General features: G+C 35.6%; 1 long non-coding RNA gene across 1 annotated transcript; it reads left to right on the top strand.

Annotated features, from left to right (window-relative positions):
* Positions 1–13,412: 13,412 nt before the first annotated feature.
* Positions 13,413–24,748, top strand: LOC149918225 (uncharacterized). Its single transcript, XR_016466451.1, has 3 exons — positions 13,413–13,463; positions 21,077–21,115; positions 23,816–24,748. It is a non-coding gene; the product is annotated as an uncharacterized LOC149918225 (long non-coding RNA).
* The last annotated feature ends 47,341 nt before the right edge of the window (positions 24,749–72,089 follow it).

Genomic DNA, 72,089 nt, shown 5'->3' with positions numbered 1-72,089 from the left:
CTGCAATTCCATATGAACAGCAGATACTCATTTCACTTCTTGGGAGCTCTCTGCAGTACTTAGTAAAGGAAAATCTTGTGGTTGTTTTTTTTTTTTAATCAGTAAGGGGGTAGGACTCAGGCTCAGAGGATACTGATACGCAAGAAGGTGATACTTAAAAACTTGTTTTATAATTTTCCTTCTGTTTATAATTTCCTGTTGGCTTAAGATGTCTGTCTTCCTTGGAAAGGAAAAAATGATATAATCTTCATCAATAAGCCCGCAGCCTCTGGATTCAGGAGGCTTTATAGTAGCTGTCTTTACTGTGTATTGGCTCTTTTTCACCAAATGCTTCTCTACTGTTTAAAATCTGTTGCATTTTGCATGATACCATGTACTGGATTCAGGATGTGTATTTATGTTTCAATTTCTGAGAGGCAACTTGTGAAAAATTGTCATTTGAACTAAAGGTTCTGTAAACATCCATACAAATTAATTTGTTTAAATATGTACTTATTGGTTGCCCTTGGGAGAAAAAATCACTGAACTGAATATGGAAACTACTTCCAATATAAGCCCCCGATTTTTCCTTGTCTGAGCATATGTTCAATTGCTAAGGATTTGAAACCAATATAGGAAATACGTGGTTGGGAGTGCACATCACAGCTTGGCTGCAGGGGGTGACGCACCTATGGACATCCCTTACAGATCTCACTAGTCACAAGATTTTAAGAAATGTTCAGAGTGACTGATACTCTCTGTCTTCTGATGGAATGGAAGGATGAAAAATTTCTACTCCAAGAGTGTAGCAGAATTTCCACAATAAATATTATGACTGCAGTATTTTGGGGCAATCTTGCTGTATAAAATAATTTGTTTTGTTATTCAGGATATTCACAGGCTTTCTATGAGGTCTCATATAAAACAGCTCACCAAAATAGCTCACCAAAATCAGCAGCCCATAATTCCATGCTCCAGCACTGTGCACAGCACCTATTGCTGCTGTATACCTTAAGCAATGATAAAGTTTATCTCTGCTTCTTTTCCCAATTACATGAGGCCTGAAATAAAGTGTCATCAGAATGCCTGCAGAGAGACTTGACTTAAAAGCAAATAAATGTATTTTGCAAACCAGGCTAATGACTTCAGCAATTGAGAATGAAATGTTTCCTAACTTTCCTGTAACTTGTTTGATAAACAGAAGTAGGTAAAATGTCTCTCAGATTATCCAGGTCATCCAGATGAATATGCTAACTAATAACATCATCATATGCCACATGAATTTATTGCAAAAGTTTTGTGTGATTGCTGTATAATCTTTTCATGTCAGCATCTAGAAATCGATAACAAGAGGTAAATATTCATTGTTTTTACATTTATTTCCTTCCCTATAAATTTCAGATAGATAAGTTTTTTATTTTCTGTGTTGTAGACTTTTTCTGAAGTCTAAATGTAATGAAAAACATTTATCTACTTATTGATTTTGTTCAATGATCTTCCTTATATTTTTATTTTTTTCATTTGATTTATTTTCCTTTTTGATTTGGTGTATGCATTAGGACAAACATTCCAGAACTTAATGTAAAATTTCTGTTCCCTTCTAATATTAGAACTTTTCTCTGTCATTCCTTTGGAAAAAAAAGCAAAAACAAAACAAAATAAACATTTGAACTTAACTTTGAGAGAGATTATTTGTATTTAAAGAGTTGTATCTCAGAAATATCATTCAGTTTTTAAAAGTGTAGTAAGAAATTCTTTAAAACTTTCTTCATCTGTTATAACTGTAATTCCTAGTAGATTTCTTGATTCGGTTTTAATTCATGTTTCCTGCCAATAAACACTTCTATCATACACTCATATAACTATTCTGCTGGTAAAGTTTGTTTGAGAGGTGATGGTCTAAAAATGTGTTTCCTGTGTCAGAAATCAGAGGTGATGGCACCAGAGGCAACATTTAGTGTGTGAACCACAGATATCTCATTCTGTTGAGTACTTGGAGTTGGAGAAAATAATGTCTCAGATGTACATAACTCCTGTTATTTTGAGGGATGTAAACGTTCTTTAAACCTGCAGTGTAAATTGAGTTTGCTTTATTCTCTGTTGAAGGTTAAGAGTTGGAAGATAGTAAATATTTAACAGCGCATGGCATTGGTACACAATATTCTAGGAACTAATGAATGCCTCTCCCTGCCACTCCAGTACAACTATCACTGCGCAGCACATGAATGTCCTGCTGGCTTAAAGCAATTTGAACAAGGCCACCTCTCAAAGAGCTATTTCTGTCAGGTTGTGCCTCTTACTGTTCCAGTTTTGATATTGCAAAGGTCTTGGAAGAACTGAGGATTAAGAAAACAAGACTTAGTTCTGAAATCAGATCTAAATGACTGTTCTGGTCCTGTCTGAGCAATGCAAATTATTGGAATATTCTAAGTCTCATTTTCACAGTTGCGCATTTGTCAGGAAGGCTCAAAGGGAGGTGGCTGCAAAGCATCCCCTGAGCTGCACACATGCCCAGTTGGATGATGCAGTGGAGGCATGAGCCTGTTCATCTGTGCTGATCATCCCCCTGTCATTATTACACAAATTATCACAAGCTTTTGTGCTATGAGTTCTTACACATCTGTTGGAGCTTTGCTAAGCCACGCACCCAAACTGTGACTTTGAGTATGAAAGGCTTTGTAACTCCTCTTAGACACTGCTGTTTATTTGTTCTGTTTATGATAACCAGGTAGAAAATTGCTCCATTCTACTGCTGAAGTAAGAGCTGATCAGTTTCAAATTACTCTGAAAGGCAGCCAACAGAACAGCTAGCACCATGAGGCCACATTTTTTAATGGCCTTCAGTCTGGCTTTCAAGTCTGTGTTCCCAGATCTGCACTCTCAATCAATTGTAGAAAAAGAAATAATTTCAGCACCAATTAGTTGTGAACCTCCAGCTACCAGGTTCAGAGAAAACTGAATAAATTTAATGTTAAGAGGACAGCAGAAAGATGAGACAGCACTTGAACTTTCCCTAGTGCAATAGATTTGTTTGTTCTTTTTTTTCACTCAGATTGTATATACTTTTATTTTTAGACTGCAGTATTGTTATGGGATGTCTTTGACAGCACTCATTGCTGCCTGTTTATGGATGGGGGTCATCAGTGTAGTGTACTGTAATGGAGCCAACTCTGACAGGGGTGAGCATAGTTCCCCCCTTTGTCTGAGTCTGTGATAACATCCTGAATTGAAAACTGTGTGTTAGCATCTTCAGGTAAACTCTCATGTACCAGAGACAAGATTTCAGCTCCAAACACTGTAGAACAGGGGATGATGTAAGGCATGCCACACAAAATTTAGTATCAATTGTCGTGACAATTGCTAGATGACTCCAGGAGTAGGACCAGAGAACATGAACGTTCTGAGAGAGATGACTGGGTCCAGATTGTGACAAATCTAGTTTCTCTGCAAATTTTACAGAATTTCATGATACTCTGAGAACAGCAAGATTAAATTTCTTGTCATTTTCTGTGCATTGCAGGATCTTGAAGTGTGTTGCAGTACATAAGAAATTGAGAGTGGCATGCTTTTCAGTACAGGTTGTCACCTAAAATTATTTCCCCTTGGAGTTCAACACAGTCCTGGTTACAGTCACCATAAAGACATCTTGGTGAATCTCCTTTTGCAAAGACAGCTTTCCTCATGAGCTTTTCCATAGGTCTATTTTGTCATGGGAATCAATGCTATGTTTCTTACCTTCAAGGAAGAAAATTTCTCTCACGCTTTCCTCATGCTTTCTGATAAAATGACTGTATGGATGAAACTATACTATTGTATAGTATACTATACAAGTGAGCAAGCTGGACCTCTAATGTGGCAAAAAGTCTGTTGGAAATACTTTATGTGCACCTTTCCAATTTTCTTACACTGGAAAATCATTGCTTAGAGTGAATAAATGAGACAAGAAAGAAGTATTTTCTCAGCAACAGAAAAAGAGTGGTTAGAGTCTAAAATTCTACTGCTCCACAGAAGCCCACATAAAAGTCATCCAAAAAAAGAATTAATTGCATTGTAAAAGTGCATTAAATTCTCTTTGAAACAGTTTGAATTCAAGGTGTGCTGTCTTGATGGTTACTGTAGGGACGTGTCCCTGAAATCTTGCAGGTAGAAATCAAATGCCTGGCATTGTGTTTCTACCCCTCCTATGGAGAAAGGAGAAAATGTACTTTGCATAGAACGGAAATCTGGCCTCAGGATGGACATCTGCCTTTTTAAAGCACAGTATTTCAGAATGAGTTGATCCTAGTAGAGAAGGTCATCTACACCCCATTCTTCCCATGAGGCTGCAGCCAGACGCTATTCTCAGGAGGCTATTTTCTTAAAATCAACTTAGTTCTTTAATAATTGAACCCACTTTTGTTTGACATAAACAGTTTTAACTTGTAAGAAATGTTTTGTTTTTCTTTTTGTCTTCCTTTGTAACTGACATTTTATTAGCTTTTATGATAGGCCAACAAGCACACACAAGCACTCCCTTTGTTACAGATTTTTTTATTGCAGGAAGTGTAGCACTGATTTATTGTAAAACAAGGCAAAAATATACAAGGAGGGAAGTTTACCATTGACAACAGTCTTTATTCTGATGGCCCATAAGTTTGTAAGCTCCATTTAATGCATCCTTGAAGTACGTAATGAGACGTGTTTCTGTCTCCTGATGTTTCTTCCGTGAGGAAGACCTGTCAGTCTCTTACAGCTATGATCCTGTAAAGCACAAATCAATCTTCTTCATGAAGGTGTGAAGTTTTTTTACAGCACAGTTATTGCCCTCACATTCCCAATGCAAAGCCTTAATTACCACTTCAGGGAACACTAGCAAATAGTCTATAAACACATGGCTCTGCAGCTAGAGCTTGGCAGGAGCTTTTCCAGCAGAGTCTGCCAGCAGCCTCATACTGGTCATCTCCTTCCCCAGCTGCTATCTGACAGATGTGCTGGAGGGAACAGCATCAGGCTGTTTGTGCGATTGAACCTCCCGATCTCCTTGGTAGGCTTTCAGCTACCAGATGTGTGATGGAACTCACAATCTCTTTAAATCAGAAGAGCCTAATAAAGATGAAGTCCCTTCATTCTATGATTAGTTTACTATACATAGGGAAGTAGAAAGCATGCACATTTTGTAGTGACAGAGAAAATGTGAAAGAGAAGTTCAGAGCAGGCTGAAGTAAACACTAGGTAGGTAGAATGTTTGAGATTCTTGGAACTCTCACTGGGAAGAAGAGAAATAGCAGTTACGGATAAAGCTATTTTAGCTTGATTTCACTTGGTCCTGCAGCCATAAAGGATTCTAAAGCCCCATTTCCAAGATGGAGTTACAGCACGGCTTAGGAGCCTTACAGCAAGTAGGGCTGAGCCATGCCAGCACACATTATGGGTTAATGAATTAACGCTAATTATTCAGACAAGTTTTGAACAATGCTGTAATTGCATCTGGGGAAAGGCAGGTTGGATTTGAGTTCCCTGAATCAATTACAGTTGTAACTCTCACAAAACTTAACTCTCGAAGCAGGTTATAAAGCTAAAGGGACAGATTCACATTATGTGCTGAGCATAAAAGTTTCTTTGAAGCACATCCACAGCGCTGTAACCCCAAGTTCAATGGGCATTGCATCAGTCCCTCTGCTGAATCCCATGTGAACTTCACATTGCTTAGTTTATTAGTGACATTCAGAGTACTTGATGTATTTTTCATCATTCAGTAAGTCTCATGATGTGATGTAAATCACAGCCCCTTTCCTTTGAAGAGGGGCTGCTTTTCCCAACTTTGAGAACACCACCAGCTGCAAAATACTTCTGCCAGTGAAAGCTAAACTTGCTTTTATAACAAATGAGTTCTGTTTTCCTGTTTACTTATATACCTAGTAGTAATGAGTATTTAAATGAGGAATTAGCTTGCTTGACTTAAAGCCAAATCTTTTTAAGCTTTTTAAGTTGAAGGGAGAGTATCTAAGACTAAAAGGTGGACTTGATCTGCCAGTGAAAAAAGTCTCAGTTACTCTTATCATAACAAAACAGTTGGCATCTGCTTCAGGGACATTTCTGTAAGTAGGCACATTTATGCTCAGTATTTTGCATTTGAGGGGAGCAGGTGCTGAATTTTCAACTTATTGGGTTCTAATCTTCCCTAAAGGCCTTTTGTTTCCTTTTACCTTCATCATATGAGAAGTCAGACTTTCCCTAGAACAGCCTCAGTTTTCTTTAGGTAAAATTTGGGCTGTACTGGAGTTAATGAGAATTTTGCCATTTTCTTCAGATAGCATTTCACAGCTGGTACTCAATAGCCTGATTATAATGCCCCATATTTTCTTGAAAAGCTTTATGGGGATTTTAAGCTCACTGTAATGATGAGTTTTTGATTGTACAGACTGGTCAATTTGTTAAAAATGTTATTTTTTTTAAAAATAATAAATACTTGTATAATTATTATATACAGTGGGAAAAAACAAAAAATGGGGGGACTGGAGACTACCCAGGTACTTGCCAATAAAAATCCTCATACCTTCACTAAAAGCCTCATTGCAAAATGCTTCATTCTGGGTACTTTCTTTGATCCCACTTTCATAGTGAGCCATGAGGCAAAATAGGCCACAGAAAAAAAGGCAAGCACGGTAAGAGTACATTGATACATATTTGGACTAAAAACTTTAGATGTACTGCATTCATGAATATGTTTGCAGCTTATCTAACTTATGGACTGTATTCAAAATGATATAGCTAGCTTATGTATCAATTACAACAAAAATACAGACTTTCCAAAAACTCTAGATACATGGCCACTCATCTGCTTGTAATGGGAACTGCTAAATCATAGCCTAAACCTCTGATTCAGCACCTGAAGCGAGCAATAAGTCAGCCCTGGGAGCACAGGTGAAGGCAATTCACCTGTGCTACTGGAAGGAGTGGAGCCTGGCTCCACCTCTTCTAGACCCCATTTAAGAGCTGACTACCACAGGGAAAGGGGCTCTTCTGGTGACTGCTTCTTTTGAGTCTTCTCAGCAAGCCTGGGACAAGGGTGAGCTTTCCATCCATTTTTCTTTAGTGTGATAATCCTTTTAGCCTAACTTTCTTGTGTATTTCTTAATTATGATATCTGTGTATTCATTAATTATACACTGCTGTTGGAGCCATTGCACTGTAGTTGATATCAAGTTAAGTTAGTTAAAGACAGATAGCACTTATCTATATGCTGCTGTATAGAGATAGCTAGGCCAGCTGAGACTAGTTAGCATAGGTACTGTAAACAGCCCTGGAAAGACATGCAGAGCTCAGGGTTGGCTAACATAAAAGGTAAGGGGAAAAAAAAAACAATGCACACCAATTTAGAAAGTAGAAAGCAGTGGGGAAAAAAGTTTAATAGCACAACTTAAGTTTTACAGAAAGAATTATGAAGGAAAATAAAAAGCCAAGAAGACAAAAGGTGGGGAAAGAAAGAACTGTATATATAAAAAACATAACTAGAAGGAATAAACCTTAAAGCTGTTTGAAGGGTGCTAAATAACTCTTACTAAAATATTGGACAGGGAAGAGAAAACAGAAAATGAAAAATATGAAAAATCTATATAGAATTAAAAAAAAATAGCAAGAAGAATTCTAGAGTTCTGTGAAATTCATAAGAAAATACCTTAATTGTGTAACTAATTTTCAGTGTCTGTTGCTAGAGGAGCCAAAAATTAAAGGTGGGAAAAAAGGAAAGCATTCCATTGAAATAAAATCTAAATCTGGACATGAACTTGCACAGAACTAACTGAACTTTGCTGATTTCAGTGCTGTTGTCTCCACTTTATAGTGTTGCCTGTGAAACATGTGCTTTTACTGTTACAAGTGCCTGAACTACTTAACGTACATGCACAACAGAACATGAAGTAATCTTAAAATCGGTCCTTGGCAGCTGCTCGAGAAGGCATAATGAAGGACTGTGATACTGAACAGAGGCCCTGCCTGATTTTTTAGGATAAGGGATGAGAGCAGTTCTGTTAGGTAATGGTTTTTAAGACAAGCTAATTTTAAATAGTTGTTTGAACCAGAAGACATTCTGTCCTGGAAAGAGGAATAAGAAATATCATATACATATGCATACACATGTATATAACGTATAAAATATAAATCTAAATACTAATGTTTTCACAGAAATACCAGTTTTCTTCCCTATGTGCTTTTTAAGCCTTTCTAGAAATAGTTAAGGGCACTTCCATGAGTTTTGTGTTGCTATGGAAATATTGGGCAGGGATAAGCAAGAAGAAGGTCAATTCTCTTTATAAAGAAAACACAAGAAGAGGTGAAAGGAAGAAAATATCCTAATTTTACAGTGAAAAAAATTCAACACAATGTAGAAAAAGAGTCCTATTGCTGTGGGAATCTATCAATCCTTTTATGTTGACCTGTCATCTAGGCATTTTTACCTGCAGGGTATTTGCAGAACATCTACAAATCATCACTCTCCCCTCACCCTCTACTTTTTTCCCAATTCTACATGTAGATGCACTCCTTCATCATAGCTGTCAAAACTCTCTTTTGCCAAAAAACTACAGCATTGCCCTGTCACCCCCATTTTTGAAGAAATATTGCAGGGCCCAGTGATAACTACAGAAATAAAAGAACAGGGGCTACCAGCAGTGAGACACTGTTTCCTGGCCCACTGAACATCACAATGTGGATGTGGCCATTCATTCAGAACTTGACACAATAACTGTGTAGCCTGGGAAACTTCTTCCCTATTCTTTGTTATTTCAGAACTGATGGGAGGAAATGGGTAGACCAGATATCTGTATCTATATCTGTAATCAGCCTTGATAGTAAATTCCACTCCCTCTGGTGACTGATGAGAATGACCATTCAGAAACATGTTCACACCCCTAGGGAGGTGTTAGAATGAAAAACAAGTTCAAAGTCAAATACAAGACAGTGCTTATATACTAGTGACATAACTTAAGCCTTCCCATGCTTTTCATTCCTGTCACGCATCCCGGATCTTGCACTCTGTAGCTGATCAGTGCCACAGTCTAGATTCAAAATGATGTTTAGGACCAGTGGAAGCTAGCTCAGAACCATCAGATAAGTGATGCATCAGGAGAGAAAAGACTGGAGGAAATATAGGAGTGGATGGCCAGCTCTGTTACTTGTAGTTGCAGTACTTAATTTCTTGCACTAGTCCCACTGGTTGGATACTACTGGTATGTCTCACTAGACTTGTTCCCCTCATCTCTTAGAAGAAGAATGGAGTAGCCATATAGTGAGAAGGATCATCTCCCTTATGAGGAAACATGGAGGGAGCTGGGTCTCTTCAGTTTAGGGAAGAGGAGACTAAGGAGTAACCTCATTACTGTTTGTAAATATGTAAAAGGTAAGTGTTAGGAAGATGGAGCCAGGCTCTCTTCAGTGACATCCAGTGATAGGACAAGAGGCAATGGGTACAAGCTGGAAGACAGGGAGGTTCCACATAATTATCAGAGAAAACTTCTTCATGGTGAGGGTAACAGAACACTGGAACAGGCTGCCTAGGGAGGTTGTAGGGTCTCCTTCTCTGGAGACGTTCAAAACCTGCCTGTATGCATTTCTGTGTAATCTAATCTAGGTGCTCCTGCTCCAGGAGTGAGGTTGACTAGATAATCCTTCAAGGTCTCTTCCAATCATTGACATTCTGTGATTGGCAAGGAGGAGAGGCCAGATATCATCTGTACAGTCCAGACCAATTTGTTGGTTGTGCCTGGATGGAGGCCAAGAGAATATCTAGAGGATGTTCACCATAACTTGAGGCATACAGAGCTTTTTATATACTTAGCAAGGAATATATTCCAGAAAAAAATGTCTGAGTGTTTGTGAAGATAAGCAAGCTGGAGTTAGTGGGTTTTTAATGTGCAGCATCAGCTAGATTTACTTTCACATTATTTCCTATGGCTTGGTATATGACATATGTCAGTAGTATACTGGTGTTTGTCATATGAACCTGTCTCTCACTACTCCTGTGGGTAGAAATCCACAGTATTGTTATAGTCCTTCTTCTAGTTCTGCCCTCATTGAGCTTAGGAATTCCTGTTGTGTCCTAACTACTCAAACTATCCATAGTCTACCTGTCAGGTATAGCCTAATGTTTCATGTGCAGTTTCTGCTGATCATCCTTAACAGATATATCTCCTAACAGTGCACCCCTAACAGCCTTTCCATGCTAATCTCTTCTGGAAAACATCCTGCATTTGTTAGTCACGTCTTTCACTGTTTACTAATCTGCGAGCCAAGACAGGCCCTTAAGGAATCGGTGCTTTCATCTGGAGTTCAAGCCTCTTTCTGCTTCAGGAATGTCAGATCTAATCTGCTAAAATGGAGTAATTATAATCCAGGTATGGAATTTATAGGCTACAACAGAGAAATGTAATGTCTTGGAAGTAGGTGAAATGTCATGATAGACTTTAGACACAAATCTGAGATGTCAGAGTTGACAGAAACTGTGTGCTGAGCATATGTAAAGGGATACCTGAGAAACGTAAGAAGCTTTTGGCATCTAAACATAGATGTCAATGTAATACAAATGCCAAATGATTGACAGGAATGTTTGAGTATGCAGGGAGGGAGAAAAGAAGGGGCAAATGACACTTAAATATCAGCACAGACTCATATGCTTAACAGGGCAGATGAATCTCAGCTTAAATTATGAAGTTATTTCCCCAAGTTAGCTGAAAAATCTGGAAAGCAGCTAAGAACCTACTCTGTCACCTGATTTCCAATTTCTCATCTTCTATAGATGCAGTCTAAGCCTACTTCAAAGTCATCCTGTAGAATATACAGCCTCTTAAGCTACTATGGCTGATAAGCCTAACAAAACTAGTTTAAGGCTATTTACTTTTAAAACTACTGCTTATATTTTTCCAGTGTTGTCTTTGGAAAAAGAAATTACTTCAACAGCAGAACATGTCTATACAGCAAAGTGTAGGCTGTTCAAATCTCTGACTCAAACGAGAATAACTTTAACTTGGAACTAGTTGTCTTGGCTCGCACTGTCTGTGGTGCTGTAAGAAGGTGGGATGAACCAGCTCAAGTATACAGCTGCAGAGCCTGATTTGGCTTGTCTGGTGAAGGGCAGGCAGCAGGTGTGTGTGACTGACTGCACCTGAATAAATACTCAAGTGGCATTGAAAGAAAGAAGCTGTAAGAGTTAAAAGGATAAGCCTTGTAGTTAAGCTTGACTCCTAATTTGAACATTAATTTAATTTCCTTAGTGACTAAAACAGGTTCTTTGTCCAAAATGCTCCAAATTGATGAAGTTGATTACAGTGGCTTCAGTTTATACCACTTGCTCTAGGGATGCTTTGATGTAAAATCCAATGGTAAAACTTGAGGGCGTTTCTGTCTTAAACTCTGGTATTTATTATTCCTTCTAGTTACTGGAAGAAAGAGAAGAAAATGATATAAAAAAAAAAAGTGTGTTGTGTCTTGAAAATGCTTTTTAAGTTTACTAGAATAGAGAAAATCAATGCTTGATTACATCTTACAGGCAATGTGTACAGCAGATTGTTATTTCAGCTACACTGTGATTTTTCTAGTTTCTGGCAGTCAAAGGATTTAACAAGAAATACTGTCTGGTAATACACTTTCCTGTTGAGGTTGCTTATTGTTCATAGTGGCTGATCCAATGTCAGCAGTTTACTGATATCACTAGGAACTGTAGTATGGATAAAATCTTGGAACAACTAACAATGCGGTTGCTATAGCAGAGGTAAGAAAACGCACAAATCTCAATAATGTTTGTGTGTACTTACACACCCAGGTAGGACAGACAGGAATAACACAGCTTTAAAAGGCATCAAAGTGCAATGTGGCTTATCTCAGGGGAGTGGGATTTGATGCAGGAATAGGCAGTTTAAGTGTGATGTTTGCTTTAATTTTGAGCAAAATTAAGGTCATCCTGGCAGTTACAAATGGGTGGGTTTAGAGCTCTTGTAAAGTATCAATAGCTTTAGAGAGGCCTTGTAGGAAGGTATATGTGAGAACTTAAATGCTTTGTTTGCATAAATGCCTTAGACCCGTGTGTACTGAGGCTAAACTAAGCTGTATTTTCTTTGGGAAGGCTTACCCAAGCTTAGTTCTGCAGAGGAGTCTTGTTGAGCTGTTGCACTTAGTGAGAGAACAAAGACCAGATCTGTATCTCCAGATTAAATCTACCCTGCTTAATATTTAGATTTGATGATGAGAATGTCCTGGTCTTACCTTCCTTTGTTAGGTAATGTACCCTGAATGAGTTGAGGGAAATCTGAATAGAGTAGGAGTCTTCTTACTAACTTCTGCTACCAATATCTGTTAAAGAAGAATGGGGCACAGGAATCTTGGGATGCTCTGCACAAGAAAGCTTGAGGATCATACCTGCTGTTCATATTCAAAGAAAAGAAGGTAGGGGCAGAATGTATCTCAGCTTCTGAGGTTGGAGGATCAAAGACAGAAACTGAAGTGAAATAAAAAATTGTATATCATGGCTGCTTAATGGAAAAAAAAATCATCTTCTGCCCTCTAGACTTTGTTATCATTCATCTGTGACATAAAAGGCTTACAGTTAAAAGAAGCATCTAGTAATAACAGTGGAATGAAAATAAAAGATTTTATTTTCTATAGGAGAAGAGAATTTAAACAAGTTCTTAGAATAGATATCCTGGAAATATGTAGTTCAATTCGTTACTTGCTGAGAGACAAAAAACTCCTTATTGGCATTAGGACTATTAAGAAGGAAAACCTGAAAAGTTAAGCAGAGATGAATTTGAGATGTAGCAATATGATACAGGACTACTGAGAGTATAGTGATATCATGCTAGAATATTCTCAGCAGTATTGTTTTAGGGTAATTGCTACATTCACTCTACCTTATAGTATAAATCAGTGTATCAATAGATGTATTTTTACTAGCTATTTTAGTTTGTGTTTGTGCTGTATACTTCAACTGTGTATTCCTATTGCATATTTTAATCAGATATATAATTCTGCCACAAGAAAAGCAGATGCAGTAAAGCTTGACTGATTGATGCTGCTTGTATATTTTAGACTGGCTGTGGGAATCAGCTTGAATTTGCAATTTGGGAGTCAATGAATATTGATACAGAAACTATTCATGGAGCACAAAGCTTGTTACTCTGTATTCTGATAGTATTTTCATTACTTGTTTGGCTGGATTTGAAATACTTGTTAACTAATTTAATTGAGAGAAGGGAAATAAAAATGATTTTGTTTCTTAAAGTGCAAGGATGCAATGATTCTGGAAATAGAACAAACACATTGAAAGCTATTCTTAGGAAGCTACTTTTTTTTTCTTACTATTTCTGCTTTGTGTCTTTTTAACGTGATACCCGATGTTAGCTGCAAATTCTAACTGGTTGTAGAAGTCAGAAATTTTTTTTATACAAAAGCTTAATTCTCTTTTAGCCTCCATAAGAGTCAGTGGGGTGGATTCCTTGTCTGTGGCTATCAATCAGGTGAGGAAAGATGCGGACCCTCAAAAATACTCCACTGGTACTTATCCATAAATTTCTGTGTGTGTCACGAGTGGCAAAATTTCATTTGATAGAAATGTCTAGAGCTGTTTTACTCTTCCACCAAGCACTGCTTATTATGTAAAAAGGGAATCAAAGCCTTTTTTGTTCTCTAAATACTGGTGTTTGAAATGTGTATGGATTAGAAGGGGCATAAGCCTTGTTAATAAATGCTGCCACCATTGGAAATCTCTGTTCCCCTTACTTGACCATGTCAGACCTTTCCTCAGCTGAGTGATGAATGACCAAAATGACTAAAATGCTGTACAATGTACTAGATTTCAAGTAATTAGGAGAAAAGTAGACATGAGATTCAGATAGCACACTAATATCCTTCAAAATCATACAGGCTCACATACTAAAAGTCATTGCTAATACTGGTGTGCACCCAGTAATTACTGGTGTGCACCCTGGATTTAGTTCTAACGATTCTTCATCAAAATCATGGTAACTGTATTGATGAACTGAGTAAAATTGACTTTGCTTCCTCACCCTCCCCCCACTTAGAAGTTCCTCTAGAACTTTTGTGGAAAGCATCGTGTTTAAAAAATGAACAAAACCAACAATAAAAATAAAAATTGCATGAGATCAGACTTGGATGGAGCATGTACTATAAAATACCAGCGGTATCAAAGGCACATCTTGTCAGGTCCTCAGCATGCACTACTGGGCCAACAAAACATGGCATGTTTCCTAGCTACATGTTTAAGCAGTTCTTTACCTACTAAACTTTCCAGAGAATTTTATCATGTTTTGTCCTTCTGAGCAGGACGAGTTAAAATTTTTCTCAAGAAATGTGAGGGGCAGCAAGAAAGATTCATTAGCCTTACTCCGATGCTTACTTAAAAAGAGAGAAAGATGAAAGATTTGATAACTGATGAAACTGCGGTCCATTTGTGGCACTTGAGAAGGAAGGTCTGAGAAAGTGAATTCTATTGATGATGGCCACGATGTGTCAGAAGGTGACAGATCTTGATTTGTCTCTGGTTGATAGGAAAAAGTTCTTAAACCAAGTGTTGAGAAGTAAATGTGAAATCTTCATTTTACAAATTCTTTTTAAATTATTTTAAATGGTGGAGATACTGAATGATCAGAAGTATTATGCTCGTGTGGTGCCTTGGTCAATTTTAACTTCCACTAAAAAAAAAGACAAAGAAAATGTTTGTAAAATTCCCTGAAGTGTGATATGACATCAAATGCACATACCTAGTAAATTATTTTTATTGGAGAAGAACAATCATTGGTAACTTCATGAATTTTAATGGGACAATTACACGTTGATCAATAACATTACTTTTAATGATTTCTTTCACCAACACTTCAGAGTTGTCAGTTGACCTTTAATGGAGATTCAGTGATGCAAAACAGCTCTTTGTAGAATCCAGCCTAATAGGACTTCTAAAAGCTCAAATTACACGCTCAAGTTCAGCTAGTGAAAAGTGATCCTAAATTCTCTAGCATCATGAAAATATCAGGAGAGATCTGTCTTTTCCTTCAGAAACCCTAGCTGTTGTCTCTGATTGGCAGATTCCGATTAGTACTGACTTTATCAATTATCCTCAGGTTTTCTTGCTGCTAATCTGAGTCAAGAAAACATTTGGCACTTCAACAACACCCTTGATTGTCATGGTAAAAATAATAGAACTGAAAGTTAGATGCTATTGAGATAGACATTTACAAACTTGATTTTTCACAGTGAAGTAAAGAAGTTAATTTGAACACTAATAAGTATGGGGGTGAGGATGTAGGTTGCATTGTAATGTTGTTTTTCTCATTTATTCTGCGAGCTTAGTGTTACACATCCTAGTTCTTTACGAAGGTACAGAAGCTTTATGTCACATTATAAGGTGCATTAAGTTGTGGGATCGATATCTTCAGGCCCTGTTTACCCATATGCTGGAGTAGCCACCAGCTTACTCACTCCTCAGTTCAGAGGAGACAGAAACAGAGACTGAAACTATATTTTGGAGGTCAGTTTCTGTAACTGAGCTCAAAAATAGTTTGCTTTGCTTATAATGATCCACCTAAGAATGATCTGGAACTATGTGAGTGCTATGGTAGTTTTTTTATACTGTTATCTCCTTCCTCTTGATTTTTGGTTTAATGTTCAAGGTAGAACAGAGGCCAGTAATACAGAAGACTGTCACCCACTGACAGACAGTAGTTCTTGCTATGAAATCTTAGATGTCTACAGGAATGGTTAGCAGCTTTTTAGAGATCTTCAGAAACTATCCCCAGAATATATGACAGGTTTCTAATATTGAGACTGAATGAGTGACAGATACAAGTCAGACTGAAGTGTTTTGAACTGTATTTGAACTTCTAAATTGTCTTCTCTGTATTGCTTGGAATACTAGCAAAGGCTTTTATATCTTGTAAAAAAAAAAAATAATAATAATAATTTATAAAGGTAAGAGGATATCCTCTTTGGTCAGAGCAAGCACTGAGCTCTGAACTGGTTCTTGTCTGGAACTGTGGACTGTGTGTCCTCAGCAGCACTTTCCTTGGGATCTCTTGGTTTAGCTTCATTGTGGAGGAATCCAGTTTGAGAGGATTTTTTAATGCTACAAATAAGACAAATTGGAGATTGTTAAGAATTGCTTCAAAATTACTGATCCAAACCAAAAAGCAAGTGCACACAATGTTCTAACATGGTCCTTTCCCCCTAACTCTAGCTCCTGTGTGTGTGTATGATTTGCAGAGGAGCAAGTAAGCCCTATTATTTCCTATTATAATTTGCTCTCTTTAATATCAGTACGTAGCAAATGTTTGTTCCTCGCTGGTGGTAAAAAATGTGAAACATTTGAGTTTAGCACATTTTTGAAAGTTTGTCTGTATTTTGCTGATGGATTTGAATTCACAATAAGCATTCATGAATATGCAAAGAGCTTAAAGAGATTTGAAATACTTCTAAGCACAATATTAGACGCCAAGGTGAGTTGTGTGTTTTTTGGGCCGTTATCAATACAAAGCAAAGATGCCATAGTGAGCCTACAGGAAAGGCAATCCCATCAGTGACAGACATTTGTGTTCTGTAAAATGTGTAGATTTTTGACAGAATTCTCAGCATGTAGCAGCACTACAGTGTGTATTAGTATTAATAATGACAATTTACCATCTATAATGAGGCTTTCATAGTGTGCTCACTACTTCTGAACAAGATCAGCATGCATCTGAGTTCATGTAAAAATCAAATATGACCGCATGTACTCTAACTCAAACTGAAGTCAAAACGTGGACATCCTCAATTACAGTATTGTTCCTTTTGACAAAATAAGAAGTAGGAATTGTTGTTAACATATATGCAAGGACTTGAATGCAGTGTTTTTGCAATGACATATATACTAGTTATGATTCTGTAAGTCTCTTACTTGGCAACCAAATGTGCCAGTGATACCTGGGCTATTGAGGGAATGTGTACTAATTCTCTTGAGTGTATACCCATTTTCTCATATATAATGACAAAATATGCTGCAGCTCTGTTTTTTCTTAAAAGGAAATATACATTAAGAAAAATATCTTACTTTCAGAAAAAAATCATACTCCACAATTTAAAACCTCATTATTGTAATTATGTGTTATGTTTCATTAACTGCTTTTGCTACAGCACACTAAGCTAAATAAAATATCTGTACTCAGTATTGTCATGGCAGTATTGAGATTATCAGATTTGTTCACACCTCGTGAATAATTGATGTTCTCTTTTAATGTTGCTCAGGTCACTAACTATGACTATTAGTTTGCCTTCAGTCTAGAAATGTTTCATTCAGTAATGAAAAGATGACGACAAAATTCCTCAGATTACATCTTGGTTGATGATGGTAGATGAACAACAATACTGGTGCTTTCTCTTACTTTAAATAATCACCTAAATTGCTATCTATGTAATAGTTTGATGTATAAAAGAAGCAGGAATACCCTGTGGAGTCAGAAGAGCCTACATTGGTATATAAACGAAGTAGTTTCAGTGCACCAGTTAAGTTAGGCCAATACACAGCTGAGCGTCCAGATCATGTGTCTGCTGAAAACTTTTGCAACAGTGAGGTCTCTGAATGATATTAATATGCAGCATGGCTTCCCACCATAGTGAATTTGCTTATGGTGAAGAGGCACTGAATTTTAGGAAGAAGATTAGATAATCTGAGAAAATGGAATAATTACAAAGATTAAGTTTTTCTATGAAAGAAGAGAATATGTCAAATGATATCTATAAACAAATACTAAGCTTTTTTCTGCTAAAAATGCTTAGAGCTGAGTACTACTCTAAATTTACAGTGTCTTCTGGTACCTTTACAGAATACTGTAAATTGGGATAGACAAATAGCAGCTGTTGTATTTTTGTGTACTTAGGAAGCTTCTGGACCCTGATGCCATGCTTTCCAGAATTCTCTAGAGAGTTAAAGTGATTTTGCTTAGAAACCATAGAATCTTACAGTAATAGTTCTCCACTTGATTCTGAAGGAAGAATTTTGTTTTAGCTCAGCTATGGTTAGTGACTGAAACCAGGTTGGACGAACAGCACAGGTTTTAATAACTGCTAAACTTGACAAGATATTTGATATTGCCAGATATACCAAATTGCAGTTTGCAAGGTTGGTGATGACATAAATACTTCAGTCAGCCAAACAGTTGTTAATGTAGTAAAAGGGAAAAGATACTGTAGAAATAATATTGCTTAACGTATTTTCCTTCAAGTGTCTACTTAGCAAAAAGTCCTGTAGCTTGGCTTGGGAAAGAGTCATGCTCTGCAAACCTTTACTGAATCTGTGCATGTCAATACAATTGGCTTACTTGGATTTATTCTTTCCCGGTGTTTCTAATGCTAACTCCCATCCTGCTAATGTAGCTAGCTTTGATCCTTGGAGACACATTACTCAGTTATCTCAGAAGTTCCTCAAAGCTGTGAAGCTAATCCCTGCCAGAGGACAGTGGGTTATAATTGTCATTGTCCTTCAGAAAGTATTACTGCCAGTGGTTCAGTTTTTCTGTTATTTATTGTTAAAACAACACCCACCCATTTACAAACAGACCGGTTACGAGTTCTGTGGCTTGACCTGCCTTCCAAAGTGCTTTCTAACATTTCTGAATGCCAAGGAATGCAATTCCACTCCTAAAATCCTATCCTGTTGTATTTGAACTGTACTGAAGTAAATGATTTGTGAACTATCAGAATGCTGCTGATAGAAACAGCCTCTAATTTGTTATTCATTTAGACACAGTTCAAATCATTTAATCTTGGGCTCATGGTTATATGTTTCGTGGGTGATGTGGATTTTAAAACAAGTATATCTAATTTATAATAAAATGAAATTCTTTCAGGATAAGTGCCCTTTCCATTTAATATAGTAAGAAAGAAAACTCACATGTATTGCTTAACAACTGTTTCTTTGCTGTAAACTCCCCCTTCTTGAAAAACAAAGCAAACACACAAAACGAAAACAACTTAAAAATACCCCTAGAAACAATGTGCTGAGTCACCCCAGTTATTCCCAGTCAGAAGATTCTGACTGTGTCTACCACTGCTGTGCAGGATAGAGACTTACTTGATTATAGCAAATTAAGAGGGCAGCTGAATCTCTGCACTGAAAATCCTACCTGGGGTTGTGTCAGAAAAGATGTTATAGACATTATAAAAAATAAAAATAAAAAATAGGGAAGTTAGGAGCAGGAAGGCATACTGAAGTGTGCTGAGGTCTAGATTTTCAACTGGAAGTGCAGGGAGCCCTGCAGATTTTACTGTAATGTGTGTGGGGTGGTGGTGGTTTTTTGTTTTTTTTTTTCTGTTCTAGGTGAAGATTTCATTCTACTAAACAGACAACTTCTGCCAGGCAACTGTCAATAAATAACTATTTACATAAATACACACGGCATAATTAAAAACTTGACAAGTCCTTTTCTTTCTACCTTATCCACTACAATAATCAAGCTGCTGGAAACTAGGGCTAGAAAGTGCTGCTACTGTGTAAGAAATGTGTGCTTAGCTTTCAGATATGGAGATCTTTACTGCAGGAAAAAGAACCTGCCAGTTCCCCACCCATAGTCATTTTCTTACTACCTGACTGATTCATTGTTTAGTCTTTTTCAGGAGGTTGAAAAGCCTCAGGGAGAGCAATGATGAAGAAACTATGTGCTACTTAGATGACACTACTAAAAGATTAGTTCAAGCTATGTATTTGTGGTGTTTTTTTCTTTTAATGAGACAGGTAGTTATCTTCGGGGTGAAGATTCACAGCTGAGTGAATTATTTATTCTAGTTCAGAATCAACTATTTCTACAGGCCTACAACATCTCATTTTCTGTGGGACTCCTATAGTACCACTATGAATATATTTGAAACAGGTATGGGAGTCTCAGAATTCTGAAATTGTGTTTAATGTTTGTTTCTCTGAAAATAGCATGGGAGTTTATCATTTTATGGACGCAATAGAGATTCTTACTAAGTAGGTACTTAACGCATCTTCCAAAGGATTTCCCAATTAGCAGGCCACTTAACATCTTAGTGTTGGCACTTAACATCTTTACAGCTGTACTAATCTGTGTTAGGTTTCTGTATTTACTAGGTTTGAGTGAGAGAGAATGTACATGGCTATATTTCAGTAACCAGAAATAATTGCATGGAATGGAAAACTTAATGTTCAGATTCCTATTCTGAAGGCTACATTTGTATTCTGTAGTTACTAGGTTAAGAAATAGTGTCCTCAACATAGGCTTAGCACTTGGGTTTCCTCCATATTTTTAAAGTGTTGGGGTAAAATTTCCACTTCCAGCACTGTAGAGCAGAAGATGTAAATCTGTTCAAAAAGCCCCACTCTTAATAGGAATGAAGAATTGTTTCCTGTGTTCTTTGTTTTCTAAATGTCAGTAGTTCACAGAAGCTAGATGACAGCCTGATAAGGCAGGGTTGAATCTAATTAGATCAAGAAGACAATATATGTGGGTTTTTTTTCAAGAGGTGCTGTAAACAGTAAGTCTAATCTTTACTGTAACTTTTGGATGATGATTCTAGTTTTCATGAACTCTAAATCTGAGGGCTGTGATTCAGGCAAACTTTCAGTTTATCTTGTTACTTGCAAATTTTGGTGTCAACTTTTTATTATGTATATCAAAACATAAGGACTTCAAGAATTAAAGAAAGAGATTTTTGTTTACAAAGCAAGAAAACTATTTTAATCAACGTATTTCTTGAACTAGTTGATTTGTATGTGCATAGTCTGTATATCCTTGGTTTTGATCTTTCTCAAATATTGCATTATGAATTTCATGCCTTTGAGTGTAGAGTGTAGGGGACAACTGTGTGTGTATATGAATAAAAGTTCAAACAAAAATCATACTCTATAGAAACTAAGATAGTGAAAATTTATGAAACATTCTGTCTGAGTGGATGACAGTGCACAGCAAAAGTTAGTAAGTACTAAAAGGTAGGAGTAAAAATACAGTTTGTTTGGATATACATAGAGAAGCATGTAATGACTTTACTAGAAATGGTACTTGTATATTGAATACTTGTTTTTGCAATATGTAATTCACATTTTCATTTTTTTTTTTTTGTTTTTCAGATCTGAAAATAAACGACATTTGAGTCTTCAGACTGTATGGTAAGTAGTACAAACCATTTGTCACCCTTTTCTAAAGATACTGTTTTGCAGTAACTAGTAACAAAAATAAGCTTTATGCTTTTGTTTTTGTAAAGTATGATGTTAAAGTTCTAATTTTTACTGTGGGAATGTTTTACCTTCATATTAATTTCACTGGTTAGACTATTTATCCTACTAATAATTTGTATTATTATGGTAATAATACTTATCAGAGTACTGCCAAAGCCAAGGCTGTGAAAGCATTTCCTAGGAAATGATACAAGAGAGGCTTTTAGTTGGTCTTTGGTCTGTAAAACTCATAAGACTCATAAATCAGAAGTGCAGTGTTCTTTTCACACTATCACTGAAGCAACAGTGCCTCAATGAAATTCAAGAATCTCTCCAAGGGGAACAGTTGCCCTTTTAATTTCTTACACATGCTAATTCATGCTTAAAAAAAAGAGCACACGTTTTTAATTGAAATACAAACAAGAAAGAGAATGACTTCCTAACTCGTATTGACATTCAAAGACTGCACAATCCAAACACAGTTCATTTTTGGGACATGTACCAGTTTCTGTAAAATCATAAGGGATGTGGACAGCCCTTGAATTGTCATTAAGCTGTTTCCTTGGTCCTATTAATGAATTATAGTGATACTTCACTCAGTAGCAGAAAGCATTAGTCAGAGCTACCATCCAGACTTGTGTCTGAAGTCCTTTTTTCTGTGTGAACTGGAGGATTATTGCATCTTTAATGCAAATAATCAGGCATAGTAGACTACATGATGTCCCAAAAATTGGCCTGATGGCAGTCTAAATTATGTAATATTAAAAAGTTTTACTGAAACTGAAAAGACAGAACTTCTCTAAATATGATATAATCATGTTTCTGTGATGATTGACAATGTATATCACTACAACTTGAGGCATTAACATACCTTACTTGTTTTCACATCTTTCTAAACACTTTCCCATTTTCAACAAACATGTTTGTGGTTTTTAAGTGAAACCTTAGTAAATATATATGGACAGCTACTTCTGTTTAATAACTATTTATTAAATTAAAAATATTTTGAAAGCAACACCATTTGATTGTAGTATTCTTAGCCCAGTAACCCAAGTAAGGTATTCTAGAGGACTTTGTAAAAAAAAAAAAAAAAAAAAGTTATGTAAATGATAAGGCTCTGGAATTTTTTTCTAGTGCAGGTATACATATATATGGTTAAATAAATGTGTGCATACATTAATATATGTATAAAAATAATATCAAGAAAATCTGTTTATAGATTTATATAATGAATATTCCATACATCTGAATATAGGTTTGAAATAACTGTATTTTAAAAAATACCAGGATCCAGTCCTTTGATACCCTCATGATACACTTCTATCCATTTCTGAATGTAAAACACTCAGAGAGGAACTATTTGTGAGACAACGTTAAATGCAGCATTGAATGTGCTTTTTTAATTTAATTTTTTGGGGAATAAAGAAGAATGTTTTATTATTCAATCAACAATTAGTTTCCAGAATTGTGCTGAGTTTATTTCAGACCTGGTATGTATGTGCAATAGAAATGGTTTGCTTTACTTCCACTGAAAAAAATAGCACACCTATACACACTTTCACCCTGAACACTGTTATCCTGTCTTGCAATTTTTATTCTACAAAGCTGTCAAAATTCTAAAAATTGGTTTTGAGCATCTGATTATTTTTAGGAACTATGAACGTAGTTCTTGGAAAAAATCCATGCTATACATCCCTTCAGGTTCTTGATGTTCTAAGGATATCTTCAAAATAGCTGTTCAGTTGTGTAACGCGATGTTGAGTTGAAGAAGAACAAGATGCTTGTAACAGTCTGAGTATTTGTCTGTGCTAAGAACAATGTGTCTGCAGTTTTAGTTTGGATTAGTAACAAACTCCTCAATGGATAAACAGAAAGGAGTACAGAGATTAGCTGTGTAGCTAATGTGTCAGAACATCTACCTAGGGGCTTGGGCCTAATAACAAATCAAGTTGAGTAGGTCTTAAAGGGTCTCTTACCAATGTACGAATGCCTTCCTTATTAGAATCTTACAAATAAGATGTTTCTAACTCTTATTTTATTTTGGTCTGAAGAAAAGGATGCTTAGGTCTGGGGGGCTAATCCTAGGAGAGAGCTCAAGCTTAATGCTAAGAACAGATTTAATTACTTTGTTATGTCTGGATGACTGAGTCACTTTGGAATCACTTCTTTCCAAGGTGGTCTGCAACTCAGCTTGCTGAATGCTTTAAATATTCTAGTGGTTGCCAAGTTTCCTAGATATTTAAAAATTGAACATGGCAGCACTGCTTTCTCTTTATAGATTTATCCTTATCCACTTTTTAAAAGTGGTTTCTTTAAACATTAATTAAAATTCAGTTAGAAAAGTAATTAAAATAAATGTTTGAATTCTGCCTGTTCTTTTCTGCTGCTTCTTTCAACTGTACACTTTTTTTAATGAATTCCAGTTTTGTCCCTCTATATATTTTCAAGATTTAATTAAAATTTACCACTGTCCCAGTTAAATGCATATCTCAAAATCAAATATTAAGCAAGAAATCTATGTATGTTAGTGACTTACTTTGCAATTTGAACTCTTCAGTTTCTGAATGATTTGTCTCTATTTCATATCTACAACTGGATTTCAACTGATCTTACTTGAAACTTTTCATTTACAGTCTTACTTCTTCATTGCAGGGGTGGCAGATGCGGTGGGGTGGCAAACCATATTGATGCTTTTTCCTGGAAGTGTACTATCTCTAGAGATTAAGGAACTATATTTTATTTGCACTTTCAGCCATTTCTTTCCTTGTCTGCTAGATACTTTCCTGACTGATAAAGAGACTCTTGTCAACTAATCTAATTCAATATAAATGCATGGAGAAATTGTAGGCTATCTAAAATGTTCTCTGACCAGCTGAGAAACATGGAGGTGGGAGGATTGACTGAGGGGAAAAAAGAAAAAAAAACACTTGATCTGTAAATGGTTATTGCATTGAGTTGCTTGCAATGAGGAAAAAATGTGAGCCATGGAATTACAACTGTTCAGATTTTCAGTTTCTATTCTTTGATTACTCTTCTGAATGGCTAAGTTTTCTGTCTGGTGTACTCTACCTACAGCTGAGAGGCCAGCTTTCTGTGTCAGAAGTAACATACCTTAGTACAGTTTTCTCACAGAGCATCTTTTGGTTTAATACTTTTTGTTAATATAGTGCATGAGTTTTGTATATGACAAAGTGGATGTCTTCAAACAGAAGCTTCTCTAGCCGCGGCGTATTTGTTTGGGATAAAGATTGCTGTCTATCATCTCAATCAGAATGGAGTACAGTTTAAAAATTTACAACTATATTTAATTACTGCTAATGCTCCTTTATATTTCTCCAATTAAGGAGGTTTTCAGGGCAATGGGAGGTATGCTGTTTCCAAGTAGGAAATCTGAAATAGTACAGATCTCATCATGGCCTTCTGTATGGGATAAGCACATATTAAGTAGTGGTGAACAGTTTCTTGATGTACCTGGACTGAAATGTCTATGTAGCAACATATTTTGGTAGGTTAATCAGGCAATTATTGATTCATAGTAATCTCTGACATAGATATTTTTTATGAAATCAGTATTAAGCTTTTCCTTTCTTGTTCACAGTATGTCTGTGTTTTTATTGTCTCTGTGTTTTTCTTTCTTCACCTAAACTGATTCTAACCATTTCTATAATGTGATAGGAAACTGGGCTTATTATTGTTTTGATATTATCCTCCACTGTAAAGGTTGCAGGATAGAAGGAAGAAGTTCAACAGTATTGATAGAAATCCTAAAATCTATACCATGATCCTTCATTTCCTTGGAAGGAGGCACAGAACCTATTAGATCATCTTGCTAAATTGATAAGAAAACCAAAGGTTAGAGATGAAAGAAAAAATGTAAAAGGTATTAAAAAGATACAGCCTTCTGGAACAGAAAGAAACAAGAAGTTGCTGAAGTAGAAAATAGAACTTCTAAAAGGAAAAGAAAATGTATTAACACCAGAGGGACATAAAACTGAAAGTTATAATTCTAGGGAAGATGCCAATAATGCATATAACCTCATGAGAAGAGTAAGTAACTCTGTAAAACATAATGATTCCCTGGAATAAGTGAAGAGTAAATCCTGAAAAAGTGTAAGGCTTTTAAGTCTAGGAACAAATGTGAGATAGCCAGGAAACCTGAGGAAAACTGCATGTCTTGACAGAATCATTCATATTTAAATTGCACAAAATCTAGGGGAGGTGGGAACAGGCAATGGACAAACTGCCTTAGTACTCAAAGTATCCCTGAGCACTTAGGGAAGATTCAAATTGTCAGACTGGATTATTTTCTTGTCAGGAAAAACATGAATTGAGTGAGAATTATTTTTATAGCTCTCCATTTTGTATGAATTCCAACTTCTGGACTTACAGCATTCTCTGGATTTTATATCCATATTGTGTTGATAACTAGGAAATAGACCAGTTGATTTAATTCAACTGTGGTGTTGGTGGCTAACTTAACACCAAAAACACTTTGTGATGTATAAGGCTTTTTATCTAGGAATAGTTACAAAGCCATCAATAGCTACAAATACCGAATCCTAAATTCTTCAGATAATACTGGACCACGTTGTTATTTATCCTGTGTAAATCTCAACTATTTTAATTGAGCAGGTCCAGAAGAGGTCATAAATATAATCAGAGGTCTGGAATACTTCTATGAAGAAAGGTTGAGGGAATTGGGCTTGTTCAGCCTGGAGAAGAGAAGGCTCCAGGGAGACCTCATTATGATCCTTCAGTAGAGGGAGCTTCTAAACAGGAAGGAGGCTGACTTTTTACATGTGCAGATAGTGATAGAACAATGAGGAATGGCTTTAAAATAAAAGAAAGGAGATTTAGATTAGGAGAAACATTTCCTCATGGAGCCTGGTGAGGCACTGGAACACATTGCCCAGAGGAGTTGTGGATTCTCAGTCCCTGGTGACATTCAAGTTCAGGCTGGATAGCACCCTGGGCAGCTTGATCTATTGGGTGTTAAGCCTGCCCATGGCAGGGAGGTTGGAACTTGAATATCTTTAAGGTCCCTTCCAGCTCAAGCCTTCCTATGTTTCTAATAAAATACACAATACACAATATCATCTCTCTGTTCATTCTGTACCTCCCACCCTCCCACTCTTTACCCCACTATGGTTAAAATGAGCCTATTTTAAAGGAAGAGTTAGAAGATATCATTCAGTTTTTGATATGTGCCTTGTATCTTTTGTTGATGAACTTCATCTTGTTATACTAACTAAAAGGAAGTTTCCTACTGAATGAAAATATACCTTGCTGAAACCCTGCTCTCTCAAATTACAATTGAAATGAATGGAAGCACTTTACAAAGTAATGTCTTATTGACCAATTGCTATCTATATCAAATTTGATGGCACTGAATGTTTAGCTTTTCACATGGTGATTGGATGTTTGTTCTGTGGATTAAAATAAACAGTGTAAGAATTCTTTGGACCAACAAAGTATTTAACCATTTCTGTTTAACCAGGTATAGATCCATAAAACAAGCAACAAATACGTGCCTTTAACTTAACACAGATCTTTAAAACAAAACAAAAAAAAACCCAATAAATCTGAACAACTTTCTCTTATAGTGCCAGTGTAACTTGCCAGCATTTTGTCACAAATAGTCACATAACATGGAAAAGTGAATAACAGAGTAGTATCTCTGATTAGCCATATCATCATGATGGAGAGATTTTCAATTATCTGAAATTAGTCTGAATCAAACATACTCTAAAATTTGCATAAGACTGTCAGAGGGAAACTTTGGAGATGGAATAAAAGAATAAAACTGTACAAATAGAGTTCAGAACAACTGAAGGCAATAAAAGAAGCTCATTCCACCAGAATAATGAATTCATGGGCTACTGTGTCTTTGCAATGCTTCTCCAATATTAAGAAAGCCGGGAATAGAAACAAAACAAATAATTTCAGGACATATTAAAAGCATTAGGGAATATTCTTATGTTTAAAAGAGAGACAGTGTATTTCAACAATATTGATTTGTGTTCAAATTATTGTAATGTTGTCACAATTGATTCTTATCTAATGTCACTTCTATTGCAAAATTGATTGTTTTTAAAGTGTCTGGTCCCTTCTGCCTGGAGATAATTCACAGTTACTTCTACACACATCTTACATATAAAAAACAATGAGCACAGTTCCATTTCCATGTCTTTTTTTTTCCCCTAATTCTCATAGCAAGTTATTCCACAGTACCTGAAAATTGTTCATAAAAATACTGGAGTTTTTCAGTTAATGCCACAGTTTTTTAATTAGACTTTAATGAAAATAAGAAATTTAAAGGTGTTGTCTTTCTGAATCCTGAAATATATATAAACACTTTATAAAATATAATAGAATTATCAGCTCTTGTTGTGACTTTCAGAGAAGCCCTCTGGAAATAAAGTATTTATCAACTACAACTAAGAAATCTTGACTAAAACTTTGATATTGAAGTCATTAATTAAAATTCTACTCTGCCTTTCTTTTACTTTATCTTTCTTGAATTCTTACCTTTCAGAATTGTGGATTTAGGCTCCTTGGCAGATTTATGGGCTGATTTTATATGATTATGAATAAAATCTGTCTTGTAGAAGAACTGTAAAAAAGCAATAATAAAGCATTTCTTTATGGCAATAGTTAAATCCCAAAAATTATAAAGAAGTTAAATATAAATAATAAAAACTACATGATGAAGGCCAGTCAAAGATGCACCTGGACAAAAGAAACACTGATAAAAATAGTGTATTACAAATATAAAGCCTTGACTATATTTAAAAAATTTACCTGAAAATATCTGAAGCACTTATTTTAGACTTTGTAGTTTTTCCATCCAGAGATTGCATGGAACATCTGTTGTCTTCAGTGGAAACTGTAGGCATGAATATCAGAACAAACATTTTCCTTTGTCATTGTGCGAAGTGAGCGTATTAATCTTTTTGAAATATAATACTTCTGTTGGGAAGCAGAGTACTAATCTATTATGTTCCCCATGATTTATATCTACAAATATCTCATACATTAAAGGTTCTTTTTGGAACATCATCCTAAGATATATTCCTTTCCCCTAGTCTGTCCTTAAAGTAAATTGCCATAATGTCACTGCCATGACCCAGCTTTTTAAATTATCTGGTTAGAGAAAACTTCCTTAGGTCACTATTTCCAAAGAAGCTAAAAAAAAAAAAAAAAAAGTCATTGAATGTTATGTTTGAAACTCCTTTTTCTTTTCATGTTCTGCTTGCTTCTAATACAGTACTTCTAACACAGGTTTCCCAAAATGATAGTTCTTTGAGATATTGTAATTGACTGAGCATCACCTTAAGTAGGCTTTCTGGCACTTTTAATGCATTTAAGAAGAAAAAGGTGCTTGTGTTCACTGGAAGTATCTTTCTAGCACAATATTAAGCATCTAGAAGTCGTCATAAAAAGAGAAGCATTCGTACTTTCCTCTGCCTGCCTCAATTTTCTTCCTAAAAAGTCTCTGCCTTCAATATCTTTCCTTTCAGTGGATTTTTTGAATACTCTGTAGCATTATTTGCCTGGTATCCCCTAGAATCCATGCAGTCTATTTTCTTCTAGTATAATATACGGTCATTAAAAACAAGGTAGATTTTAGGTGACACCCAGATTGGAATGACGTCTAAGTGTATCCAACTGATATCTGCTATACTGAAGGGTTCTGTGATCCCAGCAGCAAAATTTTCTCACATTTATTTTTCACTTATAAAAAAGTCTATTAACAGTGTCTTGAGTTGCTGAGAGTTAGTAAGTAAAGTAAGCTCTATTTAAAGCCTCTTTCCCTCTGTGCTTGTTTGCAAAGTCTTATTGCTGCAAATACTAAGTGAAGAATATTTGTCATTTGAACAGCTTTTAAACAGCTCTTCAGTGTACAGTGTTACGCTGATTTGTTTCCAAATGCTCTTTTATAGCCCATGAGTCTTAGAATGATGAAGTAACCATTGCCTTCTAAAGGAGGAAATATCTCTTGCAAGATAAAGGAATATGACTTCTGTGACTGGTTACCTGGGAGGACTACAGAGTTGTTGTTCAAGCAGGCAGGGATCAGTTTAGGAAAGCTAAAGCCCACATAGAATTAAATCAAACCAGGGACATGAAGGGGAACAAGAAGAAATTTTACAGGCATATCAGTGATAAAAGGAGGGTTAGGGAAGATGTGGGCCCTATCTGGAAGGAATCTAGAGACCTAGTCAAAAGAATTATATAGAAAGTGAGGTCACCGACTTACTTGCCTCAACTGACACCTGCAAGTGCTCTACCGTTACTACCCAAGTTGCAGAAAAGCAAAAGTAAAAATTGGGAGGTCTTTGTAGGTGACATAGACAGAGGGAATGAGTGCACTCTCAGCAAGTTTGCAGATAAAACCAAATTGAGTGATGCAGATGAAACACTAGAGGGAAGTGATGCCATCCAGAAGGACTTGGACAGGCTTGAGAGGTAGGCCTGTGCCAACCTCATAAAGTTCAACAAGGTCAAGTGCAAGGTTGCACCTGGGTTGGGGCAATTCCAAGCACAAATACAGGCTGTGTAGAGAATGGCTTGAAAGCAGTCCTGAGGAGAAGGATTTGAGGGAGTTGATGAGACTCAACATGAGGTGGCAATGTGTGCTTGCAGCCCAGAAGTCCAACCGTGTCCTGGGTTGCATCAAGAGAAGTGTGACGTGCAAGTCAAGAGTGATGATTCTGCTCCTCTGTTCAGCTCTTGTGAGATCCCACCTGGAGCTGTGTCCAGTTCTTGGTCCCCAGACACAAGAAGGTTGAGCTGTTGATGTGTGTCCAGTGGAGGACTATGAAGGGGATCAGAGTGCTGGAACTCTCCTCCTCTACAAGGACAGGCTGAGAGTGTTAGAGATGTTCAGCCTGGAGAAGAGCATGAGGATGGTGAGACACTGGAACAGGTTGCCCAGAGAAGTTGTGGATGCCCCCTCTGTGGAAGTATTCAAGGCTGGATGGGGCTTTGGACAGCTGGTCTAGTGAGAGGTAACGCTGCCTATAACATGGGGATTGGAAATATATGATCTTGCCCAACCTAAACCATTCTGTGATTGCTCCTTACCCCAGTTTTCTCTTTCTAGTTGTATACTGCATCATCTAAGAAATTCCATATTATTATCTTTTTCTAATATGTATTGAAAACCCTCAATGAGAGCAGAATGACTATGATGTATGAGGGCAAAGGAGACCTGAGGTCCTTGAATCATTTAGAAAGTGCAGCTGGGGATTAAATGACGAGCACAGGTGTTTTTTGTCTTGTATTTTAAAATAGATGATGAGACAACATTTTTGCGACTATAGCAGGTGCAATAGTTCTTATTCAAACAGGAAAAATAGAAAATTATTTTTCACTCTGGAAAAAATATTTGACTCATTAGCAGAGGTATAACATACTGACATAAAAAACAGCCTGATATTTCTATGGAAAAACAAACTGAAGGTCATTTGGTCTTCCTCTGAACAGACTGTATAGGATTTTTCATTATATTCCTGTCTGCAAAAGAAAATAGATATGTCTGAGGTATATTAAAAAAACACACAAAACAAAACAAAACAAAAAAAAAACAACAAAACAGGCTCCTTTTGTATTTATAATACTGTGCTACAGAGTGCTTATTGTCTGTTTTTTGAGAATGGAAATCTATTATGTATCAGTCCAGGGACACAAACCATTTTCTAGGCTTACACTATTAAATCCTGAAAGCACAGTTTTACAGAATTCAGCCTGAAGAAATACTTTATAATCAACTGAGTGAATTTTGAAAGAAATTTTCAATGCCTTAGGCACAGATGCCACATATCTAGAAGACTGCCAATCACTTTAGCAAATATATAGATGGTATGTTGTGCTCTTATGATCTCTTGAAATTTTGCTTGGCACCATAAGATCTTCACAAAATTGTTTAATGGAAGAAAGAGCTTTTTATTTCATAAAGAAATTAGAATAAATCTGTCATATTTTCAAAATGCCAATAACTGCTTTAGCATTAACCTTTTTGCATAATGTTTTGTGCTTGCCTTTATTTATGGGTGCAGATAATATCAAGTGGTTGGGGCATTGCCTGTTCTTCATCTAAAAATACATAAAAACATTGCAGATCAACTCTGAAAACTATCATAGTACCTGAGGGTTAGAATCCACCTCAATTATTATTACCCTTGTCCTAGGGCAAGATCTTCTGTGCCTATGTCATTCTTGTCAAATGCCTTATTTATGCCATGATTTAACTTAACATTCATGAAATCACATTCTTGTACTCATTTGCTTTTCAGCACCAGGGAAAAACTTGTAATTGCTATTCTATTTCTCATTCCACAATGGGAAAAATGATTACCTTTGATGATTGTTAGAGATTTACAGCTTTTTAAAGAGTTCGTGTATCTATTTAATTAGAGAATGTTACCCGCATCTTATTTTACAGATGGAGAGTTATTTGGCTGTGGGGCATGGCACCAGATCCATGCTGGCATAGATGTGAGTGGTCCTGGCTTGCCACTGGCCATAGCCAAAGGCTCCTGGGCACCTTGTGGGGGTTTTAGAGGAAGAGCTGTAGCCTATATCTGCCATTATTGGAATTACTTGGAATCACAGAACCATAGTGATTGGAAGGGACCTCTGGGGATCATCTAGTCCAACTCTATTGCTAAAGCAGGTTGAAAGCAGTAACTTCTACAAACCTTGTTATATCCAACGACAATCTGCTGGAATTGTGCTTACTGGAGAAGTTTTGTTTCAAGGTTGAGTTTCTCTCTTCCATTTTCCCCTGTATAGTAACAGAAAATGAAGTAGGGTAACAATTGTCTAACTCAATTTTCAGAACAAAATGAACCAAATTTAATGGAAGAATTAAAATCCAAAGGAAACTTATTTATAGAATCTGGGAGGGCATGCAGGAAAGGGATTATGCTGCAGATTGAATTCTGGCATGCAAAAGCTACTCTGGTGGGAGGAGTAGAAATATCTATAAATAATGAACATGTTCATTAAAAAATAAAAGCTTGACTAACACTCCTGCTTCCAAACCTTAACATAATTAAAACTTTCATCAAAAGAATTTCTAACTGCATGTATCATTCTAAAGGAGGACATCAGATTGAGAGCAAACGTAACGTAGGAAAGGAAAAATAAAATGGCCAGCTACCTTCTAACAGGTAAAATAAACTTCTGTCAGTCATACCTTTATGTAACTCTAACTGCCGAATAAGTTCCTGGTGTTAGAAGCATTTTTAACATATAACATAAAATTAAAGCTTATTTAGCTTAGACTTAGCTCACTTTCAAAGTATGCTATTCTCCCTCTGCAACAAAATTCCCACGGCAAACTTTGTTGTATAGAAAATGCAAATGTGCTCAGGATGAGTAAATATTATATGGATAGCTCTATAGTAATGCTTGGCTTGAATACTAAACTTCACACTTTCGAGTAGGCTTGGTCAGCATAACCAAATAATCACCTCTCTTAGAGTTAAGTATCATCTCTCTCTGATTTAAATACCAACTTTTCTACTACAAAGAGAAAGTAATTGCGCAGGTGGAATAAATGTTTGGTTCAAAGCTTGCAGTGTGGCGGCAACACAGGCAGATATTTATGACTTTATGCCTTAGATGTAATTCATCTCTTCTAATATTCCTCGTTTTTCTAATATTACTGATGTCTTCACAAAACATTGTTAAAGGAAATGGATTTTAATTTTTACTTCTTTTCTGATAGTGTATCATTCAAACACCACCTAGAAAAATTGGAGAGTACGGTTTAAAATCTGATCCTGATAATAACAAATGAAGAACATTTGTATGCTGCAAGATTGATGACAGTTTGTGAGTTTCATTCATCTGCAATAATTGATTTACATTGGTTCTTTAGAGCTTTAGGAAATTGCTATTTCAAATCAATTTAATTCAGTTATAAAGTACAAGACAGTTTAGCTTATTTTATCTTTGCTCTGTTGAGATGGATGCAAAGATATTCAAAAATCTTTGGATTGTAAATACACTACATTGTGAGAGTTTAGATATCCAAAGTATGTTTTACAGATTTTGCAACTGCATCTGACAACAATCAACAGAATGTGAAAGGTCACTTAAGCAACTGAACCATTTCTTTAAGATTGAGAGCTATTATAAACTGAGTATCTGTCTAAAAATGTAAAGAATTAGAATACCATCTAATTATAAGAGGGTAGGATTTAAGAAATTAATTTCTGTTACTTCATTTATTTTTTCTTATTTGTCCATTTCTGTTCAAAGAGAAGATTCAAAGTAAAGATGGAAATGCATAAAGCACATTTTCTCCAGCAGAATCTTTTTATTTCTTTAACTGAATGCTGTGCTGCACTAGAGATCCTTGAGCCTGTTTTTCTTCATTCTTTTGTGCTCAGATTGTTTCCAAGTAGAATGGATGTTGGCAATAAATAATTTGAGGGAAATTCCTGGCAACTCATAAAACAATATTTGTCCTATTATGTGAAACAGAAGGTCAAAGTTTGAAGTAAGATTTAAAAGGGGAGGTCAAAAGTGACTTCCTCACTCTCCTTTGTTAAAATCCCCAAAGCCTAAGAGTTTGCTTGCACTGCAGCACTACAGCAGTAATAGTTAATAAGTACATCTCCAAATGAACTCTCCCTTTGAGAGTCTCAGGGCTTTAGCTAGATTAACCTAATCTCGTACCTGTCGGGTAAGTAAGTACTACTAACCCTTTTTTTAACGTATAGCAAAATGTAGTCTCCAAGAGATTAGCACTAGGGTTATGCAGGAAGTGTACAGCGGAAGAAGAAATAAAAACCTTGATTTCTATTCTCATGAGCCTTACTTACTGTATGTTTCTTGCAGCCAGCACCACCAGTTTTTCACGTGTTGTCTTTTGGAGGCTGCAGTCATCATTAGTTTCTGCATATATGGTGCAGCAAAGCCTCTCTGAACTAAAGCATTTGCAGTACAGTGACCATTAGGTCTCTTGGTGAGCTGAAGAAAATCTCTGCTATTACGAAGGAATGCGATTAATGTCTACTAAAATTTATTATTTAGATGTAGCTTTTGAATCCCATTCCATCACAGTTATTCATATATGTATGGATGCATTTGTACATTTGTGGAGACAGGAAAGGCATAAAACTGGTTTGGTTTTAATGAGATTAGACTAGAAGATAACCTGATCCCCTCTGCTCCTTTTCTTTCTTCAGAGGGTAAAGGAACGAAGCTGCTGCCAACACTTAAACTAGCTTGATTAATGAGTCTGCTCTGCCAGCCTTCCTGTAATCTCTTCTGAAGTTTTAGGTTTGGTTTAATGCAGTTTAGTTTGGGGTGAGAAGTAGGGCTGGTTTTAATTTTATCTGGATCATTAAACCAGAATCTAATTGGCATTTATAACTAAGGGGGAAGTCTTTATCCCCTTTGAACTGACTCAGATAACAGCCAACCAAAATTAAGTAGATGCTCAAGAAAGGGAGCAGACAGCGGTGTATTCTCTTTTATTCAGCTGTGTGTGAGATTTGCATTTAGAAACAGCCAAATGCAGAATTCAGAACTCATCTTTTTAGTGACTTGTTGAGGAAGTGCTTGTGATCAATAAGTATAAGCAGATAAAGAAGTTTGAATGTTTTTTTTACTCTTGTCACCTATTTCTCATTACAGAGTGATTGTTCTAACAAGAAGGTGTGAAGCTTAAAATTTGATGTGCTTCCTTATTTTCCTTAATACTGAGCTATGCTCTGCTCTAATCCCTGTCTGTAGGTGGCACTGATCCTTCACTATAACAGTGGCAAGGAAATTAGTAACGCAGTGGATTACAAAAAATTTTTTTTTTTTTTATCTGAGCTTTAAAAAAAAAAAAAGTATGTTTGTGAATCTGATATTTACGTAGGGATGTGTGAGCTACAGAAGTCACAGCACTGTGAGAATAAAGGGTGCTTTTTCCTGTCGTTAATTTAACCTATAGAGAGTGGCACTACGCAATGTTATTCTGTATGTCTTCGCATGTTTTTCTTTCAGTTTTCTTTTCGCAAGAGCATTAGAACTTGAAGTAAACAGGAACTGAAAATCTTGACCATTACCTTATGCATGCTTGCTTTATTTGGAGTCAAAAAGTGATTCTGCCGCTTTTCCAGTTGAATAATTCCTAAGGTGATGTAATTCTGCCAGGAATGGTGCAGGACTGTAGACAGCACATGACAAGCAGACTGGAAATCCAGCCTAATCCTATTTTTGTATTCTTATGTTTTTGAAATGAGCCAAATGTCTGATTAATAATATCTATTCTAATAAAAAAAAAAAATAGGACTAAATTCAGAAAAGGATGTAGGCATTGTAATGTTGGAAAAGTTAATGAGTGTACTAGAGCACCATTAGTTGCAATGAGATTTTCTCAATCAGCTAGTGTGGAAAAAGTAAGTTGCAAGAAAATACAGAAATTAGCAAGCTGAATGACATAAACTAGTCAGGAATAAACACTGAACAGAGTAACAGGGCCTAAGGCCATTTACCTGAAGATAGGTAATGAACTGCAGAAGAGAAACGGATCTGTGAAGTCTGGTCCCTCCTAGTACTGTTCTAGTACTAGGACATCATTTCTTCATGCCATCACGCACTAATTCAGCAAGAATTAAAGTTTACACTGGTTTCCTGTCAAAGGCAAGGCTAGGAGGTCTGTCCTAACAAAGTACTCTGTTTCAAAAATGCCCACAGATTCCAATAGGTTTCAATTGTGTAAGTTATTAAATATTCAGGGGGAAGAGATTTAAACTGGACTTTCTCACAAGAGCGCCTGAACTCTGCATCAGTCTGTCACCAGACAGACTCCAGTGAATATTCACTTATTTGTGAACTGCAAGATATATCTAAGTTTTTCATCTAAAAGAATGATCAGTGGCCTGATTTTTAGGTCCCTCAGCTGATTTTTAGGTCCCAGGTTGAAGTTCAATACTTAGAATTTGTTGGGGGGGTAAGCTGTCTTCATTTCTGGGCTCTTGATCTCAAAAAGCATACTTTTGTTAGATATCTGTGAAACTGGTAAATAAAATGTGAAGGGGAACACCAATCATGACTCTAAGAGGGAGTTTTATATAAAACATCTTGGAAACATTACCCCTTGGGTAATTATACTGAATATTCTTTGTTAGAATGTTACATTTTTCTAGATTTTACCACTAGGAGCTTAAAGATTTTACTGTTCTGAATAGTTTGTGAAGATTTTGGGTGCCTGATGTCTAGTTCTGGGTGCTTGCATGATGAAATGTGTTGTTCTGAAGCTGCTTTCAGGCCATCTGTTTCCAATCGACAGGCAGACTTTGCTTCCACGGCATGGCAGCAGGGCTCATTGCAGTGGAACCAAGATGGTTCTTCAAGCCTGTGTGCTCTGCCTAAAGATTTCCCTCAAATTTTAACTGCAGCAGAATTTATTTCAGCATGCACACGTTTCTCTGATTGAGGATTTGGCAATTAACATTTGGACTGAATGCTTTCTTACAGGCTTTTTTTCTTATGCTAAGACTAATACCTTCTTTCAGGAGGAAGCAACTGCAAACTGTAACAAAATGGGAGGGAAAAAACCAGCTTTAGTTTATTTCCATCCTCCAGTTTCTTGATTCTGAAATATTTGGGGTAGATTTTAATACTTTGGGACTTTACTGTTACATTCAGACCAAATTTTTAGAAGATACATCTAGTTCTGCTTGGGTAGAAAGTTAAGTCTTGGGTGCAGTGCTCATAATTCTTGCCTCTGGGGAAAGATATTAAGGGGTCCTGCAAGTACAGCTGTGTCATTAGTGGAATGAGGAGACCTGAAGCTCACAGTGAGTTTCTCACAGTCCTTAGATGGTCTTTACATCTTTTGCAGTTGAGATATTTTCTCTTCGCTGACCAGAATTTGCTCCAACTCCTTATTTATTTATTTATTTATTACCTTTATTTCTTTTACCAGCACTAACTTCTCTCATTAACTTGCATGACTTTTTGGAAGAATCTGTCATTAACACTTCATGTCTTGTGTGCAAGGTGCTCTTCGAGTATGGATGAAAGAATGATCACTATATAAGGTTCACTAGGGAGAAGAAACAGTTATATACAGTCAGATGAGGTGCCAGTACCGGTTAGCAGGATGATTTTTCTGTTTTGTCAGGACTATGTAGGTTCCATAGACAAAATTCCAGAAGGAGTATTTGCAGGACAAAGATAAGGTTTTCTTGTGCTGCTTGGAAAATTTTCCAAGTGGAAGGCTGCAAGTAATGTTTGAGACATCACAGGCAGGTGAGGAGTGCTGGTAGAGAAGAGGCAGTAGCTGATGGCTTGATAAAAGACATAAAAGAGATAGCTGCACACTATGGCTTGGCAAATATGAAAGTGAGAAATAATTATGTTTATTTTTCAAAAATGTATTTGCAGAGCAATGTGAATTTTAATGTAATAATGTGTCATGTTCTGAGATTTTGTTTTTCAGGTTGTGAGTGGAGGCCAGGACATAAATGTTTTGGTTTTTTTTTTTCCCCTCAAGGTAGCGGTGGAGACTTTTATTTGTTTAATTTTTACAGTTTGCATCAGAGTATGTCTCATCTTCTGTGACTACTAGCTGGGTTAGAGTCACTGAGATGCTGCATATATAAGAGAGCTTGGTCTCAGCACGATTAATAAAAGAAGCTTAAAATAAAAAGCTTTCAGTGGGGGAATCTTTCCCACTGTCTTGGAATGGCAAATACAAGGTCTGACAGAAAAGAAGATATTTTATCTGTGAAAGCCAGATATAGAGGAGTCTTAAATAGCAGATCAAGAGTGACAAACTTTTCATTAGCCTAAGCATCCTCTTATTGCCTTGGTTATCTGCCCCCAGGACCTGATAATAACACAGAGGTCAGTGTTGTGTCCTCTGCTGCAGTCTTTTGCTGAGATGTTCTTTGTAGCCCTTCATGTTTTCATTCGATATGAAAAACTCTCAAAGGAGTTCTTTTTCCCAAAGGATTGTCTTTTACCAGTTGGTTACGGCTGTTACACTAACAGCCATATAATTTGCAACTAATTTATTTTTCCCTGCAGCAACAGCAACAAAGTCCTTTCACAGTTGAGAAGTGAGCAGCTAAACTGTGCCTTATGTTTGCACATCAGGCAAGGTCATACGGAGAAACATTGAAGCATATTTTTATTCACAGTCAAGAATGACTGTGGAAGCATAGCCTTTCAGAGACAGACCTTTTAGAAATGACACAAATGTATAATGAATGAAGACTGCTTATCTACATAAGCTGCATATACTTACGGATAAGTCCTGAATGCAAAGAGCCTTGTCTTATTCCTGCCTTCATTTTATTTAGCTTGAAAACATGACTTGTTAATATCACTCTTAGATTTAGTCAGTGTTTAAAACATTAAATTTAAGAGTAAAAATCTGCTGTCAAGTTTAAAGGTGAAATTAATTTCCTCTTACATAATTTTTTCTTCAATTTTCATTACCACTCTAAGATATTAGACATCAAATTAAATATCTGAAAGTTTCAGTAATTTTTGCAGATAGCTAAACACATTATTTATTTGTTGAGTTAAATGGCAGAAAATATTATTACAATATATTAACTTCCTAAGCAAATATTAGTAAACAATATCTATATCTGAGGCTTTGTTTTTTAGATGTGCCTCAATTCTACATAGCACTGTGGGACCTACCTGCTATTCTGCTACTTAGGTTGTTTTTTGATTTTTGCCATGTCTTTTAAATGACAGCAAATTAGAAGTGGGCATCTATTTCCCTGCATGCATCTTAGAGATTTTGTTGAACAAAGGCAATCTGATTTTCTGGTAACATACTCTTCTGCAATTTTGCAACTTAAAAACCTAAAGCTTCCTTTCTTTGCTTGGATTGCAGGAGACTACTGATGAATCATATGTATTGCTAAAATTTTCATTCTAGAAAGCATACCATGGAGAAGCACCTTATTATGACCATACTAGTGAATGTTCAGTTAGGTTCAGATGTATACCATACACATGATATGTAGAGTGGATACAGGAAAGAAAAACATCAAATGTGCTAATTGCTGAACCCTGGTTCTTTCACTAAACTGAAAGTGGTCTGTGAGCTAGATAAGAGTGAGCAAATGCAAAAGAACCAGTTAGTACTTGTTTGGTATTATTTTGAGCAAAGTGAGTTAATGCTATCCACAAGCAAATCTGTCCTCTGGCAATTCCTTTGTCTACTTAGGATTATTGAGATCAGAGGATGGAAGAGAAGAACTACTGTGTTGAGGTAGCATGTGGCTTCCTGTTATAGGTGCATAGAAAACAAAGATTTGTACATTGTTTTATCTCAATGAGTGTAACTTGTACTACTTGAACAATATGAAGGGATAAAGCATTATGTTCAGAGTGGTAGAGGTTAGGAGATATATCAAGGAAATGGCAGTGGTGCCAACATTCTGGTCACATGCTAGCAGAACCTTTAGTTGGAAACGTAGATACAGTCCTGGCAAGAAAAAATATTGGAGCAGAGTTTTATGTTTGATTCTATTATTTTAGTTCCATTCATAATAATAATTCTTCTTTGAATGCTTTATCCCCAGGAAAAAAAAAAAAAAAAAGAAGAAAAAGAAGTTGTAGTCCTCACCACTTTAAAAGAAATTAGAGAAAAAAAGAAGTAGAGGAAACTTTTGCTATAACATTGGGAAGACATGAATTAATGATATAAGAACAGTAGGTATCTAACATTAGGGAAATCTACCATCGACTTGTGATACAGCACCATGTGGAGAACAGATACTACATTATGTAGATAGAATGGTGATATATGCATTAGAAAAGTATAGATGTAGATTAGTATTTTCTCTCTAGGCTTCCCTCGTTTTAGCCATGGGCTTGTGAATACACTGTTAGAACTCCAGGAAAACTGGCTAAAAACTTGTTGGAGTGCTAGCAAAAGACAAGAAAACTCAGAAGAAAAGGAAAAAATTCTTTAAAAAGATGAAATTTATCTCTATGCAAGAGTTAGTGTAAGATTTAAACAATATTTGAATGATATTTATTGCTGAATTTAGCAAAGCTTTTTTTTCTTAAATAAGCAAATCTCTGTATAGTGTGTATTATAAATCTTTTCAAACCGTGCGTTACTGTTTTCACTATTAGTTGCAATCTTAACCTAGGAGTTACTTATTTTATTGTATTTTATGGTTTTATTCTGGAAAGAACTGTGAAAAGAGTTCTGACTTATTATCAAATGAGAAGTCTGTGTCACCTGGGCACATATATGTCCATGTTCTTTTTTTGATGCTCTTTCCAAAGAGGAAGAATTCAAGAGTTCATTGAATTAGTTTAGGTGCAAGTATGTCTGCAAAAAGTAAATAGAAAGGGGAATGGATTTTGGAATATGTCTGTCATACTCTGGAGCCCTTATAACACTCTTTAAATCTCATCTCTTCCTTAGACCATACTGTGGGATAAAACCACTTTATGCATTCAGTACTTCAGAAGATGTCCTCTTTGCTAATCAGTGGTTGTTTGGAGTTTTGTTTGATATTTTGCTCTGTGATTTCTCTGTGGAAATTGGCTGAAGTTAATGTCACAGGATGATATTTCCAGAATTCTCTATTTCTTCTTGATTTTTTTTTCTCTTCAGTTTTCTCTGAGAAAAGTTTTCTCAGAAAAACAGAAAAAAAAAACAGAAAAAAAAAAGTTTATTTTCTCTTTTTCAAGAGAAAATATTCATGGTTGTTGCAGCATACATAATATTTAGCTGTATCAGTTGAGAGTCTGATGAAATGTTATTGAAATAAATAATAATTCCTAATTTTCACTTAAAAAAAATTGTATACCTGTAAGAACAAAAAGATACATGTCTGTTCAAAATGGAAGCACGTATATCAATCTCTTATTACAAAGATAGTTATGTATTTCTTTATTTTAATACATCTGCTAGTTACTTCCATTGCAAAATTCTATTTCTTCAAAAATTTGCTTCTCAATTTTTTTTTTTTCTTGTGACTGTGCTGAATTTTAATGCTTAATTAGAAGAATGTCTTTTGGCAAAATTGCAAATTTGTTATTAGCCATTTCTTCTTAATAGTTGGGCTCTAGTCACCTAGAATATAAACTCGAAATTTATTAATAGTTTGTTATTTAATTATGTATTAGCTGGTCAGCATTCATCAGCCTTTGTTTTCCTATGCTTATTAGAGCTAGTTGAATTTCTTTTTGTTAATATTTTTTTTTCTGTGGCTTTACATGCATTCTTCATTCATCCTAATTTCTGTGTTTCTGATAACAGGCTGTACCGAGTCTCAGGCAAGTGGGGAAAAACTGCTAGTTCTGACAAGCACTTCATTTGATGATGAAATCTAGATCTCTTGCATAAAATGCCACTTTTGTGGATGTTCAGTGTTGGAAAGAGATTGTGCATCCCTAAATCCCTAGTCACTGAATTCTAGATGCTTAAATGAAGCATATGAAATAGGAATTTCTTTGCTTGGTAGGCTCCCGGTATAGTTAGTGAAGCAATGTGTTCTGTGGGGATCACCCATAAATTACTTTATTGCTCTTTGTGCTTACTAGGAGTACTAACTCCGTTCCCAGCATGGACACTGGTACATGCCAGAAAGCTATGAATCTGAATCTAAGCATAAAATAGTGCAAGTGGTCTTTAGAAGGTTCTGAAGAATGAGTTTAAATCTCATTTTCTGTGATGTGCAGTTCGTAATTCATGGAGATTCACATCCATAAAATTATTGTGGAATTTGTTATCTGAATTTCTCACAAAATGCTATTTAACCTGCCTTTTATATGGCAGATTGCTACTGAAGAATTTTTCTGAGGTGAAGGAAAGAGATCAAGGCAGAGGGAATACTGAGGTTTTTCCCAGTGTAATGAAATATAAACTCATGTTTCACGACTATGAGTAAAAAATGGCAACATTCAGGCTATAGAGTAGTCTGTGCTTGGAATAAACTGTGTCTCCCATTTAATATAAAATTATATTATTTCAGAGATCTGAGTTGATCTTTGAGAGACTGTATTCAATAGAATAACCAGTGATAGAAAATATATGGCCTCATTTTTCCAGTCAGAAAAATATTTTGTGCATTTAATAAGAATGTAAGTGGCTTGAGCAGAAAAAATAAGTTAGGTTATTTTCCCTTTTAATTCAGCTTGCGTCTACAGAATTATTATCTCAGCATTTGAGTGAGACCTGCTTGCCAGTAGTGTAAGTAATTAATGGGTTCAGTGGTTAAATATTGCTACAAGTACTTCAAAATTTTTTTAAATTGTTTTTAAAGACACTGGAAGATAAACAAATGAAAATATGTGGATACAGGCATAGATCTGCATCTGGAAAAAATAACTGCTGACAACTCACTTCTTTCTATCACTTTTTTTTCATAAAAAAAAAAGGTCATTTGAAGAAATTGTGGATAAAATGGAGATAATATAAAGGAATTAAGCATTAATGGTAGTTTCAGTTTTGAAATCCAGTAGTGGTCCCTCCAGCAAAGGAAAATCAATGCAAACATTGCACTTGCAGGCAGAAGCCAATGGCAACTATTTCATTTGTCAAGTCTTACACTACAGAGCTGAAATATTTAAAGGGGTCAAGCTAATCTCTCTGAAGTTGTCCATTCATACAAAACATGAAGCTACTTAGAGATATCAGTTGATTTTGTGCTTACTATTTTAACCTTTTCTGTCTAGCTTCCCCATGTTTCCAGTTGTTGATTTTTGCTTTTTTTTTTTTTTTAAACTATTATTTAATATTTTTATAATTAAATTTATTAGTTATATTTGAAATTAATAGACACCTTCCCACCATGGAATCAATTACAGCCATCTCTAACCACTGTGTAAATACTCAACACAGAATTAAAATTTTCCTCTGTCTACATGTTTACCTTATTGAATGCTAGTAGATGTGCTAGCTGTGGATGATTCTGAAGCTTTTCAGGGAAATGACCATCACACATTGCTGTCGTCAGTGGTGTAGATGAAAAACAACAATTTAATGACTAAAACATTCATTCTATATTTCATTCTTCCTGTCCTCCTTTTTGGTGAATTCCCAGCCAGGAACACAAAGAGGCATAGAGATGGAGAACACTTTAGAAAGTGCTCTAATGACAATGCAAAATCAAAGATTAAGATGTTTAAGATTATAACTGTGTAGTTTTATTTATATATATAAATACCTTATATATTAGGTATATACATTATACTTAATATACCTTATATATGCGTGTATATATATATATATAGACACACATTTGAGTTTCACTTGGAAAAACTGTTGAATGCATCTTAAGATTTGGCATCACTGGAAGGTGGTTTCTAACACAATTCTTCAGTATGAGTAGCTAAACCATTAATAATAATAAGCAGTTTCTGCATTTGGTGTGTGGAACAGAACGTGTTTAATTATCTTTACTAATTAAAACATAATGGGATTGTTATTAGATCCAGAATTACTCAACAGAAGCCTTCTACTTTAGTCTTTCTGAAATAATGTATGGGAACTTTCAATGACACTTTTTGGCTGAAAGGCAAATCACAAAAAATCTTACTTCTTACCATGATCTTTCTTAAAAAAAAAAAAAAAAAAGCTAAGTCTTAAAAGAGTTTTAAAAATAATTTAAATCTGATTTAAATTGAAATTAATTGAAACCTGATTTTACTGCTATTAATGTATTAGATCATGACTTGAATACCTACCAATTTTGCTGTAGAATAGAGCTTTCAACATTCTCTGTTTCATAAATACTAATGCCTAATAACTATATTTCATATCTATTCTTCAAAATATTTTACATAATATTTTACATAGCATTGAATGGTAGTACATTACTATCCTGTCCCTATGATGGCTCTTCAGCTTGGAGAAGAGACAGGCTGCGAGGTGACCTGATAGTGGCTTTTCAGTATCTAAAGGATAGCTACAGGAAAGAAGGGGACTCTTTAGCACAGTCTGTGGTAATAGAACAAAGGGAAATTGTTTCAAGCTTAAAGAGGGTAGATTTAGATTGGATATAAGGAAACAGTCTTTTAATGAGGATGGTGGGGCACTGGAACAGGTTCCCAAAGATGTGATGGATGCACTGTCCCTGGAGACTTTCAAGGCAAGGCTGGGTAAGGTCCTGGGCAACCTGATCTAACTGTGATGTTCCTGTTCATTGGAGGGGAACTGGACTAGATGACCTTTAAAGGTCCCTTCCAACTCTAAGGATTCTATGATTCTGTGATCTATACATCATGAGTCTTCATTTATGTTGAAATAACTTCTGTAGGATATTACATATCTTCACTGAGCACTATCTACATCTGTAAATTATTAATTTACTATAACTATCTTCACATTTTCTTCTGTGTACAGTGACTTTTATATCCTACTAGGCAGAATATAGAGGTACAGTGGACTGTAACTTGTAGATGCTGAGTATATTCAGCATCTCTCTGGATAAACTAGAATAAACTAGCCTGTGATTGACATGTCAAAAAGAAAATGATATGATATTGTGCTTGGGAAAGATCAGGTACCTATCTACTACTTATCTTTCCATTCAATCTACTTTTTATAAAAATGGTAGCAAAAATTAGTATTTTAATGTTGGCATTTTAGGTGTGGTTTTGTTGTACGTTATTTATGTATCCTCAGTTATCTTCTCAGTTGCCACCAACCTAGAATAATGCAATAGCTAAATAAGCATAATTCAGTTTGGAGCAATAGGGAGAATTCCCTGCTCCCTGTAGGTTTGCTGTATGAATCACAATAGTTGCATGTTTAAATTTGTAGATCTTTAAAGTGTATTTCCTTAGAGAAGTAACAAGACCTCATTAACCATAGCTGGCTTAATTCACCTCTGCATTAAAGTGTGAAAAAGTAGTTTAAAAATCCTTTAAAGATCACTGTGTAATTGCTCACCCACTCCCATATTGGTACAAGTGATTTTTTCACAATCCTAAATCTTGCTCTTTGTTAGTAAAATCTTTTAGAAAGACCCTTCAGGCAAAAATTTCAGTTGAGATTTCCATGCTGTCAGCTCCTATAGTGTGTTTTCAAGTATAAGCTCATTACTTCAAGCTCACAGTAGTTTCACTAGACCCTTTTAATGTCATGTTTTCTTCTTTTCTTTCTTCATCTTCCCTTGACTTCCATCTGCACCAGAATGTTCTAGTAGTGGTTTGGGTAAAAATATCTTCTTTTTTTTCTGCATTTTTTCAGTGTTAGAGTTAGAAGCACTTTATAATATTTATGTTTGTTCATTTAACTGGTTGCTTGAGTAATAATACCAGAGTAGTTGCAGTACCTTCAGTAGAATAAAAAGAAATGTTTAAACTGCTTTCTTATTTCAAATCTCTTTCTGAAGAAGCTGAAAAGCTCTTCTGCATAGTGTTCTACAGCTTGTGATAAATTCTGAAGTAGCAGCAGAGAATAGTAGAGGTGTCAGTGGCCCTTTTTCTTGCAATAATATTACTCTTGCTCTGAACAGTGGCTGGGAATTTGGCCTTGCTTGAGCAAGGGGATGGAACAGATGATCTCCAGAGGTCTCTTCCAATCTCAATCATTTTGTGGTTCTGTGAATTGATATTGCTGGCTGGAAAAATGAATGCTTTAGCTAGGAGAGCTAGTAACGAGATGTGCCAATGACTTGTGCTCTTTAGGCATCCACTTGTTACAAAGAGAATTTTTTTTTTTTTTTTTTTTAATTTAAATTCTCTTGTGACCTTCTCTTACCTGCCTTTCTTCCTTTTCCCACAGATGTGTAGGTTTCATGGAGCAATTATTCCCTTTTAAGCAAAAGGGCAATTTAATTATATAAACACAATTTCAGCCAATACTTTACTTTTCATAACTATACTAAATATATGTAATTTTTTCTTAGGTTTAATCTCTATTAAACTGCATAAACTATCATACTTGATCGAATCATAGAACGGCTTAGGTTGGGAGGAACCTCAAAGATCATAAAGTTCCAACCCACATGCTATAGGCAGGGTTGTTAGATCAGTGTGCACAGATCCCCATCCAACATGGCCTTGAATACCTCCTGGAACGGAGCATCCACAACTTTTCTGTGCAGCCTTTTCCATTGCCTCACCACCTTCTGTGTGAAAAAATATGCTCCTAATATCCAATCTAAATCTTCCCTCTATTAGATTTAAACCATTCCCCCTTGTCCTATCAGTGTCTGTCCATGTAGGAAGTCAGGCTCCCTTTATCTAGTGGAAGACTGCAATGATATCTCCCAAGAGCCTTCTCTTCTCCAGGCCGAACAAACTTAGCTCCCTCTACCTTTCTTAATAGGAGAGGTGCTCCAGCCTTCTGATCATCCTCAGGACTCTCTTCTGTTCTTCCTTCAACAACTCTGCATCTTTCTTGCGTTGGCGGGGTCAGGACTGGATGCAGTATCCCAGGAACAAAGGCGAAACTCTCTGGCTTGTAGTTCCCTAGATATTTTGTTATCCCTTTTGTGAAAACAGTAATGATGTTTCCCTTTTTCTAGTCACTAGGGACTTCACTTTACAGACACTTTTCAAATATGATGGAGATTTTTCAAATATGATGGAGTGTGTTCTGGCAATCACATCAGCTAGCTCCTTCAGGACTTCGGGTTGCATATCACCCGGCCCTGTAGATATGTACACATTCAGCATCATGAGGTGGTCCCAGACTCCCAGTAGGAGGGATTTTTCTCCCTTGATTCCCACCTAGTTGTTCAGGGGCATGAGAGATGTGGAAAGCCAGACTGCCAGTGAAAACTAAGGTAAATAACTCTAGTACCTCAGCCTTCTCCATGTCTGTTGAAGCCAGTCCTCCCTTCTCATTTATCAGAGGAAGTGTACAGTCCTCTTTGCCTGTCTCCTTTGATCAGTGTATCTACAGAATCCCTTCTTGTTATTTTTCATGTTCCTTGCCAACTTCAGTTCCATCCTCACCTTGGCTTTTCTAATCTCAACTCTGCACGTCCAGATGGAATCCTTGTATTCTTTCCAGGCAACTCATCTGTGATTCTACTGCATGTTAGTGTAAAAAATTGCTTGTGTGAGGTAATACATTAAAAACATTTTGTTGGGTAAAATAAATACAAATACATTGATTTGAAAAGTTAGTACTGAATACTAGATGTCTGAATGCTGGTGTAATAACATAGGTGTTCCAGATGAACTTTCCTTCATGAATTCTGTAAGAATGACACTGTGTTTTCAAATTGAGAAGACAAAAGTATGGCCTTAAATTATTTATTGTGTCTTACTTCTACTGTTAGTATCCAAACAAGAAGGCAAAATAAAACAGTCTTAGTGTGTTAAGTTAGTTCAAATTTTGTACGGTACTAACTTTCTATTTTTATTTTTATTTTCTTCTTAAGGATATCAAACAGTAACCAAAAATTGAGTTCTGAGTCAGCATAATTGATAATTTGTGGAGATAAGTTATCTGCAGTGATGATCCTTGCCTAGATCAGTTCGGTGCCTATAAGCTTTGGAACTTGTGTTTCTGGGTTAGCAGCTTGTACTGGATCTGGCTGGAATAAAGCTAACCTTCTACATAGCAGTCCATACGCTGCTGTGTGTTGTAAACGTTGCTGTGTGGCTAAAGCAGTGTTGATGATGCACCAAAGTTTGGGCTATCGTTGAACAGTTTTTGCATAGCATCAAGGCTTTCTCCTTTTTTCTCTCTCTGTACTCCTAAGTAAACTGGGAGCTAGGAAAGATTCTGCAGGGGTGGGAAAGAGTCAGGGCAGCTGATTTAAATTGGCCACAGGGATGCTTTATACCCTATAATGTCATGCTCAACAATAAAGACAAGGGTAGAGGAGAGATTTGTTTTCAAGTGAGTTGCTTCTCAGTGACTGATCTCTTTGTGGGTGCTGGTGAGTAATTTCCTTTGCATATTATTTCTTCCTCTTTTTTTTTTTCTTCTTTTTTTTCTTCTTTTTTTTTTCTTTCACCTATTAAACTGTCTGTATCTTAATGCATGAATTTCCTTGTTGTTTTTTTTTTTTTTTCTTCCTATTCTTTCTTCTGTTCTGAAAGCAACTCTGTGGGTGCTTGGATGATGACCAGAGTCAACTCACTGTGCTGGTAAACTATCTGGAAGTCAGTGTTACATCATTGATGCACCCTGAGGTGATATGGTGTAAGTCAGCTCATATCCAAGAAATGTCAGTATCCAGGTTGCGAGAAAGGATTAGCTCTGACAACTTGTGTAGAAAAACTACTTCAACACCGGGCAAAATCTCCCTCAAAGCCTGCCAAATGCACGAAGCAGCTGAAGAAATTAAATTAAAATAGTAAAAAGCCTATCAAAGCCACATGCCTGCTCAGGAGGCAACACTCATATTTAAGTTGTGGTGCTGTTTCTTCCACCAAATCACACAACTCTAAACATTATGAAAGGAGTGAGTTGAGTTGCTTTTAGTAGCTTGAGAGTTTCTTGAGTTTTCACTGATTGAAAATTGTTAGTCATGCTGTATTTGAGTAACATCAAATGCAGTCATTTTCATAAAAGCTACAAAAAACAGCACACAAACAAGACAAAGTGCAAAACTGTGAATTTATTATGATTGCATTACAAAGACTATTCCAGCCACGAGGATGCTTCAGCATGTTGTGACATGCACCTATATAAGATGATTTTGATGTCTCATTAGTATAATGTGCTATTAAATATACAAATTGGCATTCTGTCACTGTAGCAGCTCTTTGAAATCCTGTAGGAATTATTACTGAATTTCATTTTTCACTTAGCTAGTTACATGATATACATTTATTAACAAAATGGAACTTTAGTAGAACTGCAGTGAACTGTGTTCACCCTTCAGGCGAACAAGCCCCTCAAAGCTTAAGCATTTTAGCTCACAAGCTGTCTGCTTGTCTTGCAAGTTTGCTGCTTTCTGTGCCTAAAAGCACTCAGCAGGCTCTTGCGGAAGGCATTGCCTAAAGGAAATGTGAATATTTCAACAGCAAACCACTGGGAAGCCCCCACAGTTGAAGAAACGCATCAACAAAATCCTTTCAGATGTGTCTTGGTAGGAAATCACAAATCCTGATATTTAGATTATTTTTAGAAGAGGAAGTGTGAATGAAGATGAGGTATAGGTTAGTGGCTGGGTCAAAAATACTATGAAAGAACGTGTGCTGAATACAAAGGACAGGATCTGAAAACCATCATCCACATCATCAGAGAGACTGAATTGGAGGAAAAGCTGCAATTAAGAAACATACTTTCAAGCTGCCCTAGTCATTATATACTTGAGCAAAACTTTGTTTAAAAAAAAAAAAAAAAAAAAAAAAAAGTAGAAAAATCTCAGAGATACCAAGAATGTATTTTTCATAGATGCTGGAAGAAAACAGTGAAGATTTAGTTAACACTAAACAGATTCAGAACAAGATGGGATAGAATTTTCAATTACAGAAGAATGCTCATTCTGGGAGTTAAGAATTCTGAGGCATAACTCATTTTGGCAATAAAACCATATTTTTAAGGAATGTTCAATGGATATAATGTGTTCTGGTCAAGGCTGTCTAGATTTAAATGTTAGTCATTTTATATACCATCAAGTCTGCACCAGCCAGCTGTGATTGTCCAAACTGTGTCAGGGAATTGTAGAAAGCTTTAGCTGCTTTTTGCCAGTCAGATAGCAACTTCTTTCTCATGAAAACTGGTAGCCTCAGGATCAGACCTAAAGAGCTCACAAGCAAACTATAAAAGCAGCATTAGCTGATGTAGGAGGACAAGCAGAATTTATTAGCAAACAGAGAAAGATTCTGCTGCAGTTGCATCACGTTGTATCAGGAGGAGAAACTCTGAGTCTCCTTCCCTAAGTGCCCCCCTACAAGAACCAGAAAGACTTGATAAAAGATTTATCAGAAAATAAGGGGAGGAGGAGAGACCAAGATTTTTGTTGGAACATAAAATTTTGTGTAAAATTAAGAGATGTTGAAATATTTTGTTTCTTTCAGTTTCTTGTTATTTTTATAGTAACCTCTCATGCTAGTCACAAAGAAAAAAAGTACTTTCAGCTCTACGAGTACATTAAATTTTAACATGCACCACAGTGGTTTAAAAAGCTGATATTATTGCATTCCCAGTGATAGTAAGGAAAGATCAGAGATGGCGGATTAAATCTAAGGCACTTCAATCTGTGTGTCTCATTGCCTTTTTGTAATTTTCTTGTTAACATATTTTTCCAAAATTTCTTTTATGCAGGAAACAGAAGTATGGGCAGTGCAGTTCATTTTTCTGCCTCAGGTACTATGTGATCCACAGTGCTCCATGAAACACTTTATTTGATGCCATATTAAATAGATTTGGCCAGTAAATTATAGTGGTATCACAGACAAGCTGCAAGAGTTATGTCATGTTTACTCACAAATCATCAGCTTGGCATGATCACTAGAAAAGCCAAAAGCTGTTTTTTTGAATTACTGTAGTTTGTGTCCTGCTGTGTAAGCAGTCTTCTTCCCTAAAATTATAATAACTTCCCTCATAGAAGTCATTGTCTTCAAAGTATTTGTTTTGTCTATAATATAATTTTCAGAGTGGGGATAATAAAACAGTTTTCCTGATTTTTTATTTTTTACAGCAATTAGCTATAATGAAATTTAAGGCAGTTACTTAAATTCGGTTACTATCAGCTACCTAGGCCTCCTGTTCAAATCTTAGTGATGTCATTCTCAAATCCATTTTAAATAGGTATAGGTACATTGATAATTGTCTCCAATGATTCTGTTTAACTTAGGAAGATCTACTTTGTGGCACTTATTTTATATTTGATCTGATAAATGCAGTGTTTGTGCTAGAACTGTGTTTTCTATGCATCTGTCACTTCTGCTTTCATTTTCAATAGTTAAATGACAATAGATGTAATTTCAGAACCTACTTCAAATTCTTCATGCATACTTCATGTTTCAGCTATGTTAAGTAGTTATAGCTAGGCACTGTAGTTAAGGAGTAGAGCTGTTGGATAGGCTTTACCTTGTGATACTTGATTATGTACTATATCTCAGCTGAATAGATAGTAACTTACTAAATTGAGCCAATTGATGATATGGGTTTGCATTACTGTATTACTGATCATACTGATTTCTATTAGAAGATTACATTTCACCTACCTTCTTGATGCTGATTTTGATCTGCTGTGACTTCTACATGACAAGTATTTCTATTTCTTCAAAGGTATTGCAGCACTGAAAATGTCTTTGCATTTTGGTTATTTGCTGCTACCTCAGAAGAACATGAGAATAGTGCTTCTTGCTTAAGAGGGTATCTCTAACTGATGGTTTAAGAGAGGAAAATTGTGTTTCGTCTGACTAACACCTCACATTAAATGAGAACAGTCAGACAACTGACCATTCTGGTTCTTGTTCAGCCATTTTTGTTGACTTTGTAAGAACACTGAATGCCACTGGGACAAAGAGAAACATGAATACATATCCTATACAAATGTTGAGTTGAGAATATGGAAAAAAGAAGTATTGGATCTCCAAATTCAATATCATTCTTAGATTAATTCTTAGAAGCAGCTGGATAAAGCTTTAGGAGAAGCAATACTGCTTCGTATTCTGTAATGGTTGACTTGTTTTAAAAAAAAAAAACACCCCTGAGACTGAGTGGGAGCCACTTCTCACTCCGGCGTGAATTGTCTGAAGGCATAAAAATTAGCATAAAAATTGGAAATCTAAATGTTTTATAGCATAGAAATGTTTTCTAGAACTAGTTGTGTCACTCAAATGAATAGGAAATGGCTTTCTTGCTTTATATGAGCAAAACAAGTAATGACAGTGGCATACTCTTTTAGTGCAAAATCTTCCATAATAGAAGATTAAAGGTCTGACAAGAGAGTAGAACAGTGAGTTCTCTGCTCTGATGACTTATCATACAATACTAGGACTGCAACTAGAACAAAAACCACAACATCCTCTTACTGTGACTCTTTCACCTTGACCATCTAATTGAAACCTTCTGCATCTATAAATAAATCATAAATAATCTTCTGTACATATTATGAGATCCTTGAGTCTTCCAAAACTAATTGGCTCTCCGTTGAGAAACATATAAAAATAAGAATGCTAAGTTTTTCCAGCAGTATTTTGGTCAGTCTGTTTTGGCTTTGAGAGGTAGTGTAATCTCCTATTATGCATTACTCAGGAGATTTGTAAGCAGAAACTACATGGCTTAGAAAGCAATACTACTTGACTGGAGAAAATGTTATGGGAATATTGCCAAAGTAGGGATTCAATTACACAAAAAAGAAAGGGAATAAGGGAGAGGAAAGTAACAGAAGAAAGTGTAACTGGAATATGATATTATTTTTGAGAGAAAAAAAAACTCAGACTGTTAAATCTTAATTTCAGCTTTCTGGAAAAGTAGCCAGATTTTTTGACATGAATAATCTGGCTTTCCTAAGCCAAGAATCACTCCAGTCATTAAAAGTAAAAACTTGTTTTCTTTCTCCAAATGGTAGGAAATCAAGCTTTTGTTTTAATAGTACAAACATTTACAGTGGATATGTTGCTGTTACTTCAATGGAGGTTAGTGCAAAGCTCATCACTTAAAAGTCCAATTGTAAGTCTCCATGGAAACTGGTTGCAAATTTGCTTATTCCTAAGGAGATGTAGCATCAGTAATACTGCATTGCTTAAAAAAAGAACAGATTACTCAGAGTTGTACCTCTCACATGTTTTTGTATTAAACAGAAATGTTGGGATATTTACTGAGGATGAGCCTTTGACACTACTGAGATTAAAAAAGGAATGTGGTCACGAAAGTGTAGATAATGGTGTAGCTAAGTCTTCTGTGTATCCATTCCACTTCAGATATAGAAAGAAAAGGAAGATGGGTATTTTTCTCCACACTTGAAATTGACTTTATATTCTACAGATTTTGTACTGTGCCAGTGCTAAACACAGTTCAATGCTACCACATTCCCAGATATTTTTGCTTAAAAATACTTATTTTGGTTAGGATGAAAACTCTACTGACTCTTCAGAGCTATATAGTAGTTACACAATATTTGAAAAATGCTCATGTGCGTGACACTGATTCTTTTGGGGGTAACTATCCTGAATTTTTCTCAAAATCAACACAATGGTGTACAAGCAACTTAAGAGTCTTTTGTATCTTGTCAAGATTAATGGGTACAAGTTAATACATTTCTTCATCTTGATACTGGGGAAAAATTCATCATAAAAACATTGGAACATGTAAAGGGGTTGCCCAGGGAACTTGTGGAATTTCTCTTCTCACAGAATAGTGAGAGAAGCTTGATGCTAGCCAGCAGTGCATCCTTGCAGCCCAAAAGGCCAAATGTATCAAAAGAGGGGTGGCCAGCAAGGAGAGGGAGGTGACTGTCCCCCTGTACTCTGCTCTTGCCAGGCTTCATTTGAAGAACTGCGTGCAGGCCTGGGTCTCCCAGCACAAGAAAGACTCTACAATTTTAATTGAGTAGGTCCAGAGGAGGATCACGAGTTTGATCAGAGAGGCTGGAGCACCTCATCTATGAAGAAAGATTGAGGGATTCCTTTTGTACACTGTATGTCCTTGTGAGCAGAATCCCTGTAACTCTGGATTTAACTCAGGGTTTGCCTCTTTATGTTTCTTCCTAAGTTAACAGCAAGCTATACTCGATTGCTTGTAAATGACAGCTATTCAGCTAATTAACAAAGCAAAGCTGGTATAATAATTCTATTTTGGTATACTTTGGGCAAGTTACATTTTTAACTCTTTATCTTCTTACACGTTATATTTTATTTCATCATTTCTAGAGTTCTGAAGAAAGAAAATACTTAAAAACTACCTCTGAGATGTCTTGCTTACTGATCCCTGAGTTTGTACACATTACTTCTCACGAACATCCTTTGTCTGTAGTCCATTTGAAATCTTGTTTCACATGGTAGTGCTCCCTGAGTTAATGTAATATTTTGCTTAGAAACCTTTTGTAAACCTACTTAAGATCTTGACATAGTTTGTCTACTGTTCCCCCTCCAGCTATTACATTTTCTCTTGTAACATCAAAAGACAGTAATGTTTCTCTGTCATGATTATTTGTTTTTGAACATTTCTTCAGGCTTTAAGATTTTTTTAATTCTCCAGATGTTTTCCTGTTTTTAACTCACAGTGCTGATTCTTGTTTTCATAAGGGGTACGAATAGGGGTACCATATTGCTTAAGATCAGCAGCACAGCATAAGTTGTTGTTTTCCTTTCTTCCTCTCTCTATATCAAGTCTTCTTGTAGGTATTCAGGATACCTCCTCAGAGGTATTCATTACTCTTCAAACATATTGACAGTGGTTTAGTAAGTTTGTTAAACAGCTTCCTTGAATCTGAGGTACATACATCAGTTGATCTGCTGATAGCTTTTACTTCCTTCCCTTCTCTGTCTGAAGTCATCCTTTCTTAACATTTTAACAATTCTTTTCTCACCTATGTTGTTTTGAGCTATTGTTTTTCCTGCTGTGGCTGACTTTGACAAATTCTCTATAATATCAGTACTGACAGCAATGTTTCTCCATCTTATTTTTTCTGTTGTCCTTCTCCCTCTCCTTAAAGCCCCTGACCCTTCCTGTAACAAGCGCAAAAATTTATGAAGTTTTAAAGATTTTAAAATGAGTACAGTGACTGCCTTGATCTGGTAGGATAGCTTTCTCTGAGCAGCTTCATAGATCCTCCTGGTATGTAAAACATGGTTTAAGCAGCAAACAGCAAAAGCACCTCTAGAAACAGACCTCAGAGATACAAAATGCCTTTTCTGCAGTCACAATCAGAACAAGCTGAAGTCCTCTACATCTAGAACTTTCTCACAGCCCAGCTGCATCACTGTTCTCCAAGGAGTCTAATCAAGGCTCACGGAAACTAAATTTTACCTGGTCTCTTATCTCTATTCATTTAAATACAGTGCTCCAACTGTCCACCATATCCTCCCTTTTCCAGTGAGCAATGGAAAATAACTTCCCTTCAATAATGTGACCCTGCTTTGCTGACTCCAGTTATGCACTGGCTTGCAATCATTCTCTTCCTGCTTTTAGTTTGAAATTTTATGGTATGTCCATCATAACAAGGTGATCTTTAACAGCAGCTTCAGCTCTTCTTTATTCTTAGCTTGTCTAATGTTGTGGTTTAACAGTAGTTTCATTCATCAAGAGAGGTATTATTTCAGTCTTAACAGTATCTGGAAAAACACAGATGTTTAATTTATGTGGTAATGATCAGTACTAATTTATATGTTGGTAACTGAAATCAAGACAATCTGAGTATCTGATGAAAAAGTCATGAGTTGTGTTGCACTGTGATTTCAGTCTGAATTTGAACTTTTCTATCACATTTGAAATAGCTTCTGTCGTAGCAGAGAAACCTTGAAATAATGAACACTTCAAAATACACATGACTACATAGGAAAACAATAAAAAATATAGTCAAGGATACCTGAAAAAGTGTTGCTTCAAGGGCAGGAAATAATTTGAAAAAGCTGTAGGTAGTTTTAGAAGTCATTAGGCTTAAAGAAATGTTACCTGATAGAGCTCAGTAAAATCATTAGCATATTTACTCTTAGCATTTTGAAAACAGAATTTATCATTTTATTGTAGAGATACATGCCATACAAGTCATTATTTGCTTTCAACCAACAATGAAGACATAGAAAAAATAATTCTAACCACAACGACATTAAAAATATTCTGTATAATGCAATATTCATTGTCTCCATAATTACAAAATACTGAAATGGTGTGGTGCTTTTCATGAAACAAAATCAATAAGAGAGATAGTGTGCTATGAAGACTGGTGACATACCATGTGCTGAAACTGGTATCCTCAGGGTTGTTTCACTGACTGATGTTTTCTGAGGAATGTGGAAAGGAGAGATATCTTTCAGAAAATACATGCTTTCCAGAGGTCTTCACTAAGGATTACATTTTTGTAGCTTGCAGCCTCTGTGAGCCTCTGAAGAAGCATGCTTATGCTCTGCTCCATAGAGATACATTTATTCATCTTGTGCAAACTGCTCATGGGAGTCATTACTATAAGCAGAGAAGAATGTTGCTTCCTGTCCTCTGTGCACTGGTGTTAGTCTGCTTATATCCCAAATCAGAATCAGATTTTATGTCTCTTCATCTGCATAAAGAGAAAGAATTCCATTGCAGACATGCGGTATTTATGGCTTATTGCATAGCAATAAATAACTACTAAGGATATATTAGTTACTGTTAATACATGCATCTTGTCTTGAGCAATCTCTTTATCAAATCAGAATATATGTGACTCAGTGCTGACTCTTAGTAAACAAGTCACAACAAGAAACTAAATCCTGGGGCATATTAATTTGTTTTATTTCATTTACCTTTATCAGATAATTGTAAATCTATGTTTAGATTTAGAACTGCAAGGAGGGTTGTAAGGGTATTTTAAAAACCTTCAGCAGGTTTAGAATGACTGACGCCTTCATTAAAAACCTAAACCATTCCACATCTTTTACTTAACAAGGAAAATCTGAAATATTTTAAGGGACATTTAGTCTGTATTTGTCACTGAGAAAGAATAATCAATGAATCTTCTAGCCTATAAAGTTACTTTGGGAAATCAAAGGATTTAGTTGGAGGAAAGGAGACAAATTATTTGTTTGTGCTTTAATCCTTGTAGGTTTGTTAGGATTAATATTATAAGATCCTGGATAAAAATAAAGCTACAGCAGTAGGGTCTTATGATCTGGCTCTCATTCATTAAGCAGGTTTCCCTAACTTCAGCTATAAACTAAATTTAGGCATTGTTTCTGCTCTGTTGGAATCTAAGCCTTCCAGCTCAAAAACTGCTGTGAACATTAATGAAGACCAGCAGATACAGAAAAACGGTGTACTCTGATTGCAATCAGAATCGTGAATTAGAAATTGATGTACTGCAGAATATAAAAGTAGGTATTCAGTAGTAAATCAGATGAGAGGAAGTTTATGATGGCAGTAATGATTAGCTCGTTTTTTTTTTTATGCTGACTCTTACCCAATAAATCACTGTATTTTACCATCCAGATATATTTTCCAAGATGTAACTCATATTTGGCTAAATTTAGGATAGTAAGGAAGCTCGCTTCATATTTTTGAAGGTGGTTTGCTCTTGTGTATGAAATTTTTCAAGCTTTGAATAAACATCAAGGAAGAGAAAGAGAAATCTAAATTTACTTGTAAAAAAAAAAAAAAAAAAAAGGAATAAGTTTCTGAGTAATTCTGATACTTATAAAGAAATACAATCATACACTGAAATTTCCAAATTGGGAAGTATTATTGACTTGGAAAAGCAAATATACATAGTATGAACTTGTGAATATCACACATTTGTTTAGAAATCTAAATATAGATGGTAAAATTCCTTTCAGATCGTTGTCCTGTTTTAAACAGTCATTTAAAAAGTATCTATGTACTGGGAGAAAAGAAAGTGCAGAGTAGCAAGACACTGCTGTGTGGTCACGCAACAGAATTCACGTGACATTAGCACCATCTGATCACATCTGTCCTTTTTGTAACTGGTTCCATGGTGCTATCAGAAGTGCACTTATTGCGGCCATTTTGGCACATACATGAATGCAAGTCTTAATAGTTTTTGCTTAATATGCCAGGGGAATTCCAATAGCTGAAGATCTTACATGAACTCATTTCAAGACATATTATCTAGAACTGAGTAAAGCAAATTCCTGAATAGCCATGGCATTATTATTTTGGCATTATAGGCATGCGCCTTCAGTGCCTCAGAGAATTTACTTTAAGTGCCTCATGAGTGCACCAACTCGGGGTAGCAGTACTCAAGGAATACACAGATTTTCAAAGACAGGAGGTATGATTCACTTATGTAATCAAAATAATGTCTATTTACCCTACAATCCTTTCCTCTGTTCTTTCAATTGCCTCTACAGGAAGACTAGCAATTTATTTTCTTGTTCTGAAAAGTGAGTAATGAGTGCACACTCACAAAACTATTGAACTGTTCTATTTCTGGGGATGTCTAATCAGGACAGTCATTTTCCTTGGCCATCTCCACCTTGTAACGATCACACTGATTTAGTAAAAAATCTTTCACTTTCTCTTGTATCAGCTTTCAAATACTAAGTCTTTTCTGCTAGAAGAAATTAATTGCTGGACAGACAGTGGTTTTCATAAGGTCTTATTTCCACACTGTATTATTAAAGGGAAATATGGAATGAAGCAGCTATTTGAATCATCTCAAAATAGTTCATATAGCCAATTTCTCCCTTGTAGAGGGACTATTAAAAAAAGAGTGAATAAGAATGTTTTAAATCTAATTCATATTATTCTATCCTAGTTATATTTGCATTTTGCCAGTATACATTTGAGAAAGCTTCTGATGTGATAGACATATCAACATAGTGGGGTTATCAAGTATTATAAAACAAAAATAATTTGAAAATGAAGCATGAATTACATATTATGTTAGTTTAGTTTTGGTTTGCTGAACTGTAATACAGTTGTGCTACATCCAGAAATCAATTTTAAAACATCATGACACAACACTTAATAAGAGATTTACTGAAGAAATTTGGGGGCACAAATGTTTCATAATGGCTAATATTGAAGTGGACCTGTTAGCTTGAGCAAGTACATCTGCGTTCAATAAAAAGCACTGTTCTTTCAATGTGTCAACTTAAAACTGATCTCAGTGTACTAAATAAAAAAGGCTTTGTACCCTTGTAGCCCCTCCACCCTGTTCCAAGTTGTTAATTTTTTGCTTATGTTTGTTGAAACATACAACTGAAACATGCTGCACTATGAAACCTGAGTCAAAACTAGAGATGCTTTATTTTTTTAAAAAGCACTGCCTGCAGAAAATAATTCCAACAACAAAACAAAAATATTAAATTTTAATTGGAATTAGCTTTAAAAGTACAGGGAGAATTCTGAAGATGAAAGATACTTATTTTCCATTTTTTTAAGCAAAAAGAATGATTTCAGAAATCCCAGGTAATTAGACTTCTTCAAAATGAGAGTTTTCATTTCAGGATTGTATTTTTACATTACAAGGTCTTGCCTATCTCGGATTTATGAATTTAGGAGAAGTCTTAGGGTTTGCAGAGGAATCTAAACCAAATGTCATTTTAATTAACTACCATCATTTTAGTTTCCTAACAATATTAAATCCATAGACATTTTTACTTCAGAAAAATAGGACTGTTAAGAAGAACCAACTCTTACCATTAGTTTTATATCAGGTAAAAACTACATGTCTTTCCACAAATCATGACCATTTTTAAATTTTGTGGTATGTGTACTCACAAAAACTCTAAATCTATAATTTTCCCAAATAAGGAATGTATAGAATCACATTGATGACACAGTCACAAATATTTTGGCTTTTCTGCAAATCTCAGATTATAGCTAGAATTACAGATAAAATGGAGTATCCTGGAAAAATCCTAGTCATCTACAAAGATATAGGAAAAACCACATATACTGAAAATATAATCATTTATAACAGAACCTACTCTACCTTCTGCTGTTAACATTGTAATTAAATGTGAAAATATTGTCAGAAATATCTGTCTCTGTATAAAGATTTCTTTGGGAATATTTGTCCATCTTACTTGATTGGATAATGTTTCAAGTGCATACATTAAATACAAACAAAGAGTTGATGTTTTTGTTGTTTTATGTAAAGCATTATGCTGTTTTGAGTAAAATAGCATTTTCTATTCCCAAATTCCCATTCCAGTTAATAATACTTGCTTTAGCTGCATTGAAACTACTTTGCAAAGCCTATGCAGCATTTTTTTTTTAATTAGAAAACTAACCCTGAAGTGAAAGGATGCATTAATCAATAAATTGATTAAAAAGTTCTTTCTTTTTTTTTTAATTTGTAATGATATCCAAGATAAAGAGTGGCTGCTTTGTTTTTCTGACTCCCGGAGCATTCTCAGTAAGGCCAAACAGAAAAAACTCATATTAAACATCAATTCTGGCTTCACTTAGGTAGACTGAAGGAAGGCAAAGATTAATTGCTGAAACTTAGATCCTGCAGATGCATTAGTTTATTGTCCAGATGTGTGTAAGAAACTTTACAAATTTGGTGTTTCTGTGATTCTGTGAAAGCTACCTGTTATAAAGTTCAGTGACACAGATTAGTAGTAGTGTTATTGTTACTTATCTCACCTGAGGTGGGCAATTAGAAATAAAATATTCAAACAAGATGAGCCCAGGGTGCAATACCTGATGTCCATGTTGCTTCCAGAAATGTTTCCTGTATTTCTTGATTTCCCATAATTCAGTCTCAAAGCCCATTTAAAAATCATATGAATTATTAATTTTCCTCATATTTCATACATTTTTTTAAATATGGGGCAAAACAATTAAAGATGGAATTAATTATATGGTACCTACTTGTTCTTCCATATCGCCTTCCCACAACTCCAGTCTAAGTTTCACTGGTTCTACTATACTTGACAAATTTTAAATGACCATGTCATTTGTTGGTCATGTGTCACCACTGTAAAAACAGAAAAGTACTGAGGTTATACAGAGTGTAGGATCCACATCCATATGACAAGAAAGTGCTGCCTTTTGAAACTTTTTTATAAATCAGTCAGCTAGCTCTCTTCTGTGGTAGCCTCATCTTGGAGGCACCACAGCTCTAGCATTGAAATGTTCCTATCACTGAGTAATAGAACTGAACAGAAAGTTACTATCAACCCAAGCCTCATCACTACAGTAGTTATATTGACTTTACTGTGACAGTGCTTCATTGTTATTGATTAAACCTGTGATGAATTTGACATGTCCAGCTTAAATGTGATGTTTGAGTGCAGTTTTGAAAACTCAAGTACGTGGTTTATATTTTGAGATCATTATTTCAGATATCTCTGGGCAGCAGGTGATAAACAAAACCAATTTCCACCTGTCAGGAAACACATAGTATGTCCTGTCTGCACTGGCCTATTTTGCTCATTCTGAGAAATATTTTAGATCCAAGTGATACATCCAGGCTTTTGTTTTTCTGCCATCACCTGAGTTTCTCCTATGTGAACCACAAGACTGCTCAGCTACTCTCTTTCTGTTATATTACTTTCAAGAAGAGAAAGAAATTTTTCAAATACTTTGGTGATAGTCAAAAGAAATAAACTGAAATGCAAACAGAACTATTCACTGGACTTGCTTTGAAGAGCCACTCTTACCTTCCTCTCAGTGGATTACTGCTAAAATCAGGAAAATAAATGTGGGGTAAGTCACTGACTGATAAATAGTAAGAAATTTGAATTTATTATGACAGATAATTGTGCTTATAGGAAAAAAATATATATAAATAATGTTAACAATGCCTTCAATATTTGAATCCAGTAGAGAGTAGCTACTTGAACTCCTGGTGGAGGCTGACCGCTCCGTGTCTCAGTGCATCCTTATCTGGTTTCTGGGTCCTAGACCAATGAATCCATGGATAGCAAATCCCCCCTTTGTTTTCCTAAGATAATTATTCCTTTCTTCAGGTTATTTGGAGAGCACTTAGGCATAGACTTGCTTTTACATTGTAGAAATGATGTATTGGGTCCCCGTGCCCGTTAACTATGACCACAGTTGTCCTTTAGAACAGTTCCTAGAATCAACTTACCCTTCCTTGGCACATAACCTTTGTGAGCTATCCATACCAGGTTTCTCTGAACACAGCCAGCATCTGGCAGCCAGCAGATGCAGACAGAGTTTGCATGGGATTCTGAAATGTTCTTTCTCTTGATAGGGTGAAAAACAGATCAGAACATATATTAAAACTGAGAATTCTTGTAATGTTTCTTTGTGTTTCCTCTTTCCTTTTAAACTTTTGAGAACAGATCTCTGGGATTGATCTTCTGTAGTTCATGCTTTGTCTCCTGATTCACATGTTCTTTCTTTGTATCTTGTGATGTTGGGCATGAGCTGATCTGCCAAGCAAGCTCTCATGCTGCAGTTGCACTTCTCCTTTCTGTACGTATGTATCATGAATGTACACATATGTACAGAAAATTAAGATGACAAAGCAAGGGAGAAAAATATATGTATAAATTTAAATACACATACATAAAGCTGTATGTTCCTTTGTAACTGAGTTCTAAACAGAATTTGCCAAATATAAAGATAGATATGTATATATTTTGTAATTTAAATGGAGAGGCTTTCTGTCTTTTATGGCAGCATGAATTCCCTGAACTTTCTGATGCTTGATTTTGACTGTCATGTGTAATCTTGGCTGGGACAGATAAAAGGAATTTTTCTTTCAATGACACAATATTTTGTTTTTCAAACATGTATAAAGGAAAACACTGTAAATTGTTGTAGCTTCAAAATATTTGGGGCCAGAATATTAGATAGTGTAAATCAACATGAGTCCTATGATAGCAGTGGAGCTGCACTGATTTATACAATCTGAGGAGCTTGTCCCATATCTTCAAGTGATAAAATACATTTGCGCTATGCAATATGACATGCATTTCAATTTTATGAAGCAAATGTGGAGATTACTCTGTACAGATGACTCTGAATGCTATTTTTCTCTAGTTGTCTTTGTAAGGTATTTAATTTAGAACTTCAGATAAATTTCTCATCCTCTTTCAGCATAGCCCACACATTTGAGTAAGTGATGGAAGTTTTACATCTGATTAAATGCAAAAACTTCCATGAGTTTCATAGAAGAAAAATTAGTTTCTATTTCTTTTGATGTGCTGCTGGAGTTTTGAAAATTTTAATATATTGGAGCTGTGGTACATACACATACAGAACTGTGGACTGGTGGTTTAAAAAAAAGCAATGCAAACAATATTTGATTAACATTTTTTTCTTAGAGTGATCCTACATACTTCAGAATCTTCAAAAATATTGATAATGAATGTCAGTGTTTCAAAATGTGCCAGTGATTTTGGGAATGCTAACCCTACCATTTAAAGAAACATGAAATGAAATTTTCACTCCATTAAAATGAATGATAAAACTACACTAAATAACAATACTAACTACACCTTGATCAGGGATGACATTTGATTAAATGACATTTGGTTATTAGTTTTTTTGAAGTGTCCAAAGTAAAAATAAGACTAGTACTCATTGTTCAACGTTTGGAGCATATAAAATATCAGTATGAAAGAGATTCAACATGTTCTCAGTAGTACATAGTCCAAAATTAAGAATGTAAGCCTTCTATTTCATATTTGCCTTCCTCTGAGCTGGACTGGGCACCAATCTGTGGCTTCACTTTGTGTTCTTTTGAGGCACTGATGGCTTTGTGGAGAAAATATATCCAGTACCAATTCTTCATTTTGGTTCTGTACTTAAGGAAAGCTTCACTGAAGTATTTATAGGTTGTATGATTGAATCAGAGCTAATCTACCTATCAATCATTTCCTATACTGGACTCTTCCATCTCTGCTTCAGAGGAATGGAAATGAAGACACAGATTCTGTATTTTTGATCACTTTAAATAGGAAGTACCTATCTTAGTGATGAAATCAAAATAATTAACTAAAAGTAATTTCAAATTTGAAAATAATTTAAATAAGAATTTGACTTCATAAAAACATGTTTCAAATCAAACATAGAATTGGAATCTGGAAAACGTGTATGAATCTTTGAGTTGTTCAATAAGTGCATTTGCCATAAGCCCTCTGTCTGAATATATGAATAAATTCATAAGATTTTATTTCTGTTCTTGAATCAGATGCAGACATTCATACTTAGATAAAACCATTTATCTATTTATCCCTTTATATTTACATATAGATTCTAACATTTGATCAGATAATTGTCAGTTTTCTCACACATTCTTAACTAAAAACAAGACAAATATAGACATCGTAAGTTAAAATTTGCTCTTAAATTGATAAAATTACTGAAATCAAGGAAAGGTTTTATGCCTATAGGTGTTTTTATTATTTCAATCAGATAGGAATTTTATAATTTTAAAACTGTGCCTAATTATAGCCAGGCTGGATGAGGAGGCATATTTCGTTTGTAGGAACTATCCAAAATCATAGGCATGAATTACACTGGGAAATATACGAGGCCTCGCTAGCACTGTAACGGACCTGGTGGTTAAGAAATTGTTTGCTAATCAGTGCATGTGAGATCTAGAAAACTTTTTTTTTTTTTTTTTTTTTTAAATTCTGGAGGGATCCTAGAGTATGACTTTGTTTATGATCCTGGTAAGAAAACTGCACTGTAGCATAGAGGAAACAACTTTCAGCATCATGATGTCCTTCTGACACAAGAGGAAGTTCTGGCTCAGCAAAGACTGGAGTGCTAACTGCTTGGGCTGAAGGACTGTAGCTCTTCAAAAGCAGGTTTTCCCCTGCATGGGAGAGATAACTCTTCACATCCAGGAGGGTCTTTCAGAGTCTGGTCTTTGCTAAGCATGCAAGCTTAATGCCTCTCTAATTCATTTTTGCATAAAGAAGTTTATAGTTTGCTGCATTTGTCCTAAAAATGTGTGCAGTTAATACTGGAGCTCATGCAAAAAGACAATTCATTAAAAGATGAATCCCTGGTCCTGGATTCTGTCTCTTTCAAATTCAGCAGCTGCCTAATAAGCAGCCTGCCATCCTTGCAACAGAAAGTCCTAGAGAGAAAAGGTCACTGCCATTCCCTAGTGAGGTGGCCTTGTTTGTGAGCTAAGGAGATCTTTTACCTGGGGCATATGCTTCTGTGTTTTGTTAAGCAAATTAATAGTTTCATTGATGTTACTATTCTGAATTGGACTAAATATTTTCAGATCCCAGTTTTATTAAATGTGTTTAAACATACAGTGAACTTCCACATATTACTCCTTTTAAATTAAAATCACATAGGTCTTCACCACAGTTATTTTAGATAATAATACATGGAAAATACTAAAAAAGCTTATGTGTAATATTTTTCAAGACGTTGAATTCCTGAAGATATGGTTTCCATGACACTCTTTCCCTTCTCCCCAACGTCTTTTTTTTTCTGATTTTTACAATTTAAAACAAGTCCTTAGTGAAATTACCTATATATCTTTGTCTATCACATGGAATTAACCATCTCTATTAAACCTCTCTTCTTCTTTGTGCTTTTTTCTCCTTGTTTTTTATCGCTGTCATAATATATCAGCAAAACACTAAAGTGTATTTTAATATTTTTCACAACATTAGCATCATGAATGTTTAAGTGTATGATCTGGCTGGATCTTTCTAATCTATGTGTGTAAATGTGCTCTTCATATTTTACAAACTCAATGCGGTCTGGTAAAATAATAGCAGAAAAATTCAACAGGCTTCATGAAGAAGTTTTTCTAAAAGGATGAGCAAGCACATCTACGCTTAAAGAATTAAATAGACTGAAAAATTGAGAATACTTAACATGTCAAGTGTATGAACACTGTGTTGTGAGTAATACATTGAAGATTACCTACTTTACCTCACTAGTGTTGTATACTTGAGGTGTTTCAACCGTAAGTAGCAATCACAGCTTATATAATAAATACTAAACAGGGACTTCAGTGACTTTAGTTAGAATAGTTGATTTCACAGACTACTGTAGAAGCCCCTGTTAGAGCTGTTATAGTCACAGCATTTCCATTTCCGCAGGTTTATAACCACACTGTAAAAATGAGCTCTAGGCTAAAACTTACCAGATGAAGTCTCAACTCGAAACAAACTGTTTTAAAAGAACACATTTCCATAGCTGTATTTTCTCCACTCTGTTTAAATGGTATATTTTAGTTGAGTTGCAGTAATGAGCTCCACATTTGATATTTTGCTAACAAGAATAGTTCTGAGCCTTGTCCTCAATGTGTCAGCGGGAGCACATCATGATAAAAAAAAGGGCAGAGGTTTTTGCAGAATTTCCTAGGGAGGAACACACCAAATAGAGCATATTTTTCTCTTTTTTTTTTTTTCCTGAGCCTCTGGAGTCTGAAGAGTCCCAGATTTAACCCCGAAGACACAGTGGAAATTTCAGAGGTACCCATATTGGAGCAGCTTAGCTGCATCTTCTTAGTCACAGGACTCACTATCTCAGCTGAGGCATTTTGTGACCAAATCTGTGCTGGTCCTGAATTAATTGATTGGTGTGTGCTTTTCTATTTTACTAATTTATTTAATCATAACAACCTGGCTTTAGTCATCTCAAACTTACTGCAAAAAATACCCTGCTCTCTTATATCCTTAGTCAGGTTCTACAGAGATTTTTCCTAAAGAAACAGTTGTTTTTTTCATTTGTTTTCTCCCCTTCTGAAGGCATGCAAGCTATTGAACAAGAGGTCTCCCTGTATACAAACATAAATTAGATTACTATTGCAAGAATTCATTCTACAATATTTTTGAGTATTTTTAGTGTATTTTTGAGAAGATGACAGTTTCTTCATTTAAAAAGATCTTAATTAAAGGTCTAGAGTAGAATAAAATAGGGTGTAATACAATAGAACAGTTCATTGGAAGGAACTGATAAAGATCATCAAGTCCAACTGCCTGACCAGTTCAGGGCTAAGCAAAAGTAGCAGTGTGTTCTTGAGGGCACTGTTCACCTTTCCCTCAAACACTGGAAGGCATGGGGCATCAACCGTGTTTCTGGGAAGCCTATTCCAGTGTCCAACCACCTTCACGCTGAAGGAATATTTCCTTGTATCTAATCTGACCCTCCCCTGGCTCAGCTTTCTGCAGTTCCCATCCTATCATCAGTTCCCAGGGAGTAGAGCCTAACACCTCCCTCTGGTTCCTCAGGGAGCTGCAGACAGCCTCCTGGCCTTCTCTTCTCCAGACAACCCAACCCGATTGTCCTCAGCCTCTTCACAAAGGACATGCCTTCCTGCCCTGTTAGCAGCTTCTGTGCCCTCTTTAGAACACATTCAAACACCTTTCTATACAGTGGACACTAGCAACAGCTAACATATTAAAAATCTGCTATTTATGGATATCTGTATATATTCCTGTGAAGTTGTCTCTGGACAGTGAGTACTATGAAAATCTTGCTATATTTTGCACTGTTGCACTTTGCATGAAATAGAATAGTCTAATAAATCAATGTGAAAGAACTATAAAATAAATCCTATGCTAGAATGGAAAGCTATTATATTCTATCTTATAAATAGTATGCATTTTTAGAATTATCTAGATATGGAATCTAGTAATGAACTGAAGATGTCATTATATTGAGCTGGAAAAAAAGTAGGTGCATTAACACAGAGAGGGATGTTCCTTTCAGTTCCTTTATGCAAATGGAAACAAAAAAATGTTTTTGGAATTGCTTCACACATTTACATCTACTGCGTATCTACCTGATGAGTTAGTTTGTCAAACATATCATACAGATTGCCCATCTGTGCCTTAACAGGGTTATTTTTAATGTTGCATCCAGAGCTTTATGATACTAAATCACTATAATGTATCTGAAAGTCTTGTCAGATGGATGCATGACTAACAGTTCATCAAAATGTTTATTCAGTAGTATATATTATGAGGTCACTCAGACAATGGCTTCTAAAGCATTAATCAAATCCGGTATTCCTTGTTAATGATTTTACTCTTCTTCCATGGGTGGCTAGCTATTTTTCATATGGCCCTGGAGAGCCCAGTACCCCATCTTTCATTGCATGGCATTATCCTTTTTCTGTGATGGTGAAGACGAGGATTAGATATGGTGGATTTCAATAATCTTTTCATAAATGGCTGCTAAAAGTTCTGCAGAGAATTGAACGTTCATTTCATGCCACATGTTTCGGAAATGCACAGATAAAATGTTCTGTGTATACAAACAGTACACATATATTCCTGTGTATAAGAATTTTCTACTCTAGTACTCACATTAATAACTGCAAAAGACATTAATTTTTTGGTCACTTCCCCTGTATTTAGGAGAAATATCAATGTACATTTGTAAACATCGCAGATTTATAAGGCTGTTTTTGAATGATCAAAGCATATTGCATTGTCTGAGGCAAAAATGGTGCCAAATGGTTCAAAACAAAGGATGAAAACCAAAGCTGGCATACAGGAGTTGTGCTGTGTTGTATTGATCACTATCCTTTTTACTTATAATTTCATAATGCTTTTAAAAGATAGGGAATTGTAATTTGATATTCCTTCCCACTAAGTTTTAACCAAAGCAGGTCTAACAGCCCCTGAAATGCAGCAACACGTTCTTTGCTTCATACAGTTGCTTCTGAGTGCTGAAATGATCTCAGTACAGGTTGCAAGCAGGCCGAGAGTCTTAGGTGTCTTTGTATTTTTCCATCCTGTTTTCGTTTTCTGGGTTGCATGCAGAGCTCAATCAGAATTCATAGTCTAACTTTTGATATGTGACACACTTGAAGAGTTTTTGCTAATGACCCCTGAAAGTAATGAAACATTTGGTAGTGCATGCCATAGGTTCTGATATGCTTGTAAGACCTCTCAGGAGTTCTGGGCCAGAGAGCAGAGGGGCTGATAAAAATCAATATTTTCAATTGCTAGAGAGTTAGTATTAAATGTTAATGACATAATATAGCTATTTCATGTAAGGTATATAATGCAAAATGACTCCAATGACTAATGCCGTGAAGACGAACAACTGGGAAAAATGTACTGATACTAAAAAAGCTGAAATGTCACTAAATATTTTCATCTAATAAGAAATACAATTTCTATAAAAAAGCTATCTATTTTCTATCGTAAGTGCCTTACTTTTGAGTTTACATTTCTTAGAGGATTATATGATACAGTAAAAATGTTGTAATGTAAATAGTGTGTGGAATAGCAGCTAATAGATTGTATTGATGAACAAAATTCACTGAATATGTCAGAGCTCAGAGAACAGTGAGGATGTGAGGCTATGAAAAGTGTATACATTCATGAAACAAGTTAATAATGTTCTTTCTTACATATAACTATAATAATTTGCTTTTGAAAAATCAGAAATATATGAGCATGTATGTATATTAGAGCAACAGCCATCTGTTATAGTACTGATTTTTTAAGTGACTCACACAGCTGACAGGCAATTGAACTGGAAGTCTTGGATCATAAAATGTTACACATCAAGTTTCTGGATGGTACTGTAGTTTTATTCTTTGCTGCCTATGCTCTGTGAAGTGTAGGGCACATGGTTGCTACTTTGCAGCTGTGAATAATGGGTGCAGTGATGTTAGATGTATCATTTAAAAAAGAGTTTCTGCTCTTATACTCAAGCAGAACTTTTTTTTCCACTTCTTTTGAAAGCTGAACTACAAGAATAACTTAACTCACAAATGCAAAGTCAAAAAGCTTGTGATAAAGACTTTTAATGCAGTATCAGTGAAGCCCTCTGACCATTGAGGTACAGGTGTCTAACCTCAGCTAATTGTCTAGACGCCATACTAATTGAGCAAATGACTTTCTGCACCTCTACTAGAAATCTAGTAAACAGAGGCTCACAAGTAGCCTGACTGCAGGTTAGTCTAGCAGAAAACTTATTTAATATTTCTGAAATACTAATGCTATGATTTGTTTTAGGCTTTGCCTGTGTTTTAGCCATTATCATTTCCTGCAAGGAGGCAAAATGATTTCTGTGTTAAATAAGATTTTACAATTCTATCTTTTTTGGAAGAAAATCATAGAAATCACATGATACAGCAAGGAACTTCTTCAGGCGTAGCACATAGATCAGATTGCAGAAGCATACATCCTGCAGCATTTTTGCACATGTTCAGTGGTGGCTAATCTCAACAAGGATTCAGTATGCTTGATCATGTTCTATGTAGAATTCCATCTGGATGAATGAGTTGGTGAAGGGCAAGTTGGTATTTTATAGTTAGATATACATAGAACTGTGAAAACCTTCTTTATCTATATTTGTAGTATAGATGTATCAAAGGTCTAAGGATATTTTGTATGCAGCATCCTCTTCAGAATTTGGAAGCAGAGCAAGCAATAGAGAAGCAGTACAAAGGTTAATAGTGTGCCACGAATACATGAAAAGAATTGGAGGTATGGCAGCTCAGCAGTTGAACTCTACCCTCATGGCCTTTGCAAAAGGTGAAAGTTTTCCTGGGACAGAGTAGTCCCAGATAGGCAGTGATCTTTTTAAGACAGTACCAGAATTCCTTCTGTTATACAGAAGTAAAGAATACATACAGTGTATCCAATTCAACATCAAAGGTGAGAATCAATTTAATTTTGTCACAACTAGTCTCATAACTTTGATATTTCTCCTGCATATCTTGCATTTGTCTGAGCGAAAGAATAAAAAATTGGAAATATGTCTTAAGACAGACCAACTTTGGTCATCAAAGGCTTTGTCATAGCCCTGCATTGTCAGCCTATTCTAAACATTCTGGAAATAAGTCTTTTTATTCCCTTGTATATCCTTTTTTCTTTGTACTGTAAAGATCATGGCAGCATGTACATTCCCTATGGACACCTAATTAACTTATTAATTCTTTTGCACCTTTGAAGTGCGAATAAAACCTTGAAGAACTTGCTGAAAAACCAAATTAATTATGACTACCTTAAGTCACTGTTTCTTTCACAGTAAGAAATTTCAATATTTGCATCTATCTCTCCTCCTGCACTTTGTCTTATTCAGCATTCCTCATTTTATGTGGATGTATTATCAGAAAGATAGATGAGGATGAGTTAAAGTACTGCTGCACCACTAATGATATTTTCTACCTTACCTGGCTTTAATGGGCTTGTCTTTTCAATCAGAGACTTCATAAACAGAGAATTACATTGGGCAACATTCATTGCTTCTTTGTTTGTATTTGTATTCCCCGAGTTTATACTAGAGACTCTCACTTTTGCAACAAATGTAAATAGGCAGCTAGTGGATATTTCAGCTCATATATAAACAAATCTGTATTTTTTGGTCTAAACTACATTTGATAAATGTTTTGCACAAAAGCAGATTTAGCATGGTAGCTTTAAAGTTTCTGAGTTGAATGAAAATTAATATTTATTTCAATTCAGTTTAGCAAAGTTCACATCTCTTGTTCTGGTTGTGCCTTTCCAAGTCTGAACAGTCCTGATTTTCTTTTGCTTTTTGCATAGAGTTCTTTCCCTACTTCAAATTATCCTTGCTTTTTTCCATTTTTTTTCCTGTTTTATTCTTGAGCAGCATACAGTGTTTAAGGGGTAAATGCACAATTGCACTGCAGTTAGTTTTCTATTGCTTTCCTAATGATATCTGGCATTCTATTTCCTTTATCAGCTGCTTTTGCCTAATGCTGTCATAGACTTGCCTGTTGTAACCCAAAGGTCTAATTTCTCTGCAGGTCTTATCACAGCACTGTGAATTTACAGCTGATGCTATTTTAACCTGTGCACATTACTTTATCCTTCTCTATACTATGTTTCGTCAGATATTTTGTTAGCTAATCAGTCAGTATTTCTGATTCCTTCTCTCTATAAATTCCTGTGCTTCTTCTAAATTTCTCAGAATAATGTAGCTCCGTTTTTTCTAAATTTCCTCAACGTGATCCAACAGTTGTGCCAGGAGGCTGCTAGCCTACTTAAGAAGATATTTAAGAATATCAGCTCTACTATGAAATACAAAAGATTATAAGACACACATAGGGTTTAAAAGGAAAAAGCTGATTTCTAGACTACAGGTAGAATTAAAAAAAAAAAAAAAAGATCAATTTTGAATGGCAATACTGCAGCACAAGTTCTGGAAATTTTATTAGCTTACCACTTCTTAAAATCTTTGAAATTCTTTTACAACAATGGTTCGTTCTCTGTATTCTGTATAGTTGCAAGATAGAAAGTAATGTTAAGTTGCAAGATAGAAAGTAATGTTAAATATTGTGATTAAATATTAAATATTTTAAATATTAAATATTGGAAATGTCAATATTTTTGCAAAGATAAACAGAATTTATAAGCCTTGGGGTAGCTGCAAGATTCCATTTGGGATTTGATATAATTGAGTTGAAATCTGTATATGAACTCAAATTATTATCTTTTTCCTGTCATGTGTAAAGGAAAAAAAATCATCATTAGGCTTTGCTCATAATAGAATGAAAAGATTTCC

This window comes from Phasianus colchicus, chromosome 4 (genome assembly GCF_987193195.1).
Source record: "Phasianus colchicus chromosome 4, bPhaCol1.hap1.1, whole genome shotgun sequence".
Taxonomy (NCBI): Eukaryota; Metazoa; Chordata; class Aves; order Galliformes; family Phasianidae; genus Phasianus; species Phasianus colchicus.
The sequence above is the reverse complement of the archived record's forward strand: the minus strand, read 5'-3'. Positions and strand labels throughout refer to the sequence as shown.